General features: G+C 35.5%; 1 protein-coding gene across 1 annotated transcript; it reads left to right on the top strand.

Moving 5' to 3' along the window:
- Positions 1 to 1,365: 1,365 nt before the first annotated feature.
- Smp_072660 (ras gtpase activating protein, putative) lies at positions 1,366 to 48,188 on the top strand (the record flags this gene model as incomplete). The annotated part of the gene is made up of 20 exons (XM_018790603.1): positions 1,366 to 1,424; positions 2,624 to 2,794; positions 2,832 to 2,964; positions 7,716 to 7,792; positions 8,210 to 8,324; positions 10,198 to 10,279; positions 14,156 to 14,800; positions 18,324 to 18,474; positions 20,979 to 21,208; positions 22,663 to 22,952; positions 26,328 to 26,461; positions 29,304 to 29,368; positions 30,905 to 31,143; positions 32,329 to 32,512; positions 38,396 to 38,758; positions 40,652 to 40,782; positions 41,947 to 42,225; positions 44,485 to 44,628; positions 47,775 to 47,953; positions 47,996 to 48,188. The coding sequence occupies 20 exons, from the start codon at positions 1,366 to 1,368 to the stop codon at positions 48,186 to 48,188; spliced, it is 3,864 nt and encodes a 1,287-aa protein (XP_018646118.1).
- Positions 48,189 to 61,959: the final 13,771 nt, after the last annotated feature.

Here is a 61,959-nt window from a genome sequence, read left to right as displayed (position 1 = left end):
TTATCAGCAACAGCGTTTTATGGGAGAGGACAAACCAGCTTCTATCTGAAGAGGTAATTAGGAAAAGACGTTGGAAGTGGATAGGACATACATTCAGGAAGTCACCAAACGGTATCACGAGGCAATCCCTAACTTGGAATGTTGAAGGGAAGTGGAAAAGAGGAAGGCCGAAGAACACATTACGTCGGGAAATAGAAGCAGATATGAAAGGGATGAATGTTAACCGGAAAGAACTGGAAATGATTGGTTGGGACAGGGTTGGATGGAGAATGACGGTGTGCGGCCTATGCTCCTTTGTGAGGGGTAACAGGCGTAAGGGTAACATGTGTAAGCAAAGTAAGTAAATTAGATGCTGGCGAAAAAGACTTAACAACTGCAAATTTTCAGGTTTTGAAGCTCCGAGAAAGTTGGGGTTTGTCTCGTGATGAAGTTTGGTGATTTCCTCAATGTGTATCCCACACACCACTTCCAACATCGTTTCCTAATTTCCTCTTCAGAGAGAAGCTGGCTTTTCCTCTCCCATAAAACGCTGTTGCTGATAATATCCGGTCAGTGAGTGTTGAGTATTTTCCGGGGACAACTGTTTTTAAATACTTGTACCTTCTTGACGATGAATGTAGTAGTTCTCCACGCTTCAGCTCCTCACAGTAGAACTGACTGTGTTGACGTTCGTATTGAAGATTTTCACTTTGAAACTTGACAGTTGTTTTGAGTTCCATATGTTCTTCAATTGTAGAAATGCTGTCCTTGCTTTGCCAATCCTCGCCTTTACATCTGCATGAGATCCACCTTGTTCATCAAAGATGCTTCCCAGGTACGTGAATGTTTCCACCTCTTCCAGAGTTTCGCCATCAAGTGTGATTGGCTTGGTGTTCATCGTGTTCTATTTGAGAATATTGCTTTTGTCTTTGTGTGTGTTGAGGTCTATTGATGCAGAGACTGCTGCTACATCTGTTGTCTTAATTTGTATTTCTAAATCTTCTATTGTGATGCAAGAGTGGAATTCACTAACTCCACACTTGTTTTGTGCTCCATATGTCGACTCTCTCAAAAGAAAAATGGATCGACTGCAAGGACATCATTTCCAAGATTAAAACAGGCCATCTAGCCTCCTGTCCTTCCCAAACTGAAACTGAGCACGAGAATGTGAATATGATCTGAATTAGAGACTGCGTCTTATTGCTTTGAAAGTAGATCTGAAACATTTAAACTCTTGTTATTTACTGGAAGTGTCAAAAAATTCAAGATCATGTTTTTCACTGAAATGATACAAAATGGACTAGGTGTTTAGTTTTATAAGAAATCACCTTGGAAAACGAGTGGCTATTACGCGTTGAAGGTCAACCGTCGTGCTAAGCAGTCTTAATGCCAGAATCCCTGGTTGGAGATAATTGTGTCATTTCAGACTTACCATCTCTGGAACAGTGAGCTGATAAATGCTTAATTTGGATCTTTTTTGTCTCGAAAATAATAAGAGTAGTTTTCTTGAAAACTTTGAAGCTAAATATTATCTGTGACACTACCTATTTGTTTTTGGTTTTAGTTTTCAAATAAGACACACTTATTTACCCTTCAAATTGTACTTATAGTATTTCTTTACTATGGTTCACTCAGCTGTGCTGACCACGTAAACGGGAGGTTTCTTGTTCTGTAGAAATGCTTCGAGTTATGTTAACCATGCAACAAATCTGTCCGTTTTGTTTAACTAAAGGTGAATAACAATATCGGTGATCAAAAAATCTACATTTCGCTACTTCCAAACAACTAGTAGCATCTTTGGTAGTGGAAGTATATTTTCAGTTTGATGCCCTAGGTTTTGCCTAGATTTCTTTAAATGCTCAGTATTTCAAGTCATTTTATTTTAATTAATGTCAAGCCATGGGCTTCGAAATTCTTTTACCTGTGGCTATAAAGTAGAGTCTCATTAAAAACTGACAAGTGAGCATGAACAACCAGTAATATGGTTTTTAAAGTCAACCTCTACGTTTTACGATGATGCTTTAATGTTCCTGTGATTGTTATGGTGATGGGCTTGTTGTTGACCTCTCAAAACAGTTACAGTAGGGTTAGAACATCAACATAATTCCAGAAGGGATTAGATATCTATGTAGTACACAGCCTTGTCGGCCAATATACCACATGGTTCATAAATTTAAACTTGGGCGCTTTAGTCAGATCAACATACTTCATATGATTCTGTTAGTTTCTTAGTAAGGCTTTTTGTAACTTTGATTAAGTGGTTTCTGATTTTGTATTAGAAATATGTTTGACTAGATTTGCTTTTTACGGACTATTCAACTGAAACGTGGGGTAAATTCACAGGACAGGAAGCAAAATACTTTGGTAGCTCTTCCTTGTGCTACTTATTGACTGAAATATGTGATGCCGCTTCCAAATCATTTGGTTTCTTCCCGAAGGTGTTGCGTATATGTAAACGGTTCTGGCTCAGTGTATTCTAGAGTTCAATGTATAGGTTTTCTAATGCCTTTATCGCTCTCTAATAAGGTGTTCGAAGGTTGTTATATTTATCAACGACGTTCTAGCGAGTTTCATCACACAACTTTGTTATCGCACTAATTCTTCACTTAGAGTGATTGACCGCATTTTGGAGGTCTTTTTTTAGATATTATCATGGTTACATTGATCGAGCTGAGGCAGAAAAGCGTTTACAGAGCTTTGGAATAGCAAACAGTTATCTTCTTCGTCTCAGTCGTGCAGCACACGGCGGTGATACATGGGAGGATATTTACGTTCTTTCATACCTGTCTTCAACCTTTGCTTGTTTTCATTTCAGGTGAGCTTAAGTTACTAATAAGTTTAGCTTTATTTAGACTTATCCCTCGTTTCAATTGTTTTCAAATTGGTGGGAGATTCTTCGATAGCTTAGATGGATGTTTGTCAAGGTATTACACTCGTGACATAATGACAGGAGAGCGACTTAAACATCCCATCCCACCTACAAGCGTGAGTCTTTGTCCAAGTCTGTTTTATTATATAACATTTGGTATACTTTGTTAGCAGAATACTATCGGGAGTTATGCATTATGATAGAGATGGTAAAGATAGAGATGTCTGGATTGTATCATGTGTTTGGTTGCAGCTTCTGTTGCAACTAAATATCAAACCGAGCTAGGTTTAAGGCTAGCTACCATCCCACCGAAAAGTATAGATGAACATTGGCTGCAACTGCATGACTCCATGAAAATGGCGAGTAAATTGGCTTGCGGCTTCGCGAAATGTTCCACTTATAAGCACTGGGTTTCTTCTGGCTCCTTACAACTGATAGAAGCCCGTCGGTCTACTCCGGGTGACCGTGAGTTTGGCCATAAACGAAAGCTGCTACGTAATGAGACTGGGCAAAGCTTGCGTAAGGACCGAGAAGCTTGGTGGTTGGAGCGTGCCAATGAGTTGGAAGCAGCAGCTGCATCTGGTAACTACCGGAAGCTCTCCCAACTTATCCGAGCCACTGGCAGAAAGAAGTCCGGTGTGAGTGAAACAATCTGTGAGGATGACGGGATACCAATCACTAACATCCATCGACGTCTTGGACGATGGGCAGAATTCTTCGAAGGGCACCAGATACATACATATGCGCCAAACAAATCTCATTTGATTTGTGTGAGGGCTGTGATACTGCCCGGGTACCCAAACCGAAGCAGGTCTTTGAAAGGCAGTTCAACTGGCCTGCTGCTCCGGCAACATCTATCAGACTGTGCTGCCGTCCGTGGTGTGTGGCGACTGACCCACCAAGTGAAGCAGAAGTCCGCAAAGAACTCCAACTCTTAAAATGCTACAAATCACCGGGCCCAAACGACTTACCTCCAGCTCTTTTTAAAGATGGTGGTGACTTTCTGGCTAAGGGATTGACTGAGTTGTTTACAAAGGTCTGGGAGCTAGAGAGTGTTCCAACGTCATGGAATGAGTCGATAGTTGTCTCTATCTTTAAAAAGGGTTCACGTCGTTCCTGTAACAACTAACGGGGGGGTAGGTCTATCTCCGATTGCGTCCAAACTATTGACTCACGTCATACTTCGTAGATTGTTCAAAACCGGAGAAAGATTGACTCGCAAGGATCAAGTCGGTTTTCGTTCGTATCCCCACCCTCCTCCAAATGTTGGGACACCATCATACTTATCACAGGCCAACAACCGTCGTGTTCCTTGACATCAGGGTTGCCTTCGATTCGTTGAACAGGACTGTTCTCTGAGACTGTCTATTGTAGAAGGGTGTGCCTGGGGAGTTTATGAACGTTAAAAAAACCCTATATACAAACAACTCAGGCAGAGTGAGGGCATGCAACTGTAGTGCTATGTTGAGCCCATATAGCTGATTCTAGCTTCCGGACAGGCCAATCTATTCATTCTTTCTGAGTCACGTTTTGACCTTGTTAATTATTCTTTTATCACTGTTGACCTTTTTTATGTAAGCGTATGTGTGCATTGCCTATCTTACTCATCACATGTCTGTAACTTATTTTCATCTGACTATAAACATCGATGAACGCCTGATTAAATCAAGTTGGCTCACACGCCTCCACTGCACGTCATTTCGCTTCACTCTCTTCTCTCCGTTCCCCTGATTGTCTGTTCGAATCAATGGGTGTACGAAATATACGTATTCAAAAATCCATTCTGGTATTTGACTTATCTAATTCCGTTTCTTACTAACGCGATTCAAGTCAATGGTTATATACGAGGATTGGCGACATATATATTCCGACAGCAGTCATTCAATAACAATCATTCATATGATCTAATTGGAGTTAGATTCAGGGCCACAAAACAACCACATCTCTCCATTGTTCCATTCAAGCAGTGGGGTTAGACAGGGTTGCTCAATCTCACCGTTCCTCTTCTTCTTTGCTATCGATGACGTTCTGGAAACAGCTCTGATGGAGGTAATGGCGTTGTGGATCTGTTGCTTGGAAAAAAACTTCTCGACCTTGAGTATGCGGATATTATTGTCTTACTGTGCGATGATGCCAAAGCCATGCAATCCTCACTTAACCAGTTGGCAGTCAGTGTCCGTAAGTATGACATGTGCTATGCACCTTACAAATACTAAGCACTTTTAAAAGATTGGAAAGATTCTGAACCTGCACTCACCCTGGGTAGTGAGCGGATAGAAGTAGTAATGAAGTTGGTGTATCTGGGTAGGTGCATAAGTGCTGGTGGTGGCGTGAGTGATGGGATCAATTCACGTAAAGTGAAAGCCAGAGCGGCTTATGCAAATCTAGACCATTTTTAGCGTCTCTGTGTTGTTAGTCTGGCTGTAAAATGTCGGATCGACGCGTCGGTGAGAGCAGTTTTGCTCTATGCTTTTGAAACCTGGCCTCTCCGAGTTGAGGATGTTAGACGACTCTTTGTTTTTGATCATCGTTGTGTCTGAAGGATTGCTGAAATCCAGTGGCAACACCATGTTAGTAATGCAGAGGTTGGGCATCGTGTGTTCGGGCACAGTGATGATAATTCAATTGGTGTCACTATCTTGAAACATCAACTTCGGTAGCTTGGTCACGTCCCACGAATGTCGTTCCAGAGAATTCTACGTCGTGCACTGTTTGCCGACGTTAAGACCAGTCGGAAAAAGTGGAGAGCTGGTCAGTGTATGATATAGTGTCGTATGAAAGAAATCTGTTCAGGATTGGCTTCTGTTGGTCTTTCACGACTCCTTGGCTGGGGTCCTAGAGATAGTGCAACACAGTGGCTTAAGACGTTATCAGATACGGCTCAGAATAGAAGGCAGTGGCGATCACGCTTTAACTTTCTTTTATTTTCTTCATAAAAAATGGACGTAACTTCCTTAGCAGGAAGAATCTTTTCTGGTTGTACCTATGCTAACTGAACTACCTCTCCTATTATTATCATTATTATTATTATTATTACTATTATTATCATTATTATTATTATTATTATTATTTTATCATTATTATTATTATTATTATTATTTCACTATAGCATACTAATTCTGTTCGTTATTGTTCTCCTTCTTCTTATACTCACTTTACATTCTCTATCTCTTCACATTCTGTTATTGTGTAGCGTATATGTATTTGACACCCCTTTGTACCAATATTTGTGTCCAAATAAATAAATGGGTAGTTTTAGATTCACCAACCGCAACTAGTCAATAAATCAGTCGCTAACTGTTTGTACTATAGCTGGATATTGGTGGGAAAAACTACTTATGTAATCTATGGAATAGATGGAATTTGACTAGCATTAGAACCTAAGATTTGCATTTCGTTCTATTTGACACTCGTTAGTTGGATTTGTTTGTGTGCTAGTAACATTTCCCCCTTACTGTATAGACTTGTGCCATGATGGATATTTCAACGCGATCCACACATGATGCGTATGTCCCAACTAAGACTGATCAAAATCAAGCAAAATTATTAACAAAAAGATATTACAAGGAATTACAGATCAATTCAGTTAAGTAACCGTCTACACGCTCTCAAATATGGGAAACGTTTCGTGTAGCATATAACAGTCAACTTGTGAGATAAGTTTTCATATTTTGTCACCTCACTTCATTTATGACCTACTTCTGTGTAGGCTTCTAAGTAGAATCAATATTCCTGACAAACCTACTCAAAACCGAGTAAATGTATTCATACTTAGTTATTAAGTTTAATTAATATGAAGAATACTTCGGTGTTGCAACATCAGACATTAGCTATGCAATTTGTTTTAGCTAGTTAGCTGTTATATTTAAATTAAGACAAGACCTTCAATGAAATGTATTCAAGCAATATATTACACCATATTTGGCGTTCATAAACCTGACCGTCGCCATTACCTTGATGTGGTGGTCGGGCTTGCCTATCATCAAGAACCAGTCGGGCTATACCGGCTGGAATAATCGTTCCTTAAGGTCCTACCATACCAGGTAGGTCGTTTAAATGACGGTAAGACTAAAAGCAGCAGACCCAAGGTCCGAAAAAGAAATCGTACTGCTAACTGTTCAGCGGTGTGTCGGGAGTAAGGTGTTTCCTTCAGAAAACAACCAGTATGACAGCGATGCTGCTTTATTAAAAAGGAAGGGTGCGGTTAGAAAAGGTCGATCCTTAAAAATTGAACATCTCGCCTTATTCAACGGACTCCCGTCTCCGGCGCTAAGGTCTTAGCATGTACGGAGCTAACTGAAAACATTTTTTTTGAAAGTTAGTTCAATGAATTCTGTAAAAATAAAGAGGCATATTAAAAATTACGTAAAAACACTAAGGTGAAAAAATCTGAAAGTGTTCTGAAATAGTAAAGTAAATCAGAGTTATTGTACAATCTACTCTTGTTTGACCGATGGCCAAGGTAGGGAGATAGGTTGCATAAACTTTTTTTAAGTAGATAAGTTAGATTTCTGTATGTAGATTTCGACAAATTTAGCATTTATGCAAACGAAGAACCTGTAAGGAATGTGGTAAATTTAGTAGGATTTGATATTGTGTCAATTAAGTAGGTGAGAATAGAACTGTTAATCACCCTTGAATGTCCTTTTGTCAATCAGGCCAGATGGTGATACGATGGCTGATTTGCTGGATCGCATACCCCATATGAATGGCACACAGAAGAGGGTGAATTGATAAATAAACAGCTATATTTATTGTTTTATTATCATTTTTTGGATTTATGTGCATGTTCAGTTTTAAATTTACTACCTTGGTTCATATTTTCACTGTAACTTTGTCAAATGTGTCTTTAAAAATTCGATTTCAGCTCCCAATTGAATATCATACTCAACGTTTACGGGCTGTACAAGATTTTGAACCAGAAAATGGATACGATCGTCTCGGGTAAGTAAGTAGGGTTTTCCAATGACGAATAGTTCCAAAAGCAGATAACTTTTTCCGTATCTTTCCCAGTCTTGTCCTAGTTTCTTTATCGATTGCTTTTTATACGATAACACTGTTGTGATGTGTCAATATTAAGCTACTGAGCGTTAATACACGATTTTTGTTATTATTAGGCACATACATAATGTTTCCTGGTCCACCAGAAGTTTACACCTGTAAAAAGGATTAGACTCGTATCAATAATGTTCGTGATCAGGGTTCATATCAATGTTTGTCTATGTTTTTCCAAGTTATCAATGTAATTTGTATAGTACAATGCGTACATTCCCTCAAAATATCACTTTCTTAAGATTGAGAGTTTTAGTTTGATACTCATATACGTATGATTTTGATTGTTTCAATATTTATATCTTATAGGTGTGTCGTTAATGATCGTTTCTTACTAATCTATGAAGATCCAAATTCAGATTGGGTCCTTGCTACTTCTTTGAAATCTCGTCACTCAGGTTATTTACCGAAATCATGTGTTGAGGTAAGTTTTACTTTTATTTGACACCTTTTGTTGGATATTCAAATACCGATATGTTTGTTTTTTCATAGTTAAATACCTACTACTACGATCTTCTTATTCCTTGTGTTCAAAATAATATAGTCCTTAATACAGAATGTAAAAAATATATACCTCTAATTGTTGTCTAGAATCATAGTGTTGTAGTGTCAGTCAGTCGGTCAATCAAACATAACGTAGAACCTGGGACATGTGTGTATTAGTTCTATTTTATTTATTCTTTTAGATACATAAACATTGGTACAAGGAGGCACCAAATATATATGCGCCCCACAAATCTTTGGATCTGTATTAGTTGGGATACTCCCCGGGTGCTCAAACCGTAGCGGGTGGTTTTCTTAGGCGGCCGACTACCGAGTCTTTGACCTAAAGGTCTAATCTGCAAGGCAGGGGAGCGACGTCCGGAGATGCGATCCCATGGCAGCCGGCGACCAAGAATAGGTTTATACGCCATTTGTTCTCTTAGGGCCTTGTAGCCTACCGATTTAGAGTCACGTTTTTTTACTCCCCTAGGTGGATCCTCTGAACTTGCCAACCCGGTTTGAGCACCGAACATTCACTTTTCGCCCTCTCGATTTTGTGAAGAACACCCCCACTGCAAGAAGGCATGAGTAGGACTTCCCTGGCAGTGGCTGTATACACGTGGCCATGTGAGAGCGCTTCGAGGGGGGAGACTGGACTTTCCCTACTCTCGGCCGTACCAGGGCATTTGGGGACATATATTGGTTCAAGTTGTCATGCCCCATTGGTAAACTGTAGCAGATGTATTAACAGGATTAATATTCGCAGAAGAGATTAGCATCTATAATGCAATTCTAAAAAATATATGAATTAGTGAAATAATAGAAAAAAAATTTACGGGCAATTAAGAAACTTCGAATCTAAAGGAAGACAAATACTAAGTGCACGCACACGGTATTGCGAACGATTTTGAGCCATTTCATTCACAGTCTCTGATCATCGGTTACGATAATCAGGCTGACCCCAACCAGATAGTCTGCACTTATCTATGGGACTCAGTACAACAATCAATGTCTTCATGGACTAATGATATGTCTTGGTTTGTCAACCCCTAGGTTTCTTCTAACCTACACTTACATCAGCCATCATAGTTCGTTGAGTGTTTTAGTGTAGTAAAACTCAGTTTACGTTCCTCATTGTAACGATTTTATTAGTATGACTGAAAATGTAATAAAACATGGCTCTTTGGTACATCATCCTGGTTCCATTATTGAGCAAAATAAAGGTAGACTCGATATATTTAGCAAGTAGTTAATATCTACGAGTGATTGATGTGTTAATTATCTAAACTTTATCTGGCTTGGTGAGTGTAACTACAGAGTCTAACAAATAGCTCGAAAATGGTTAAATCCACTACTTTTGTGTTCGATCTGTCAAGTTTACATTCCAAGGACGCCTAGCTGATGCTACAATGCACTCTAGCACTAATTTATTTATGAAGGAGACGCTGGTGATGTCCAGAACAACAATGAAAGCCCCGCAATAAAGCGATCCAACTCAGAGAATATGGCTCCATCAAAAGCTCCCGCCTGAGCTGGAAACCTTGGCCGTTAATATTTATATATTTTTGAGTTAGGTGCTTTAAAGCCTGTGTTCATAAAGTAAGAGTGAGATCACAAAAAGTCTTCAGTTAAAAGACTAATTAAGCCAATAAGCTTGATATTATTAGCATTGTATATTCAGATGAACCACCAATAAATGTTAATGGCACATTTAAATCAAGTTAAAACATATCATGCATCATATTGAACTATTTCTAATATTTTAAACACTATATTCAAGGTGTCTATTTAATACTAGGCTTTTAAATTTTTAGAAAGAATATCCAGAGATTATTGAACGTTTAGACTTCTTCCACCCTGATCCAACACCTCATCCTAAAGAGTTACTGAAGAAAGGTTAGATTACGTATGAAAATTTTTTTATTTTTCTTATATATGCCTTCGTTTACTTCTGTTATCTTCTTAGTTTGTTGATCTGAGTATTTCCATATTTATAGTGAGTGTTTAACGTCAGTGGTATTGAAAATCTATATTATGTATTTGCGTATACATATCTATATATGCATCAAAATGGTTATCTATTTGTAACACCAAACTAGGTACTACACTACTTTTTATAAATAAATTTCGGTCTAATCACTTGTTTCTCATTGTGTACAGTGTAATATTTATAGTAAATATAGATTACTCTCAATGCATCATTGAATTTTCACTTGAATGCTTAGAAATATTATACATACCTTTTTTGATATGAATTTGCCTAGATTCAGTCCACTGTAAAGTTGTGCGTGCTCATCGCTAAATAAGTGTCAAATTACAACAAAAAAATTGTCCAGGGTTTTTCTTTGTCAAGAGCTCTTCTTTTAACATTATTTCACTGTGAGAAGTACCGTTAAACCAAGCAAAAATAAGCAGAGATGGATATATCGAGGCAATACGTACAGTATGTACATATGCCAATTAGAGACTGACCAGTTGCAGTCCTAACACATCGATGGGAAGATTCAAACAAACAATACTAAATGAATTCAAGCAAAAATACATCAGAAAAACTATTTCATTTTATAAAAACTTTGATAAGTCAAAGGATTAGTAACAATACATTTCCTTTATACAATCAGTTGCTGACGCTTCGATGGACTTTATAGCTTCTGACTATTTAACATTCATGTAAGAATTGATGAAAAATATCCGACTGATTTCTTAGTTTTCTATTCAGTTGTCTAAAAAAGGAGTCAGGATTATCAGTTGATATGAAACCTCATCATGGACTTAGTTCTTTTTATTTTTTTCCTTAACAATTTAACTGATTTTTCATCACCATAGTCCTGTCTGTGGCTCAGTGGTTAGGGCGTTCGACTTTTAACCACTAAGTTACAGGCTTAAATCCCGCTCCACCTACTTCAATTTAAGCAACAGGGTAGTATTATAATGAACGACAACAAAAGTGGAGACAACCAGTGTATTTTAATACAAAATTACACAGTATCTTGGTAAAATATAAGAACCGTACATTAAATACTTCATTTGCAAATTTCCATCATTTGTCTTTCACATTCTGTATGATTCTTCCGATTCACAATTCCTTTCTAATTCTGATCCTGTTCTCTGCAAGTCAACCTTCATGGCTTTCTGCTGCCAATTTTTCCACTTCCTATTGGTGTTACATACTTGTGTCTGTCGATATAAGTAGCATACGCCACAGTGTTATTAGTTCACACACCTGGAATATTACTCATGCTTAAGTACCTGATGAATAAGTTAATTTTCTAAAAATCCTGGGATAAATTATTAGTGTACATTATCAAGAAAAACCTGGAACTAAAGCTAATCATCTGTTCAGTGTCCCAAAGTGTCTGACTTCACAATTAGTAGCACTGTATATGATGAAGGTCAGTCTTCTAATCGTGTATCACATCTCAGGTGTTGCTACGTTAACTATCTTCACCTGTATTTGTTTTTGTGTATTGGATAGAAGAGCTAGGTCATCTGCATATCATTTAGCCGCATCCGAGTTGTCCACCGTGTGTGATGCCTCCGTGGTCACACATTTGCTTAGGTCTGCTTTCTTTAGTATCTTGATGAGGTGTCTTTCTTTCCAGTCTGTCAGTGGCACTTGTTCTTCCTCCCAAATCTTTCTGAATAGAACGTGTAACATACTTGCAGTTACTTCTGTCTGACTTCAGAGCCTCAGCTGGTATATTGTCATGTTCTTCTGCTTTCCCGCTCTTGATTTATCTGATGGCCATCCTGATTTCTTCGACTGTTCTTCCGTTCGTGAATCCAAAACAAGGTTTCGATAGAGGTCCACTGCTTATGAAAATGCTTCTTGAAGCTTTGAACCTCCTGAAACGTTGAAGTTAGTGTTTGATCCCTTTCCAATTGTCCTCCAAAGTAGTTTCATCTTTGAGTAGAACTTGTAGGGTTTGGGACTTGTTGTTGAGAGCTATCATGAATTGGTTGAGTTTGTCAGTATCTCGAAGAAAGACTGTATTGAACCTTTTTAATGCTGTTTCTCCAGTTGTTCAGCGCTTCCTTGATTTCAGTTTCGTATTGGCAACCACCAGGTGATCTGAAGCCGTGTCAACTCCTCTCCTAGTTCTCACTTCTTCCATTGACCTTCTGAATTTTTTAGTGATGCAAACATGATCGATCGGATTCTGTGTAGTGTGCGACCTATGTAGCTTTGTGTATTCGTCTGTGTAGGAATATTGTGTCGCCTGTAACCAATTTGTTGAATGCACATAAATTTACAAATCTGTCACTATTCTTGTTCCTTTCTCCTAGTAAGTCCATGTCGTCAAACGATATCTTGATACCCAGTGTTGTCCATTCCGACTTTGGCGTTTAGGTCTCCCATCAGGATGGTGAGGTTTTTTCTTGGGTACTTCACTATGATCGATTGCAGCCTCTCATAGAACTGATCTTTATTGTAGTCGTTGCTATCACTGGTGGGTGCATAACATTCATTGTGATTCTCTCCTTCTTTGTTTTGAAGGATGCTTTGATGATTCTGGATCTATGAGATTCCCAACCAATAAGTGCGTTAGAGCAACTCCTGAGTGTGTGGAGCATTTTCCTGTTGGTGACCGGAGTAGAGCAGCGTCTCTCTTGAATATTTTCTTTTTCTATCTAGTTTGTGTCCAATGGGATTCACTGACTCCGAGAACCGTCAAGTTGTATCTCCTCATTTCCTTAGCTATTTGATTGGTCCTCCCGGTGTCGCACATCGTCCGAACATTCCATATACTTATAATAATTGTTGGTGTGGTTGTTAAGATGGGCATCGGCTTCGTGACCCCCGAAGAATCTCGGCTCTCAGTATGAGGAGTTATAACTCTTCTGAATGAAGATCCTTCAATTCGGAGTAAAGAGTTGAAATGGTTTAATTTGTTTAATCTGGTTGGCAAGGTTTTCTATGAGATAGGGTCTCTAGTCCCATGTCCAACCCTCCTCTTTTACCTGGGTTTGGGACAACGGCAGTGACCCTAGAAGGGCTACTAGCAAAGTTGCTCTGTATTACTTTATAACTATGAAACAATTTTTGAACATATTGGGCAGAATTCAATGTCTTCAAATCGTTACTCTTACATCCTGTAACCTACATTTATAGAGATTAGTTGTCTTGTAGCCATCAATGACTTTTTGAGAAATATAAAATCCATATTATAACTTCGTTTACTATTCTCTCTACTGATCTGGTTAATAATAACATCAGAATTGTAAACATCGAGTATGAAAAAGTCGTTCAGATACGTGTATTTCATATATTGGTATATGGAGATCGACAATGAGCGTAAATCGATGAACTAGTAAGCTGATATGTCCTCGAAATCGCTAAATAATCTCAGTTTATTTATGTCCATAGATTTTACACAATATCAGTACTCCATACGTACATTCCGGTATACACAAGCATACAAAGTTATTAATTAACCATCCAGGAATGAGTACATTTGGTTGATAGAATTAAGAACGACGCTTAGTTATTAGACCTGTTCAAACAAGAACTATTTGCACAGGGAATGTAAAATAAGAATTGCTAGTCTTAATTTATCATATAGGTATATTCGTTAGTGGAGAAAATTCTAAATGTTTTTCACTTTGGTTCAAACTTTATTCCATTTAATTTTGTTTGGACAGGCAGATGAATATCACTAGAGTTTTATTCTGAGTCTTTTGTGAAGGTGACATCTCTGTTTCTTGATTATGTAGTATCATTTTATCAAGACTAAACATTGCAACTTTATGTATTACATTTTCTTTTGACAGCTGGTCCATTTAGCTATTTATTACGCCCTTGTGATTCACGTCCTGGCCTGTATACATTACTCTTATACGATGGAGTACGTGTTCGTAAATGTCGACTTGAATTAATTGTTCAATCAGAGCTTATACTTCAAGATGATGTTACACCGACCGAAAAAACCAATCATGATAGTAATTTCGATCATAGAAATAGTGAGCTATTAGATGAACATACAAATGAATTCAATACTGAATCACTATCATATAGTAGTAACAATGAAGATGATAAATCAGATGAATCTCGTAGGAAATCTAATAAAATACTATTAACCAATAAAAATCTAGAAGATAATCGTAGTACAAGTGAATTTATAAATTTTAATAGAAATTTTCAATCTCCTCTTTATCGTACAACTACTAAAATACTGTATAGCGGTACAACTTTTCCTAATGTTGAAGCTGTAATCACAGCTATTGAATCACATCATTGGGATCTTTATCATACTGAAGAATTGAACACTTTAAATATTTCTGATGATGGATATAATTGTCCAATTAATGATGAGGCTAATGTTAATCCTACAAATGATATTTCATCAGTAGACAGTTCAAATATTAGTACACCAATTCAACATGTATTTAAACCTCTCTTCAGGAAGCGTAAAGTAGGTTTTTTTTATTATTAAATAGAATTATGCTATATACTTGCTCAATATTCGATTGTCATTATAGTGTTTAGGTTGTAGTAGCCTGACGTAGAGATAATTTGTTAGGCGTCGTTTATTAATCACTCTGATAACCGCTATGAAATAAATCCCAACGGTGTATGAATTTAGAAGGTAACACGAACCGCCGACTACAGTTTATTATTGGATAGGACAGATAAAAAAATGACAAGCACGTCGAGCGAATTTGAACATAAAGGCTGATGCGTGCGAGCAAGCGAATATAGAGGGATATTGAGAGTCCAGTCGAATCAAGACGAAGCGAGGCAAGGCAAAGCAGTTTTATATATATATATGGTTAAGAGGATGATCCATCGAGCGATATTTAAGGGATCAACATTTAAATTAGAACAAGGATTATCTACGTAGGCTGCCACATGTGATCAAGCGTACACGTTTATACGGACATGATAGTGATCATAATAATACAAATAAATAAATAAATAAATTGTTACTGCCCAAATAACAGTCTGTTAAATGAGTTAATTAAAGGGCTTGACAAAATTAACCGTAATCAAAATTAATTGTAGGAGTGTTACTACATCGTATTTATATTGAAAGGGTTTTTAAAGTCATTTTTTCTTTAGAAGTGTAATGTATGAAATACTTTAGTATTTTTTAAAGTTAATGAATCATTTTGTTAAGAGTCCACATATATGCCCCTCAACAAAAGTTTCTAGAGGCCCAAATAAGCGCACTAAAATCTTCATCCGGTATCTTCTAGTTTACATTGGTTGTCTAGCGAAAATCATTTTGTGATGTAAGCTGTAAAATTTCGCGGAGATTGTGTAAAATTTACCACTCTCATGGCTAAGAATTTGATGATAATGGAACATGCCAATCTGTGAAACACCTGAACAGGTCAGTATTTCCACTAAAACCTGTCAATTCTGCCTTGTTAATCAACCAACATTGAGTAGTATTATGATATTGTAACTGTTACTCTTATTTTGGATGTCTATATTCGGATCTAATTTTACATTTCTTTGTTTTTATAAATTGAAAGCCTCAAGTACATCTTCCACCGTCTACTATTTATATGGATATGTGCTATGCACGTCAACCGCCAACATCCCATCAATCGGTGACTGAAATTCATGGGGAATTGTCTATTTGTAAGTTGATATTTTCTGTTGATAGCATTTAAATAATGCTTTTAAGTTTTATTGGATTATTCGAACAACCTACAAGTATTCGGATGAAACAGCTTAGAAATGAATTATTAGCATCTTGTTGTATCTATTGAGTTTAGAACAACATGTAGTTCGTTTACTATCAATGTACTTGATGTATGTCTAATGAAAGCACAGTATAATTGACCAGTTAGCGAAGACGAATCGGACACCCTATTCTAACGTTATTTATGAATCTTCTGAACTTTTTATTTTTTCATATGTGTTTATCTTTTTTTCTTTTATATGGTCTAGTGAAATCCATGTAGCGTGTTTGCATTTATGGGAGGGGAGGAGATAATCCCACTTATAACCATACTATAACCACACAGATTTGCAGATCTCTCACCATTCTCATTTATTTCCCCCACTTCATGCAATCTCATGATACTTCCGTACCTGGTGTTGTCCATCCTGAACTTCGTGTTTAGGTCCTGCATTAGAATTGTTAGATCTTTTCTGGGTAGTTCTCTGTGATGGATTACGACCTTTCATAAAACTGGTCTTTATTGTTTTCACTTCAATTATTACTGGGTGCATAAAGCTGAATGATGTTCATTTTAATCTTTCCCTTCATTATTTTGAAGGATGCTTTGACGATCCTGAATCCATGAATTCCCCATCCCACAAATGCCTTTTGTACATCACTGGAAGGGTATCAGTGAAACTTCTTATATGTGTGAGTAATTTTCTTCATGACCAGAGTTCAACAGCAACTCTTCCAAAGCCAATCTTTTCTGTCCATCTTACGTCCAATAAATTTCACTCATTCGGGGAACTGCCAAGTTGTATCTTTCTTTTTTCACAGATATTTGACTGGTTCTTCCAGCCTCCCGCGTTGTTAGGACATTCCATGTACCTATAGTAATTGTTGATCTGGTTGTTAGAATGAGCGTTGGCCTTGTGTCTCGGCTCTCACCCTGAAGCGTCATAACTATTGTATTTGAAGACCTTTCGACTCCCAGGTCAGAGTTGAGTTGGTTTTCCCTAGTTAGCGATTGTGTAACTGAGTTCATTTTGACAATGTGCAGTCGCTAACTCCATCACCTAATCCTTCTTTTCCTACTATTAGGACTGACAGTAGCTCCAGATATGTTCTAGGTGAAGTTAATTGAGTTGGTGATTAATACTAATGTTTTCATTTACTTTAACATAAATTCGAACATTTCAATGTAGATGAATTAGTTAATCGAATAATTTGTTGTTCAGTGCTTCCCAAAGTTTTATTGATGAATGAGTACTAATTCTTGAAATCTAGAAAAAAACAACTTTGTAAAAACTGCTGAAATTTATATGCTCCGAGACATATATTCTGTATTTCATTAGTAGGAATTGTCCGACGTCAGTGGTAAATAGTTACTTTTATGATCACATGGAGTTTCTAGTTTCTTTTTACAATACCAGCATAGCTTTCCGTAATTTAACATTCTGTATTACTTAGAAATCTTTAAGTGTTACGTAGTTTTTTGTACATCACTCATTACTATCAGCCTTATGGATTTCAACATGATGATGTAATATTTTTAGCGTAATCATTATTCCTAGAGTACATTAAACAGCTTTTATGAAATACTTATTGTTCCTAACAATTATTATTATTCAGCAGTTATTTTATCTATCACGTCTCTTATTCACTATAAATATTAAAATATCTGCTCTGGCGCGAGACTGGTAGGTTCTGAGTTCGAATCTCGCTCGCGAGGGGGGGATCGTGGATGCGCACTGCTGAGGAGTCCCATAATAGGACGAAACGGCCGTCCAGTGCTTCCAGGTTTTCCATGGTGGTCTAGATTCAATTGACTCATGATCTCAACTATACAATTACTAAAATCTCCACGAAACCCCCTTCTGATAATAATCATATGCTCACTAGTGACTGGCTTCAAGAGATATTTATTGGAGTTCTAATGAGAAGCAGTGACCAGTGGAGTTCAACCGGGTCTGTTGTGAGATATGAACTCACTGATGACATTGGTGAATGGTTGCTCAATTTCGTGGATTGGTTGAAGTTAGACATTAACACCGTTGGATGCCGGCCGGCTCAGTGGTTTAGAGGTTAAGTGCTCTGACGCGAGACTGATAGGTCCTGGGTTCGAATCTCGCAAAGGGTATCGTGGATGCGCATTGTTGAGGAGTCCCATAATAGGACGAAACGGCCGTCCAGGTTTTCGATGGTGGTCTAGCTTCAATTAACTCATGATCTCAACTCTATAATATCTAAATGTGTCAAAAATGTCCTTATATTTAATATTTATTACTATTTTAATTTATCTAATCACTTTTTCAACTGACTAGGGTTACAACAAAGAAAGAAATGGAAATTATGTTATGCACATTTAGATAGAAAACAAAGTATACTAACATTGATTGATGGAGAAAAGCGTAAACCTGAACGATTTGATCTTTCTAAATGTGATTTTTTTCCCATCCATTATACTGTATATGAGTAAGTATTAAATTTTATCATTTCTATTTTCATTGACTTTATATCACGAACTGATCTTGGTTATCATAACACTGAAAACCTGTAAACACTAGGCGCTCTTTTTCGTCCTAATATGGTACTTGTAAGTGCGTATCCATAGTCTTTCCACAGGGAATCAAACCCAGGACCTTCAGGTATTGAGATGAACGCTAACCTCAAGACCGCTGAGTTTGCACATATTGATTTGGATTTCTAGCTTTAGTCATCTAAGGTCAGTTCGTGATGTAAACCACAGAATTCAACTACCTCGGCAAATCTTATTAATAGATCAATTTTCATTGATAACTTCATTGATGAAACATTTAGAAGTCAGTTATATACGTTTCTTAAGCTCCATTTCTTGTCATTAGTATTGTGTTGCATGATTGTCTAATTGTTTTTGTTATTTCAACTAGTCAGTTAGATTAATAAAATATGGATTAACTGTAATGCTTTATTACCGAAATTAATATATTGATGCAGTAAAGTGTTAGAATGAGTAAATTACTATCTATCACCTAATAGTAAATACCTTTATTTCCGTTAAATAGGTTAACTTGTGATTAGTGAGCTTTAAGTTGATCACGTAACTTAAGTTTTATAGTATTTAATACGCTTTACATTATACATTTTCTAAATGAGTGAATTATCCTAAAATACGTTTTTTTTGAGTTTACTGTTTACATATACGTATGATCGTTGATGGATTCCTGGATTGCATCATGGATTTTTTCTGACAATAATTTTTATATGACACCCTTTTTGGTTACTAAAAGTAGGATAATCAAACTTTCAAGTCACATTTTGTTCAACAGCTTATGAAATCCCTTTTCAATGCCGGAATTCGAACGAACAGAAAGAATGTGGTGCTCGAACTTACAACTTAGTGGTTGGAAACTGATTGTTTTAACTGTTTAGATATCATGTTCACGTGACAATAATGTCTTATGTGATCTCAGGTATTAGGAAGAAGATCGTGTTATTAGATTTCGTACTAGCTGTTATTCGGCAACAAGGCGTTTCTGCGGTTTTGGCGGAACTAATAGATTGAAACACGCGTCTCCTGGCTTCCCATTCCGAAACATGGCTTCTAAGCTACTTGGGTTGTTACTTACGTCCTGTAAGAGTGAGTTTTTTAAGTTGTGAATATATTAGTAATGTGGGCTTGAATCACTCTAGAAGCATCAGTCCCCGAAAATTGTGGGCAGTGCCATTCATTGCGAAGGCTAGGTCCAGGGTAGCCTTCCAAATACTTCTAACCAACCAACATCTTGACAGAGTGGACTCAATGTCGAGTCACTTAGATGCGTAGACACACTAGCATTCTATCAACACTAGAGGATTAGACAAACATTACATTGGTAACTACTCAGTGATCAATCAGTTGCTTGGTAATGCTATTTTAGTTAACGAGGTGAAGAAATGTACGAATCAATTTAATCGCATAATATAAGGTTTATACTATGTAAGCATCTGGCACACAAGCAATTATTGCAGAGTGCAATCATGATTTTAAAGTAAACAGTTAAAGTTGAGAACGGTCCTTATTCTGTCAATTATTTTTCATGGTGAACACTTATTTAAGAGTCAATTCAAAATCGAACGAACAAGAGCGATTTTTATCATATAAACTTATTACTGTTACCACAAAAGGGTTTACAGAGAACTTTTTCAAATTTCGTGCTTAGCATCACGAATTAATCGTAGTCAAACAGTCAATGAAAACCAGGGAAAACTGGATATCTGTTTCACAAAAATCAAAACAGCTAACAGACACTGTAAACCATTTTTTCCTATATGCATATATATCCGTCTTCCAAAAGTTTCCTTCATAATCCAAAATTACTGGAGTGTATACTTCCTCCACTAACCATCTGGGAGTGAATTTCGATGTTGGGATAATGGATCAATGTCATTTTTCTGTAGTATCTAATACCTTTTCATACAGCTTAAAGTGCTTCTTTTGCTAGATGTTTTGCTATGTAACTATTTATTAAAACTGAGTTTAGTATTCAGTATTGTATAAGGATGTAAATCTAATAACTAATCTTTCTTGCTTCTTTTTTATCACGTTTCACTGTTCATTTTATATAAACGAGTCAAGATTTTCTGCATTTTGATAATTGGCGAAAAAAAAGCTTATGTAAATTTAATTAATTACCATTGCTAATGATACAAATATGTTAGATAATGTAATAACCTATATTTCTAGTGTATTAGAAATCCAATCTTATTCTATGCTTACTTTCTAGGATTAATCGATTATAATGTTTATTGATAATGAGTTCTATCTTATACTAAATCATGCTTATGACCTCTTGACTAATGCCCTAAATAACCGGCTATAAATATCGAGTATCTTAACGCTTATTGGTCTACATGGGTTCTATTGTTTCTTTTTTCAATAGTTATATAGCTCAAATCAATCCATAAAGTATATGTAAGTTCCTTATTGTTTTTTCTTTTATATTTTGTTTGTTTTCCAGAAAAAATTATTGCTTTGGTCTAGTTTTATATGGTGCTTCAGCTGGAGATCGAGAAGAATTTGTTTTACGTGTAGAAGCTCCATGTTCATCAAATAAATTTCACTCAAATGTTAACGGTTCAACAATACCTAGCCGAGTTAATTTATTCAATACTTACGATTTAGATGTTAATTCGTATTCTGGTCGTTCTGAAGAACCACCGTACACACTTCAAAATTTATCACACTCATGTAAGTTATATATATATATATATATATCAGTTATATTCCCGTTGGAAACTGAGTAGTATTGAACAGCTGTCTCATTCTTGTACGGGACCCGGTGTATACCCATGACCTCTTCAGTGGTTGGACTCAAGATCTTGAGTCCTCGTACCAAAATCTTATCTCTTGAACAACCGAAACGACCTCCAGTGACCAACACTTAATATCATTAGTGACAACTGTGTCGTCACCGATAGATTTGATCTCAACCGCTCAACTCTTCTCACTGCTACTAGAGAAACGAGTTTCTTTGAAAGTTCAGAATGTGTACAGAGGATTCCAGACACAGGCATCTTAATGACTAATCACTGACTGCAAAACCCGAAAATCATGGGTTCAATCCCATATTAGGTCGTAAGTATGCACTACTGAGGAGTTCTATACTATGACAAAATAGCTATATATAGCTCCCTTTTTAATAGTACGCTAATTGAGGTCAATCTGTGATCAGTGATGTTTGCAAATTGAATAACCTCCACTAAACCTCTTCAGCGAATTTGGGATTTTATTGATATTTCTCGGAAAAAACCTCAATTTTTGAAACTTTATATTGGCAATGATCTAAATGATCGTCATTTGCAAACAGATCGTGTAAGACGGTTAAAGTTTATCACTTCATCATATCCATTCAAATCAAGCAGGGTAATGATGTATTGTCATGACAATTTTATCATCGTTGTAGTTTACTATAGTTAACATGATCAAGACCTGGTCAGGTATTTGTCACTTTTATCAACTAAAATTGTTCTTTACTAACTATCCTATTGTGACAGTATACCACGAGTTCCAACCAATTTGTATTCTAAAGTAGTTGATTCACTTATTTAAAACCCTTTCACTGTCTTGTTGAGAAGATAAATAACTTTCAATTATCTTCATATTTACTTTGTTATTCAGTTGTTCATACGTGAATTATGAATCTTTTAAATAACAAATGTTCTCGCACACGTTCCTCCATGAGGGATATTACCTTACCGACTTTCCTCAGTAATCCACAAGTGTGATATGAATGGACGTTTTATAAGTGACTGGATATAGCACCTGGATTCGAACTTACAATCCTCTAGAATTCACTACATTTAATACATAAAATCAAATCTAATGAGTTTCAGTAGATCTTATCTTCTTAGAGGATATATCTCAATGCTTTGAGCTTGGTTTATTCATTTGCATTTCCCTTGAGTTTGAAATAACTTGTCTATGTTGTATTTGTTAATATCGACTGTTATTAAAAGTGTTTATATTCAGAATAAATACTTAGGGTTTCAAATTTTAGTATCATCCATACTTGTTAATCTGTGATCTGTAACGAATCCAAATTCCTTCATTTTTGTCTTATGTATAAAGTTACAGATGAATATATACGTGATTGATTTAAACAAGTTATACCTAATGTTTGTATATTGAAAATATTTATTTAGGCTGTCGTTTTGCATGTGACTGGGCTGTTCATTCAAATTTAACCTCTGTAGATAATAAATCTTTGTTATCATCCTCATCAACTAATCCGAATGTGTCCAATTCGTCAGAAAATAATAATAACTGTCTTGGTAATTGTGATTTGCCACCGGCCACTTGGGATATTGTATACCAAAGATGGGTGACGAGTTTGAAACGACACTGTCGTAATACAAAAGCCGATTCAGCAACTGAAGACAATGTATCACTTAGGCAAACACACTTAAGATGTTATCGCAACCTTGAGATCAAGGTAATTTGTTTCCCTCTGTCTTATGAATAATGAATAACTATTTATTATGCTTAGTATTTTTATTCATATAGTAAGTATGTATAATAAATAACTGTCCAGTTTTAGGTAATTTCCTTTCCATTAAAATTAAGTGATCTTCTGACCTTGTGAAAGCAGAGTAGCATGATGTATGGCTATGGCTATGAATCATGCATTGATTAGTCCTGAGTGGAGATGACTTGCTGATTGAAACTGTTGGTTTTCAATCACCTACTTTTCTTCTCAAGTTCCTCTTAACCCATTTCGGTTCTAGATAACCAAATAGTTACATGACCCACCCAAACACCTAAACAGCATAGTTGAAAGGCATGTTCAGGTATCTATGCTTAGTAAATTAGTTGTGTTCATTTTTGATTATTTATTTAACTATGAATATTCAGGATGCATTGATATAAATTTATGTTGATTGCTAACATAAAATCCATCAAAGCAATTAACATCGAAAGTCACCTGATCAGAGTCAGGTTATTTCGGTAAAAGTATACCATACTAACGGCCTTAAATGAAATAATCAGAATCAAGATAGCTCATCGTAGATTCTTGCGTGAAATTAAAAGTGCATTACAAGACAGCTTGTAGGTTGTTACTAACTAAGTGAAAATTGACAATACTTGGTTCTTAAAAAACTATCTACTAAGCAACCAAATAGTGAATATGAAGTGCTGCTTGCGGTAGATCACAAGAGATGTCTGCTTTTGATGTGTCCGAGTCCTTAATTTGATTCAGTTCATAGCCAAAGCTGTTTGTATAGCGACTTTCTCGCACTGTAACTTGTGACTCTATATCTCAGTTCAAGTTTCTTAAGTCTGTAAACAGAAGGGTGACAAATCATTATTGCTTTATAACTTGTGTCACTTTGTGATGGAAATCCTAATTCTAATTGGTAACCCTAATATGTAGCTTTTGTTTAACTCCTAATACCTAACCCCAACTGTTTTCCGTTATAGCTTATGTCAATTGGGAATGAAAACCCTATAGTATAATCACCCAAACTCACAACACTAGCCCGACTTTTTATATGTTAATTTAACCTTTTCGCTATCATTAATAATTAAAAATGTAAGAAATAGTAATAAACCCATTATTTTACTACGGTTTTATTGATTTTTTATTGTCAATCACTTTATGAGTGGGTAGTGTTTCCTGACTGGCTGATAAGTTGCTCAGAGTAGTCAGTACAGTATACATTTTCAGTTATTTCCTTTTATAAAAAATGGATAGAAAGTATTTATTGTAACTCCTCAATATTCACTATATGAAAATACTATGCTGGGGCTGTACCCCACGATGCTCGATATGATATACTAGATGAAAGATTATTAGACACTAGCTATGATCACATTATATCCAGATACAAGATTTACGAACATTAATTGAGAATCAAATAATGGACCAGACAATAGTTTATTCAACGTCAATACTAGTAATTCATACACGATAAAACCCACAGTGGAAGTGAATAGTAGAAAGCAGTTCATGATATTGAATGGTATTTCATAGATTTATCAAAACTGATTGTCTGTTCGTCATATCTCACTGGCCAATCATATCTTGCTTTCACTACCCACATTTTATTTTACACAAAACTAAACATAATCATATATGATATTTCATGCATTTGCTGGTTAATTGGTTTTATGCATTCTGCTTTGTCATAAATCGGTGACTAATAGACCTCTCTTTATGGACAGATAAGACAACTATTTCGTGATCCATTGTGTATTTTAAACAACTGTTTAGTGTAGTGGTACCAAAATTCTTTTGTTCTAAAACAGCACTGTAATGAACAAACACTCTGGTGTGTGCTACTAATATCAACATAAGTAATGTATAACGATACTCAGGGATTTATTGTCTAGCAGCAGATGGTCGAGAAGATAGAGAAGGAAAGAACGGGGATAGAAAGCAATTGGTATGAAAGTGAAAGAATAGTGAAGTCTGAGACGATTGATTGACATTTGCAAAAGGAACAGTCAAGTTTGAGACAATTGGTTGACATTTTGCAAGTTAAGTATTTACTGTATGATTCTCAGATTTTACTAAAAAATTCTGTAATTTTGTGTTCAAATACATTCGAACGATTGTGTTCTCGTTCACTACAACTCAAGCGAAGAAAGCCAGTTCATTGTTTAATGAAGAATCACACAGTGGTTTAGTAAAATCTGAAAATCGTACATCATATACACCATTTTCAAATCCCCAAATTGTCTTTTACAAGCTTGATTGTCCTTTCATTCCTGTTGTTATCTTGGTTGCTTTCAGTTTCCTTTTCTCTCCTCTTCATTTCAACCTTCTGCTGCCAGGCCTTCCACTTCTGATTGATGTTACATACTACATACACCACAGTATTATATAACAGATACGCATCAACCACTATAATTTTATAACCTGTCTATAATAGCTAAATGTTTCCTGTCAAATCGATTTCTATTCATAAAACATTTATTTTTATACTTGTTGCATACAATGATGCAGTCTTCATAATGTAAATCACTCACTGATCTTAGCTGAACCGCCATTGAAAAACAGGAATACGATTGCCACGTAAGTAATCATCACTTGCTTGGGACAACCAATAACCATCAGATTGTGATAATTACGCAATTATTTCCTAAATGTGAAATTTCAGTTCTGTACAATATGTCAGTCATAGAAAACAATACAATACCAGTCTTTTGAAACTTATTCGAAACGTTTTCTATGCATTTACACATGTAATATTTAGAACAGATTGCCAAACACTAGCTGGTAATTTTTTCTCTTTAAAGATGTATCTTATTCTTAAGTCATGACAAGAGCGATTATGTTTATTGGGGTTTGCAGTTGACCTGTGGTATTTGATAATTAAGAAATGATTGAGCTATTCTTTTATGAACGGTTATGTTGTGGACTCGATGACGGCAAACGGTAGACGATGATTCAACAATTAGCCGCTGACACTGGAAAAACCTAATGTTCAACCAACAACAAATATAAATGGTATAACTCAGAAAATATGGTAACGAAAGCATAATCTTCAAGCATACTGAAGATTAGCGAATTAAAAGTAGTTACGACCGGTCAGAAAGGGGTAAAGATTTTGCGAAAAATTTAATTTCAATAAGAACTTTACATGTCACTATTCTTAGCGTTCTGAACAAAAACGTGTATTAAGCATGTATTTAGTTGAACGTTAGACAACTTAACAATCTGCCTTCATTTATATTAATCATCTTTTCAGTGTTCTTATTTGCCACCTATCACTTTTTCAATGAATAAATAATTACTTTATATTTCATTTATAAACTTTTCAGTTGCTGTTCGTCTGTTTATTCGATTCCACATTTGTTCTTTTAGTTCACTAATGCTAAATTAATGCCAACGTCATCATCGAAATCTCGTCGAGATGAATCAGTTTACTCCGTAAATTTAGATGGATTTGAAATTGGACGTGCCTACTCCGGGTCTTCTGTCGTTTCTATTTTTTTAGAGTAAGTTATAAACTTTCTTTTCTACATTTACTCGATTTGTTGGTAAATATTGATGGAGTTATTAGTTTGTTTTAAAAAACGCGGTTATCTAATTTGGTTTACGGTGTTAATGGTAGTGTAACAATTCAATGCACTTGTGGTGTTAACAAAGTTAAATTTACAGTCATATCGTGAATTCACTGGGTAGATTATTACAAGCTCTTATGTGGACTGATATATAATCGAATACTGATATAACCGTTTCTATTGATCATCGTAATCTTATTGGTTATATCATATGTATTCATAGATACAATTGACCTTTCATCTATGTAAATTTTCTGTGTTTATGAATTTGTTAGTATGCATGTGTTTGTCCACTTATCTTATTCATTGTCCTGTTGAACTAAATTTAAGCTCACTTAAAGATTCGTACTCTAAGTTGACTTATTGCCGACCTCTTTTTCACCCATAGTTTATCCGCTCAGCTATATTTCGTAACTATCTTTTATATGTCACAGTTGTATGGATTAGGTTAGGGAAAGTAGAATGGTACGAAATTAATATGACCTATATATGATGCATCATCGCCATTATTAATAACAATCGGGTTAATAAGTAACTAAAGTATGGTTGGTCGTCCGTAGTAATAGCAAGGCTAACTTTTTGTCAGAATCATGTTTCAGGATATTTCTATTGGACTAATTTCTTCATATTGAGATGATGTAGAATATTTGTAGCTCATGTTGGAGCGTGTTGGAATTATTGTGTCCTCTGAGCTGATCGTTGGATCTGCACTGCCTAATCAATAATAAACTTCCTTTCTCTGTATTACACTTATCTATAATACATTAATACTATATATACGAAGGTTTGTATTTCTGAATATTTGTTTCGATTCTGTCTGTGATTGATTGTCTCGGCCTCTCTTACAAATAACGTTGAATTTGATGTGGTTCATTCTACTGTGAATTTCCTCCTCAAGTCCGAATGAAATATAACTCTACAGTACAAGTCTACCATCAATGGTTGGTTTACTGTTTGTAAAAGCTTAGACAAGAATTGTGACAATATGATATAAAATGTTTATCGTGTCAAAGCTAAGCTTTATAGCTTAGTAATGACGAACTTGATAATAGCCTGAATAAAAAGATCTGTTTCCGTTCATTTGATTGTGAAGACCAATTAAATCTTGAGATAGTTCATCTGGCTTCAGATTGACTCCTGATAAACCATTAACAAACAACTAGCGAGCGCTAGATAGCTGATTCTCTCTAGTTTGGAATTCCTTATCCAATATCCACCCATAATCCCCACTGGTGATTGGAATCGCAAATCTTCAGGTCGTATCGTAAGTGCATTATGTTTAGCCATAGTGGTCTTATAACCTTACGGTCTCAGTCAGTGACATTCTTAGAGAATGCCTATTCATTTTTGTAATAATAACTTAGTGCTACACTACACATTTCTTCCATCTCTTTTCTACAACCATTGGCTTTATAGGTAAAATTAGTTTAGGAAATCAAACACTGAATTGAAAAATAACTATTTCAAAGCAATTTTCTATATTACCCAAATATTATATCATGTTCCGTATTTGCATCAGCGGTAACATTTAGTTGCTTTCATTGTTGAATACGAGTGTTTTCTCCTCTGTAAACAGTGTACATATTTGTTGCTCAACCGAATAATACTGTAGATGCTTATGTTCGCCGATCTCTCAATGGTCGTGTAAAAGAACTTTTTTCAAGATAATTTTCTTTATGAAATAACACAAACTGAACTTAATCTATTACATAATCCTTGTTTGAAACACGACAGCATTACTCGTTCATGTGCCCACAACATTTGGGTTTCTTGTTGACTACAACAATTCGCAGCCATTGAGTTGAAATTTTCAATCTGTCTCATTTCTAGTTTTACACAATTCACATTAATGTAAATTAATTTTCATTTATTATCTTTAAGCACGATTAGTAGTTCGAAATGTTGAGTGAGATAGTTCATGATTGATCACATGGACGCAGAGGTACACTTGCTCTTTATCTTCTAAGATATTAACCTGTGATATTTCTTCAAATAATCTTTTCTTTTACTCTTTTCAAGCTAAATTTTCAGTGCTTTCTTGCCATAATTGTCACTACATCATTTCGATTCTTTCGTCATTCGTCTTGCTAACTTCTTGTCCCGCTAACATATTATTAAAACTTGGACCAACTCACAACTTTACCAATGCTGCTTATGACTGACTAAATTATCGTCTCATTCTCTATATGATTTATTCTATGAATCGATAAACTCTTCTTAGGACCTTTGTTATAGATCCTGTTTGAAAGATTATTATGTGACAATGACAATATGATAATTATTATTTGATTCATATATCATGTCGTGGTGTTTTTTTATGTGTAACCAGTGGACGTGAAATGTGATTGACCAGTAAGCAAAGACGAACAGACAATCAGTTTTGATAAATCTATGGAATACCATTCAATATCATGAACTGCTTTCTACTATTCACTTCCACTGTGGGTTTTATCGTGTATGAATTACTAGTATTGACGTTGAATAAACTATTGTCTGGTCCATTATTTGATTCTCAATTAATGTTCGTAAATCTTGAATCTGGATATAATGTGATCCAGTCTATATTCTAGTCAATGGAGTCGTAGTATTATCTTAAGATCGTCTTATAGCCTGGGAACGCGAAAAATAACATTTTCCCACTAAAGCAGATTTTTCATCATTCAAAAGTTTATTATTTGTGAGTTTCTTTAAATAGTTACATTACAGAAAAAATTCAAATGCTAAGTACGATTTAAAGAGCATTTTTTAATCGTTCTCATTCATTATTTTTTTCTAGTGAATTCCCATTTGGTTTCAAAAAGATTGAAGTTTTCATGAAAGAAGATAAACGTAAACGTTCACGTAGGTTGACGTTTCAATTTAACGATAATGATCACTTGTGATTGTTTTACATAATTACTTATTTACAACTCTTACTGCTCGTGGAGCATGAGCTACCGACCAGTATTCTCCAACCATCTCTGTCCTGGGCTCTCCTTTCTAGTATCTTTTGTCCTTTAAATGTCCAGTTTCCAACGCAATATATTCTTTGGTCTTAAGCTTTTCCTTCAGAATTCTTAGTTAGCACTTGCTTCGTGATGCAGTTTGATGATTCCCTCACTGTATGTCCTATCCAATTCCAGCATCTTTTCTTAATTTCCTCTTCAGTTGGAAGCTAGTTTGTTCTCTTCAACGGTCTATTAACAAAAGATAAATTGAGACTGCCGTAGTAACAAGATTGAAAATTCTATCAAGTAGAATTAAAATGCATAGAATTAGTATTGTATTACTGTTGAGATATTTCTTGAATATTGATTTAATTTCTAACTATTATGCTAACTAGTTCGTTTATTCGAGGTTAGTTCGAGTGGAATTTGTGGCTAGTGAAGTTTAGCTGTGATAGGAATCACCAATTACACCACATTTTTGTCACACTATAACCCCATTTTCTTGAATTTGGATGTATGAACGAGCCACTGGAAAGTAATTCAATAGTCTAAGAGTTAAGTGCTAGCTACTAAAATATGAAGATCCTGAGTTCGGTCTCTGGTGGGGTCATGTGTGTGCATTGCTAACGGGTACCATGTAAGAAGAAAATGACTGTTTGATCCTTCTTGGTTTTCAATAGTAATTCTCCAAGTAAGATCTGGCTTGAATAAATGCTACCAACATAACGGACGGAGCGTAACAATGATTTATAGTTTTTTGAAATACTTTTAAGTTTATCAGTTCTAAACGCTCCATTTCACATCAGTAATGGGAAAGAGGAAATCAAGAAGAAATTGAAAGATTGGGTACTGAAAATAATATGAATTTTGTTTTGAAAACGAAACGTACCACATCTAATTGTAAGGGGATTGATAAAATAATATCAAAACTCAAGTTTTGAAGGGAGGGGAAACTTGGAAACATTTTTACTTCAATCGATTTTAACTCATGTTACTTTAGATCTTCCGCCATCACAGAATAATGAGACAGTGTATGTCTGAACAAACTACTAGCTTCCTATATTACCAAGTGATTGTCAACTGATAAATTATATTCAACTCGAAACTCTGTGCATACACTTGTCGCGTAAATTACACTAACCGAATTTCTCGTTTTACAGCGTAACTGAATATTATACACACACTTCAATATAACGAAATGCTTACTTCAAGATGTGGATTGCTGCAAATACAAAGTTTATATGTAAACTGTCGACGTATACGAACCAAACTTTCCTGTCATCACAAGACAGTAAAAAGTTTAAAATAATCATTTTTCTAGTCGGTGTTTCGTGAAGACATTCATTTAAGTAATTCAATTCGGTTAGCAGTATCTCAGTTCTTAAAATTTTTGACATTTGGTTGTAATAATCTGTTTCTTCATAAATTTATATTTAATGCCCCTTTCCAGTAGCTATGGATTTCGATATAGTCCAAAACAATGCTGCCACAAGTGCCAGTGGTTCTATGATTGCAGATCATGATAAACAATTTTCTGCTGGCAATTCATCATCATCTCTCTCATTATCATCGGCATCCCCTTTGCATTATTCAATATGTGATACGCAAGAACGTAGCAATGGTCAAATATCCATTATTTATAAAGAATTACACGTAATTCCATTTCAATATTATGAAGGTTTTCGTCAGGTGATTACAATTTTCCAAATTTTATTGTTTCCATTTTCTTTTGCCATGTTTACTTAGTATATATATATAACGCCTGTTACCCCTCGTGGAGGGAGCATAGGCCGCCCACCAGGACTCTCCATCGAACTCTGTCCTGAGCAATCCTTTTCAGTTGCTAGTCATTCTATTATTGTCTGCTTCCGATTCTCGGCACAATGTATTCCTTTGTCTCCCAATTTTCCGTTTCCCTTCACGATCCCAAATTAGCGCTTGCCTCGTGATGCAGCTTGATGACTTCCGCATTATACGCCCTATCCATCTCGAACGGGGGTATATATATTGGAAAATAGTTAATTTATGGAATCAGCTAGTTGCTATAAACTAACATTGAATTAAATGTCACCGGTAGTCTTCAATTTCAAATTTGTTTTACTGTGGTTTTAAACTGTGCGTTGGTACTGTACTAATAGTGGATTAATTTCGTTTTGAATAAATTTTTCAAGATCCGCTGTGTTACTTTCAAACATGTATTTGAATGAGTCATTTGGTTTGGGTATCACTTAAACTGGTGTACAGTATTGTCTTTAACATTCAATTGAAGTAACGCTTGGAACCCATGAGGTACTAGCTAAAACGCTTGACTTTCAACCGATAATTTGCAAGCTCCAATTCTTCTTCCTCTATTTCAGTTTGGTAAGGTAAATTGTACCATTAGACAACCCTAGTTAAACAGGCTAACTTAAAGCCGTATACGTTACAGGCAATATTCTTTACATCAAGAATAGCCAAGAGTTATCAAACCAGGGTCCCTAGGTGTCTACTTGGTCGTAGTTTATAATCTCTCATCAGTGACCATTCGCAAACTTATCGGGTGTCAAACTCAGGGCCTCAGGGTTTATCACTAAGCGCTTTCAACCTTTACGACAAAGTCGTTTATGTTTTTAACTTCAATCGATTCGCAGTATTCGGTTATGTTCTCAAGGGGGTCATAAATAGACATTACTGACTAGTCTGGTACTAAAATGAAACAGCTGTCCAATGCTTTCTGTTTTTCGATGGTTGTCTAACTTAGGTCATTTCGTGACATATTATATGATGAAACTCAACATACTTTGCAAACCTCGTGCACTTTAAAAACAATTGACTGACTTTATCTTTTATGCTCCCATAAAGGTTATATTTGTTTCCCTCTGTATATTTTTACAGACAATAAGAAACTGTATGAATTCTGAATTCATACCTCTTTGTATTCACGTTTGGAAATCATTTGCACATAATATGAATCAATTGAGTTTTGTTACCAGTCTATTATTAACAACAATCGAATTGAATTGTCATTTAGAGTTGATTGTCAATTTACTACGAATTGAAGTAAATAATGATAAGCCAAGTATGTTTCTTTTGTTAGTTGCTTCATTTTCTGTTATATATTACGTTTATAATATAATAGACATCTGTAATCTGATTTATCAATTGATATCCTACTGTCCCTCGTAACATGTGACTGAAAAATGTAAATGGTAGTGTAATGAACAAGAACACGACTGGGGACAATCGAATGTAATTAGGCAAAAATTACAGACCATCTCACTAAATTCTGATAACCATACAATGAACAGTTAATTTGCAAATTAGCAACCAATTGTCTCAATCTTCACTGTTCCTTCTGTAAATATCAATCCATCTTCTCGAATTCCATTGTTCATGCATTTTTCCACCAATTGCGCTTCATCTCAGTTCTTTCGTTATCGGTCTTCTGCCAAAAGACATTCTATGTCTGACCAATCGCCATATACTACTTATATAGATATAAGTAAACCACACTACAGTAGGACCGCATTCCGATACAGGATTATCATAACGGCTAGGATATATATATATATATATATCTTAAATTAAATAAATTGGCCTTCCCCACCTGAGTATCCGTTTACTATACATATACATGCAAAACTCTAAACTCGTTGGTTGTTCAGTGACCTTCACATGATATTGAATATTTGTAGTCTATATTATCTATCAATCTTAACAACGTTTATTTTATTTTTGCTATATAAGTATGTGATTTTATAAAGTATGGATAATATGGTCTGTTGGTTAAAAATGTGTTGATATATAAATTTACTTACGTGATCATCACTTGATTGCTTCACATTGGCTTAATCATTGAGCCATACTTCCCTGAATTCACTTTATATCCTCGCTTTAAAGTGAGGACTGTAACATTTGAATGAATAAACCATATGTGAGTATATATATATGTATATTCTCCATTCATTTGGAATGTTCTTAATCGGTAGATATTCAATGGAACAGAAGAATAAAGTATAAATTGATTACTTAGTTTTCCTAATATTTTTACTTGAACACCAGAGAGAAGACACGAGTATGAGGGAAACACTTTACTCCAAGGTTCAATCTTGTACAGAAAATCATGGGTATTTATAGATGTTAGCGTATGTTAAATCAACATCATATTTCAGTCAGTCCGTTAACGACATATTATGCTACCGACCAATAGTAGCACGCCACATTGGAATTCTAGAATGTTCCATCATACCCTGATTGGCTAGGGCCCCTCGGCTCCTTTTTGGGCCTCTGGAGGCTCCGTTGAAGTTCTCCGGAAGCCGACTGAACACCTCCCCCGAATAAGATTTCCTCTTCGGGTCCACTTGCAGCTTGGTAACAGGTTTTCTGCGGCGTTCGGACTTCCTTGGTATTCCATGTCTATGGGTGTCTGTTGGGGTTCTTGCCACTGGAGTATCTGTAATTATCTCTAGCGGAAGCCTCACTTGACTATCTACAGTGTTTAGAATCCTTTTTTCTCTGTGTATTTGATTAATGTGTCTGATCCACGTTCCGAAAGTCCCACGCACCTTGTATAGAACATTTCCCATTCTCTTTTCAATGACTCCAGGTTCCCAACGATTTTTTCCGCTGTATGACTTGACGAGCACTTTATCACCGACATTAAAACTCCGGATATTCTGATTTTGTCTGCGTCCAACCATTGGTTTAGGTGGCAACATGGCGTCGAATACAGTTCGAATGTTTCTCCTGAACATCGCTTCAGCAGGGGATTTTCCATCTGGGACGATATGGTTAGGCGTAGTTCTATAAGCTTTTAGAAATTTCGTAATTACCTGACTTGTCCCCTCGCCTTCCCCTTTCAGGAGTGCTCTTTTGAATGTGTTGACGAAGCGCTCAGCCTGTCCATTTGATTGAGGGTGATAGGGTGGTGAGCGCATATGTACAATTCCATTAATGTTGCAAAAGTGCTTGAATGATTCAGCAGTGAATTGTGATCCATTGTCGGTCACTAAAGTCTCAGGAACTCCAAAGCAACTAAACAGTTCGGATAACTTGCTGATCGTTTCACTGGCTGTACAAGTTGCCATGGCATAGATTTGTGGCCATTTTGTTAGTGCCCCATCTATATTTCAGCAAGTGATGGACACTATGCTACAGGATGTTCCAGGTGCTGCAGCTTATCTGGATGATATAATAATTATGAGAGTAGATAGAATAGATTTAGAAAAGAAGTTCGACCAGGTGCTGTCGCGAATAGACGAATATGGATTTCGACTGCGTGCAGAGAAATTTAACTTTTGTATGAAAAAGGTAAGCTACCTCGGATTTATAATCGACAAAGATGGCACAAGACCAGATCCAGAGAATACTCAGGCAGTGAAAACTATGCCTAGACCAACGGACGTCCCTACACTACGATCCTTTCTGGGACTAGTTAGTAATTATGGAGTTTTTATTCCTAACCTTCATCACCTGCGTGCACCCTTAAATAACCTTCTGGCGAAGAATGTAAAGTGGGATTGGTCTGCGAATTGTCAAGCCGCTTTCGAGGAAATCAAGAAAATACTAGTCTCGGATCTGCTGCTCACCCATTACGACCCATCCTTACCCATTGTAGTAGCATCAGATGCTTCAAACCACGGCGTTGGAGCAGTTATTTCTCATATCATGTTAGACGGATCTGAAAAAGCCATATCGCATGCAGCTAGATCATTAACTACAGCAGAATGTAGCTACAGTCATATCGAAAAGGAAGCATTGTCGATTATCTTTGCGGCAAAAAAGTTCCACAAGATGATATTTGGACGCCAGTTCACCCTACTAACTGACCATAAACCATTGTTAGCCATTTTTGGGTCAAAGAAAGGTATCCCGGTATATACAGCAGACAGACTGCAACGGTGGGGAACTACACTCTTGGGTTATGACTTCAAGATCAAGTACCAGCCCACTTGAGTGTTGTTAGAGGTATGAGGGCAGTTATCACTTCCCGGTTGCCCACACCGTGGAAGGATTCTTCTAGAGGTACCTGAAAAGGAAATTGGGTTAGAAGTGGTCTTAATGACCTGAGAGCGTGACCGCAGTGCCCAAGGGACAACTGCTTGAGGTCGGTCACACACGACCTTTTTGTGGGTAGTTTTTGTGTTAGCTCCGTTCTTCAATGGACCTTACCGCCGGAGACGGATATCCGTGGGATAAGGCGAGGTGTGCATTTTTAGGGTCGACCTTTTCTAACCCCACCCCTCCTTGTGGGAAGGCAGCATCGCTGTCATGCTGGTTGTCTGAAGGAAACACCTTACTGCTGTCACACCTCTGTACAGTCAGCAGTACGACTTCGCCTTCGGACCTTGGGTTTGCTGCTTTTAGTCTCACCGCTCTTCAACCGACCTGTCTGGCATGGTAGGACCTCGAGGAACGATTGTTCCAGCCAGCATAGCTCGATTGCTTCATCACGATAGGCAAGCCCGACCACCACGTCAAGGTAGCAGCAACGATCGGGACCAGCCCACTACTGATTTCGGACAAGCAGACGCTTTGTCTAGACTGATTGGTTCGCGAGTAAAACATGAAGAAGATACATTGATGGCAGCAATTGAGACGGAAGCAGAAGTACATCGAGTATTGGAAGACGCAGTCGATGGTTTACCAGTCACTTTCAAAGTTATCAAAGAAGCCACGGTAGACGACAAGACATTGAGAGAATTTAGTGGTTATCTCCTCACCAGGTGGCCGAACCGTCGTTTTCAAGGAGAGATGCTACAATATTTCCGCCGGCGAGACTCACTCATGATGGTCGACTCATGTATTATGTTTGGTGACAGAATTGTTGTTCCAAAAACATTACGCCACAGGGCTCTGAAACAATTCCACAGCGGCCATCCCGGGATCAATAAGATGAAAGCGTTGGCTCGAAGCTAAGCTTACTGACCTACAATGGATTAAGATATCGAAATCAGATGCCGCAATTGCTCGTCGTGCCTGCAAGCAGCTAAAAATCCAAAGAAGTGTGAACCACAACAATGGGAAAAACCTAATAGTCCATGGGAGAGGCTGCACGCCGATTTTGCCGGCCCAATAAGAGGAAGAATGTTTCTCGTCATAGTGGACGCACTCACAAAATGGCCACAAATCTATGCCATGGCAACTTGTACAGCCAGTGAAACGATCAGCAAGTTATCCGAACTGTTTAGTTGCTTTGGAGTTCCTGAGACTTTAGTGACCGACAATGGATCACAATTCACTGCTGAATCATTCAAGCACTTTTGCAACATTAATGGAATTGTACATATGCGCTCACCACCCTATCACCCTCAATCAAATGGACAGGCTGAGCGCTTCGTCAACACATTCAAAAGAGCACTCCTGAAAGGGGAAGGCGAGGGGACAAGTCAGGTAATTACGAAATTTCTAAAAGCTTATAGAACTACGCCTAACCATATCGTCCCAGATGGAAAATCCCCTGCTGAAGCGATGTTCAGGAGAAACATTCGAACTGTATTCGACGCCATGTTGCCACCTAAACCAATGGTTGGACGCAGACAAAATCAGAATATCCGGAGTTTTAATGTCGGTGATAAAGTGCTCGTCAAGTCATACAGCGGAAAAAATCGTTGGGAACCTGGAGTCATTGAAAAGAGAATGGGAAATGTTCTATACAAGGTGCGTGGGACTTTCGGAACGTGGATCAGACACATTAATCAAATACACAGAGAAAAAAGGATTCTAAACACTGTAGATAGTCAAGTGAGGCTTCCGCTAGAGATAATTACAGATACTCCAGTGGCAAGAACCCCAACAGACACCCATAGACATGGAATACCAAGGAAGTCCGAACGCCGCAGAAAACCTGTTACCAAGCTGCAAGTGGACCCGAAGAGGAAATCTTATTCGGGGGAGGTGTTCAGTCGGCTTCCGGAGAACTTCAACGGAGCCTCCAGAGGCCCAAAAAGGAGCCGAGGGGCCCTAGCCAATCAGGGTATGATGGAACATTCTAGAATTCCAATGTGGCGTGCTACTATTGGTCGGTAGCATAATATGTCGTTAACGGACTGACTGAAATATGATGTTGATTTAACATACGCTAACATCTATAAATACCCATGATTTTCTGTACAAGATTGAACCTTGGAGTAAAGTGTTTCCCTCATACTCGTGTCTTCTCTCTGGTGTTCAAGTCGCTGAGTAGTTCTAGTCTGTGGGTTACGAGAATAGCTTAGGAAACGAATATAGCGTTCAATCGACGAGACGTATCAAATACTAGTGCTGGTAATTTTCAGTTGTAAAGCAACAATTATGGACTTAAAACAACCAAGTATATATTTTCTTCCTCAACGTATATCAATAGTCGGTTACCATATAGACCGATAGATTTTCTTGATTTAACTAACTTTAAATATTTATTCTTTTTACTTTGATCTCCTTCAGAATTACAGGCTAGATTTATAATACTTGTGTTAACGAAAATAATCTATATAAGCTCACAACATTCCTAGTTACATAACTTCTCTTCACTTAGTGTTATGACCGTAATAGGATATTTCACACCATACACATATTTTTCAATTTAATCCTCCCAAATGAAGTTAGCAGACGCGTTAATTATTCCACTTAATGAAGGTATATTACAACTCTATGCAGACCAGTTTTAACGAAACTTCAGAATAATTGAAAATTTGTATGGTTTTTCAAGTCACTCATAATGTTCAAATGACTTCATTTTACTAGCGTCATCTTTAATTATTCAATTCCCCATTAGGTGAGTTATCTCTAGAAATAGAAACCTATAATAATATTGAGTAAAATTAGCTATCATCTGTGATGAGTATAATGTAACCTATCTACTTCAAATAACAGATCATAAGATCTGAGATGAATGTATCATCCGGTGTTTATGAAAAAATACCATCAGTTATTTGATTTAAATAGTAGTATTTCTTTATTTACTTGTAAATTTTATTTATAGGTGCTTCTTTTCGGGGCAGTTCTTTGGGAGCACAAATACTAGATATCTATAGCACTACTGTTTGTTCAGCTTGGCGTAGTCAGTGTTTTCGACGTGTATGTGAAAAAGCTCTAGAAGGTCCGCCATCATTAAAATCTAATCATTCGACTACATCTTCAAGCCCATCTCTTAATGTAAGTCAAATTAATAGTACTAACAATATAAAATCAACATTTAATCAACGTCCTTCTATTGATAAAAGTTCTCATCACTGTACCAATTCTATCAATTCACATCATTCACTTACAACACGTCCATATTCATTATCAACTGGTGCCGCTGGTTCAGTAAAATTCGATCAAATCTCATCTACACCTAATCAAAGTAAGCTACATAATTTTCAAGTTGATTTTGTAATCATGCTTCCATAAATATATGTCATATTGTCTTAGACACTATACATAAAGCTTTTAAGTAATAGTCAAAGATTTGATTTTTAATTGTAAGATTTAATTACTTTCTCACTGTTTCACCGTCTTACTTCTACTGTTCTGGGGAATATCACGGTCATACTGCATTACTTTGTATCTTTTTTTGTGAGTTGAAAAGTCTGTGTGCATATGCTAATGACCAGTAATATGAGTTAACAGTCGGACTGTATATATACATTGTGTTGTGATCGTCATGAAAATGTGTAAATATAATTAATTAGTGACATGTGCACGTCTACATACTAATCGGCTAACCATTAGATTTCGTAAAAGTGAACTACTGGATTGTCGGAAGTGGTTTTGTGGAGAGTTTAGTGATTTTATGGTTGAATTCATGATTCAATCGAATCTAAACTACCATGAAAATCCTGGAAGCACTGGAAGGCCGTTTCGTCCCATTGTAGGACTCCTCAGCAGTGCGCACCCCCTGATCCCACCTTGCGAAATTCGAACGCAGGACCTATCAGTCTCGCGCGCGAGCGCTTAACCTCAAGACCACCGAGCCGGCATCCAACAATGTAAATGTCTAACTTCAATCGATCCACGAAATTGAGCAACACATCCACCATTGTCTTCAGTGAGTTACTATCTCACAACAGACCCGGTTGAATTCCACTGGTCACTGCTTCTTATTAGAACTCCAGGAAATATCTCTTGAAGCCAGTCGTTAGTGAGCATATAATTATTATTAGAAGGGGTTTTGTGAAGATTTTATTAATTGTGTACTTGAAATCATGAGTCAATTGAATCTAGACCGTCATGGAAAACCTAGATCGCAGGTTCACACTGCTGAGGTGTCCCACAACAGAACGAAACGGCGGTCCAGTGCTTCCAGGTTTTCCATGGTGGTCTAAATTCAATTGACTCATAAATGAATCTCACTGAACATGTAATAATCCTGTAGTTTTACAGTTGAATTCATGAACATTTCGATTGAACGTATTAATGAATTAATGGGTCGTGTGTATAAGAAAAATTCACAAGAGGGGCATGTCACCATATTTAGGGCTGGATTATTATTCTGAGTATTCGAGAAACTACTGTAAATGTTTTCTTGTGCAACCTTTCATCTATCGTCTGAGGTGGATAACTGTCTCACATCCGGAACAGAACTGATTACGGCTTCTCACAAGAACTCTGGGAGTTACATCTTAAAGCTAGTCACTAATGAGCATATCATAATTATCTTAACAGTCTTGTGGAGATTGTAGTATTTTCACAGGTGAAATCACGAAACAAAAAGCAATAATAATCATCATGGTAACTTGAACACATGGGAAAAGGCGCGAAACGAATGCTTTACTCCAAGTTTAGTTTATGTACAGAAAAAAACGAGAGTTTTTATAGAGCTACACACGACTTCGGGCTTCTGGAAATGTCTGGAGCCATACTAAATAAAGTAACAGCATAAGTAAATATCTAATCAAAATTATGGGATGTGAATACGAGATGAAATAATTTTTCACTTCAAATTTTATCAGATTTAAGGTTATGAATTTAGGATTGGAATCCGGCCGAAATTTAGGAGTTGGGTGTATGATTAGGATTAGGATTAAGAATATTAGTTATGGTATGCATAAACTAACCCTAACCTTTAATAATGACAAATAGTATCTTTGATTTTGTGTTAGAAATAATTCACTGATATTCACTGCTTTCTGATTGATTGAAACAGGTTAGCATTTCAAGGTCGTTCGGTAATATTCTTTGGTTTCATCATCTTTTTTTGCGTATACATTTACTAAAACAATCTTAATATATATACATATTTATATATTTCACTCAGGTTCTCTTCAACATCATCATACACGTGAACAAGAATGGCATCATCATTTACTCTCTATTGCTGTGGATGACTTGATTACTTATGTACGCACATTTCCCTTACAGATACGTTGGATCTATTCAGAATTACAGGTATATTTCCATTGATTTATTCACTGTGGTTACACTATAGTAATTACTGTTAATGGTTGTTTTATCTGGGTTTCTCCTTAAACATGTTTAAATCGTCAAAAAAATTTAAGGTTATTGATGTTTTGTTTTTTGGATTGATGCATAATCATTTAAGTAAATTTCTGAAGTCCCAAATGATCAGCATTTATATTTGTGGTATATCCCGAAACTACCATTTGGAAACATTCAGGGAATTGTGGTTGTTTAGTAGTTTCTACTAGAAAGTTACATGATTTTAAAAGAATGGAATAACGAACTCACTATGCAACCATTTTACTATGAAGTTGATTGTAAAACGTTTCGTAAGTATATTCATAAAATGTGAATAACTTATCTTCTACTATCCGGGGTTTTCATTAAATTGATTGTGAAAATTACTCTTATTATTGAATTGTTAGCATCTCTAATGAAGAAATCCTTATGCATCTCGATACACAGTCAGTCTTGATCAACATAGGATCTGACATAAATGTTTATCACTATTAGGTGATACATCGTATCAACACAGCTTGATACAAATCGACAGTAAGCATTGTAAACGAGTAGTCAATTAGAAAACTAAGTATATAGAATGTGGTCCGAGAAGTAGGAATGATGTAAAAGAAAAATATCGTGACTCAGGATACTTTTGGCAGAAGGCAGTGATAAACAATAAGTACCTTTGCTGTACTACAACATATTATAAGCCATATTACCTAAGATCTTTCTTATTTTATTACCGTAGACAATCGTATAATGTAGTTTATTAATATTATATGTTGTTTGCGGACATATGAAAATGATCATTCGACTTCAAAAAGTCAATGTCCTATTCCTAGATATTTTCATCCTTTTTTGTGTACATCTTTGAGATAATTATACACTTCATTTAATGTACAAGACTTCATTAGCTGTATGATTTTTATCATCATTAATTACCTTGTCTTTCATCGAAATCATGAACTGATGTAAGTTAGACCACTATTTGGAACCTGAAAGCACTGGACGGCCGTTTCTGGGTACTTCTTGTTTTTCACTGGTGATCTAACTTAGACCGGTTTATGATTTCAATGAAATTAAACAATCTCCGCTCCTTCACACTGAAAATTACTTGTTTTCCTTTTTTTTCTTAAATTCATTTTACAGGCTTTATATTCACCTAATCATAGTAATGTCGTTGTATGTAATCTAGTTTTTCTACGTGGTCTTTGTCCAGTGTTATATTCGCTTTCATCTCTGGGTAAAACAGTTTGTTCAGAATCGATCAATGGTTCTATTCATGGTATTTTATCCGGTTTTCCTAATGATTTTTTCCATCCATCATATACAAATTCACTAAATAATTCTTCTTATCACTCATGGTCTTCTTTTCCTCAATTAAATTCTGGCGCAAGTTCACCGACTATTCCATCACATGCATCTGAAGTAAGTGTACAGTATTATTCTGTCGAAGATGTTCTCCTTTATCGGACTTTGACTGAGATAATGATAGTCCTATGTTGTCTATTTCGGTTTTTATAACATTGTGGGATTTTGAATGGAAATATACTTTTGTTTAGGTTTCTTAGTTGATTTGTTTAACAACCATTCATTTGTAAATTTTAATTTCTGTTTGTTCTTTAGTTGAGTTTTTATCACCCCATTTTCCTACTTGCTAAATTTACTCATGGAAACTATACAACTTAGCTTAGCGGACTCAACGTTAGCAAATATATTCATTTCTATAACAGATTTTCTTGTCTGACCTGGTCACTTTCTTTGTTTTGAAAAGATCATTTAAAAGCTCTTTTACCGTCAGCTGTTGAGAATGAAGCTACGGACAACACTTGTGCACATTATTTATTGCTTTACTTAAACACAAGGATTAGTACAAAGGGGCAATAAAATATATATGCGCCACATAAATCGTTAAATTCGTGTGTGGGTTGGTATTCTGTCCAGGTGCCCAGACCGAAGGAAATGGTTTTCTTAAAGAACAGCCCCCCCCCGAGCCTTTGATCTACAGTTCTAATTCAAAAGGCTATGGAGCAATGTTAAAAGATGAGATCTTACAGTAATCAGTCACCAAGAATAAGTTCATACCTCATTTGTTCCCTCGAGATCCGGGCGCTTATGTGGACCATTGGTTTAGAATTGCGGTTTTCCAACTCTTCTAGGTGAATCCTCCGTACACACTGACCCGGTTTCAGCACCGCAGATCGCTTTTCGTTTCCTTGATTTTGTAAACAACACTGTTTAAAATTCTCGTGCGAAAATGGATTTACCGAGAACTACTCTCTGCTTTCTACAAATCGTTTTTGCTGTCGGTCAGTAACTGACTGATGACACTAAATAAGGACCTCACTATTACAGGCACATACTGATGTTGGAGGCACAGAATATCATATTCCGTCTACTTCTTTGTAAAATATCGTACCGATTGTGCGATCTCAATTCTATCAACAAGTTTTCTTTAACAAGAACAAAAATACTGTCCAATGCTTCATAGTTTTTATTGTGAATTTTGTCCGGGTTAATTATCACGTGATAAAATCGCCAATCAGAATACGACTTATACTATCTCAACACTGCGTCACAATAGTGACGTATTGACCGGTATGAGCAGCTTAGCGTCCTTATTGGTCCTTTTCCTGCCTAGCCCTGTCTGTTGAGTCCAGAACACCAATATCAGCTTCCACTGTATGAGTCATATATTTCAAACATACCTGGTTTGTATGCAAGCAAACTTGAAAGTTTGTTTCATGACATCAACCGGTCGGCCAAAATCACTGAAAACCCAGAGATCAATGAACAGTTACTTCGGTTAAGTTTGATATTTCCAAGTAATCTATTCTGTCCAGAATGGAGTCCAGGACCTCCAAGTATAACTTCCTGAACAATTTATTTTGACATTTTGACATAATATGGTCAATTTTTCGAGCTCTGATTGGTTTCGTTACTTTATAATTGTACATCACATAACCAATATTTATGTATCAATTTAAATATATATGGAGGTTAGATTTTTGGTTATTTATAATAGGAAACATTTAAACAAAGTTGTATAATGGGGGTTGAAGGTAGTCAATAAGGAATTCTGAAACTAGGTTTCATGCTATTCGGCACTTGTCAGCTAGATTTATTCATAACATGATCGATCGAATTTAGTCAGTACTATGAAGGACTTGAGATGCACAACATTAGTCACTACTCAGAGATTAATCAATGGTAAATACATCTCAGTCATGTAAGAGGTTAGTTGCGGTCTGAATAGCTCAGCGATAATGTGCCTGACCCTGAAGCTGAGTGGCATGGGATTTGATCCACTAGGGGACATCATCCTCAAAATTACAGACACACCTTTTTCATGAGTGGCAAATAGCACGAAACCTAGATCAAGCGGGGGTTTTCTGTCGACCGTCTCCAACCTCCACCTTATATTTCAGCGATAGCTCACCTGATATTGATTCTCGTAGACTAGTGGTCATGTCGCGATTCGGTCTATGGAATTCGTTAAGTAGTAAACAGGACTTGACATATATCCCATTAATCACTTAACAAAATAATTTGTTAGTATAATTCATCTGTGAATAGTTTCGTTCATTCATAACCTAATCTTAATAAAAATTATAGTATAATTTGCTTTCTTCATTACTACTTAATATAATATTTTTAAGTAATGATTATTGTATTAATTATCTATAGGCATTTGCTATAATAGCTAAAACATTATTAGCTCTTGTCGGTTTAAATGAAACACCGAAAACACAAGCTGATGGTTTTTTGTCATTGGAACAATTTATGAGTTTACGAACAAGATTGTTAAATGAATTTCGTATACCTATTACAGTAAGTGATTTTTCTATTTTGGAAAATCTATTTTAATTTGATTAGATTACATTTTGTATTTTAAGCATAGAATTTAGAAAGTAATTGAAAACACAATTAGTTATTCACTTAGTATTGTTTGTTTGGACCTTCTCATTGATGTTTTTAGGACTGCAACTGGTCAGTCTCTAATTGGCATATGTGCATACTGTGCGTATCGCCTCGATATAGCCTAAATTAGTTGTTATTTGCTTTGTTGAATTTATACATTTAATGTAAATTAATGTTCATAATTCATATGATGAAGTGATTTTAGTTAAACAATCATTGGAAATCATAGAAAAATGAGTTGACTGTTTTGTCCTGATATGGAACTCCTCATCAGTGATCATTCACGATCTTCATGAAGATTAGTTCGTGATGAAAATTCAACAGTCTTTTTACAGTAATTTATTGTTGTTACAAAATTGAACACTCACTCTTTGTTTTCCTTCAGAATCTAACTCCCGGAATCTTGTTCAATTTTTTTCCTTTTCTTTACCTAATCTTTCCTATTACTACTGTTGACATGTTTAATTTCACTACTCTGGAATTTGTATCGAAATATCTTTTATCTCACTGTACTAATGTAGCATTCCGACATGAGACAATGCATATGTGTGTGTATTACTGTCTAACTGAGATAACAACCAAGATTCAATTTTGTTTCTAACAGTTCTTCGATTGAAATTTCGATATATTTAGTTATTATGAGTGCTGTTAGAGGTATGAGAATAGTTATCACTTCCGGATTGTCCATACCGTGTAAGAGTTCTTCTAAAGGTATCTGAAAAGGAAATCGGGTTAGAGGTGGTCTCAGTGACCTGAGAACGTGACCATAGTGCCCAAGAGACAACTGCTTGAGGCCGGTCACACACGACCTTTTTGTGAATAGTTTTCGTGCTAGCTCCGTACATGCTAGGACCTTAGCGCCGGAGACGGATATCCGTTGAATAAGGCGAGGTGTGCATTTTTAGGGTCGACCTATTCTAACCGCACTCTTCATTTTTGATAAAGCAGCATCACTGGTTGTCTGAAGTAAAAACCTTACTGCTGTCACACCGCTGAACGGTCAGCAGTACGACTTCTTTTTAGAACCTTGGGTCTGCTGCTTTTAGTCTTATCGTCATTTAAGCGACCTATCTGGCATGGTAGAACCTTTAGGAACGATTATTCCAGCCGGTATAGTTCGACTGGTTCTTAATGATAGGCAAGCCCGACCACAACGTCAAGGTAGTTGCAACGGTCAGGTAGTTATTATGAATACAATGGTCTTGAGTGCTGTTATAGGTATGACGGAGGTTATCATATTCCGGTTGCCTACACCTTGGAAGGGTTCTTCTAGCGATCAATAGTAAGTTTGCACATAGAGCACTAGGTAAACATGGCACATCAGCTGATATTGTGACGAGTCTTCATCGACTCATGTGGTTGGACGAAAACTGAAAGCAGCCAAACCATGATGTCTTTCCAGCTCGTGAAGTCACTGACTGTCGTACAGAGTCATACAGGTTTGTTCAGACCAACTGATGAAGGTCAGCGTAGTAATTCTGACCATTGTTTAGAGACGTGTAATACGACTCAAATTCAATCATAATCTAGGAATGATACATCCACATTTTGTCTTCTCTTCGATTTTTAGTTTTAAAATTATCTAATACTTATTTGATTCTCAGAATTTGCTGTTCCGTCTCAGAACACATCGTTTTTCACGTAGTCGTTTTAACTACCATTTAAATCATGTTATTCACGACTTATTTTAAAGGCAAATATCCTATATTATATCATATACTTCAATAACAGATTTTTGTGACATTCGATTCAGCACTGTTAAATTTAAGTATGCAGTTTGTGTGAATTTTGAGCGGCCTATGCTCCTCCACGAGGGGTAACAGGCGTAAGTAAAGTATGTAAGTTTGTGTGAATTTATCTACGTACGTAAGTGAAATCAATGCCTACGTTTTATTGAACTGAAAAGGTAAAATAATAAAAAGAATGTGTAATATTCTCTCAAATACTCGACCTAGAAGTTTAGAAAATAAGTAGTCTATTCAAAATAAATGACAGTTTTCATCGATTATAACACTAAATATAACTTACTGGAACATTCCTGAACTACATTTCAAAAAAGAGTTTATTAATCATATGGAAATTCACTTTTTGATGACCAAGAAGTTATGTATTTTGAAGAAATTATATTTTTCGGCAGTACTTCATATCCAGGAAACTTTCCAGATGTAGCTAAGTTTTGATTGGCAATTCGCAAATGCATTTTTGTAAACATTACAGATAAGGTTGTGTTTCTGATTACCTTACCTTTTATTTTTAAACACAATGCGTCATAACCCATTCGTGAAAGTAATTGCAAAAATCTCGTTTTTTCAGTAAAGTCTTTCGTCTTAAATTATATGTGTATACATATACTTTAGAGTCAGTATGTTCTATCTTATGACCAGCATTGACAAGATGTTCTACTAGTTCAACTATTGATTATTTTACATTTTTTTGCCTTAGTATTTGGCTTATATAAAGTACTTGTGAATAGAGAGGACATATTATTATAATTATTATTACGGACTATGCACAAAAGTTATCTTTATCATCCACCTACCATATATTATGATATGATTATTAGCTTTCTAAGTAAAGGAACTTCATTGCTAAAGTTTACATTACAAACTAACCTTAGTTAAACAACTATTGAACAAAAGAAACACTTGAATATTGTTTCTTCCGAGTGTACAAGTTTTTACCAATGTACCTCCGCAACCTACTCTGATGAAAATCACTTGATCATTAGTTAAATAATTTCAAGAAATGATTCCCTATATCCTAGCAAGAAACTGTAACCAGCGGAATTCAACCATGTAAAGTAAGAGAGATAGTTACTCATCAATGATATTGGAAGATGGTTGCTCTATATTGAGAGTTGGTTTAGTTTAGAAGTATAAACTAGCGTTTTAACATTTAAGCGCTCACTTTGATGATACAATAATGTCTTGGGTCTAAACCGCTCTTTGTTATAACGGATGTTAACTACTCAGAAGGCTCATACAATCTTTATAAACGCCTACCTAAACTAACTTCATTTCGTACACTTAATAAATTTGTTTTTTTTCATTTTACAGTCTCCATTGTCAGCAAATGAAATCAAACAATTAGAACAGTTATATGAAACAGATGCACGTAAAGCTAGTTGTAAATCACTTAGTCGTGAATTAGCTCAATTAGCCTATTATTTATTAGAAGCATATCATCCAAAACATCAATCAACTACAATTTGTCGAACAAGCAATACTATCAATCAGTTAAATGATACTACTACTACTACTACTACTACCACTAATAGTAGTAGTAATAATAATAATGATATGCCCAATTCTACAATAATGAATAATAATTCTACACCGATCAAAACACATAATCATGAAAATAAAATTACCGACATTTATCCTATATCATTATCACCGCATATTTATGCAGTTCTAATTGATCTAGCTGAGAAAACGCATCAATTTGTACTGGCTAATCGGCTAACTTAGACTTATTTCTATATTCCTTATCTTTTGAAGAAGTAGTATTTCAATATTTACAATACAAGAAAGCAACAATAATGATTGAAGGTATACCATTATATAATTAAAAAAAAAGGATTCAATACACAAATGATGTGTTATGGTTATACATTCAAGATCGGTCTTTTTGAAATATCCATCTTTCAACTGTTGACTTTTGTTACTAAGCAACTGTTAAGAATGAATCATACATTGGAATTGTAATATGATAAATATACATTAACAATCTATTTAATGTTTAAAAGGAATTGAATGATTACATTGTAATTGATGGTATTTATTATATAATGTATTAATAATGAATTAAGCATTTGATCATTATTTTGTCAGTCTACAATGCTTCATTGTATAATAATAATAATGATAATCAGTTTAATTCATACTTGAGTTTGTCTATTCAGTTGGTCTCTTATATTCTTCGACAATCTATTCTTTATGCTTTAATTGATAGTACTATTTGTTATATGTATATACATACTTGTATTAACTACGTTTTTGCCATTGTTTATGTTTTTTTGTTTAGTGGGTTTGTTATCTTCTCAGTTTTCAGCATATTCAACTACTCTTTAGTTTCTTGTTTAAATATTGTCTTTTTAGCCTGTCCTCTTAATGTTTTGAATGTTTATTGTTATTGTCTCTTGTACTATTTATTACTTTTTAGTTGGTCTTTATCCATAAATTACTGCGTTAACCCAAACTGTTTTCTTATAAGTTTACTTTTGCGAATTCACTCTTTTTTTTAAAAAAAAAATCTTTCAATCGGTATACGTATGTATGTGTAAATAATTGTGTGTATGTGTATGTGTGTGTGTGTGTGTGTGTGTGTGGTTACTCGATTATCACATTGTTCTTCATCATGATCATATCAATTCATTGAACATTCATACTAACTAACTAACACAAATGTAACATTTCCAGAGTACTTGTACTATTGTGCATATAGTTTAGTTTGATGAATGAATAATTGCAATAATCCGATCTGTTATTATCTTACTGATGAATATATAATTAATGTCTAATTGTCAGTTTCCTCTCTTTTTTTTTGTCACTTCGACCTGTAAGATTTTCTTTATATATGCATATATATCTGGGTTTTGTTTGCTTTAGTAATTTCCCATTTCTTTTCATTTATGATGTCTTAACCAATATATATACGTAATTCTCTGTTTGATTTTCATCTTGCTTCTTTTATTATCGATGCATATATATTACATAAGAGAGTTGAACAGGGAGAGATGTAAAAGGACACTCAATACACCTTCATTATTATTGTATTTCACTGCTTTATTATTTGCTTGTTTTTTTTCTTTTTCTTTTTTGATCAAAATAAATGAGATGAAATGTTATCTGGTTCATTTTGTTCATTTCGCGGTTGGCATAATTAATTACTATTTCAACCATAGCAGTGTACAGTTTGATGCGCTTATATATGTTAGGAAAGTTTTATGTTTTATAGACAGAATGGTCTTTCGATATGTTATAGTTGTTTTGTTAATAAACGACCCAGCTACTCCTATTGCTTAGTATTCTTATACGATGACACTCGACAAGACCCCCAAAATCAGAACACGTTGAACAGGAATGAAATTGTATTCAAAACAACAAGGGTAGGTGAACAGCAATCAATGGTTAGAAAAACGTTCATATATTTATAGTATATGCATAAGAAGCTTCTAGATGTTTCTCCAATAAGTTGCCAGAGCTAATTGGTTTAGAATTAGCCAATCAGCGTGCGCCGTCACGATCATGCACATAACATATCTTAATCCGGTTTATTTCCCGCTAACACGACAATAAATACTTTGCTATGTGGACGATATGACGATACATAAAATATATCATGTGAAGTTGCATTTTCTAAACACGGTGCTTTTATCACGAAGCATATAGTCTTTTAAGACTACATCGTCAACGAAAACTTCAGATGGAAGTGATTTATTAGAATTTCTCCATATGCGACTAACAACTTGTTCTATTGACTTTAATTTCGACGAACTGTTGTTGACCTTTTTCTCAACAGCTTGGATTCAATGCTTGTCTATAACAGTAATTCATAGTCAACCTGTCTCTCAATACTGTATAATTGTTTCTTATGATAGTTTCTGAGAAAAAAGCATGGTTAGACTTTTACGATAAAAAACAAATCAAATTCCCTGTTGAATGGTCGATTAAGTGTAAGTACAAGAAACTTTTCGATCTGCAACTACTTCTTTTAGATAAATACCAACATTTAAAGCTACTGGTCATGAGGTGTGATCTGTTCGACGTGATTGGAAATGATACGTTTTCATTGATAAAAATTACAATTTATGCGAGCCATCGTTGTCATCGCGAAGATATTTTCTGTGATCGATCATTGAATAGTAATCAACGTCATATTGAAACATTATGTACGCTATTTCGAGTAACTTCAACCAGTGACCTCATTACAAGGTGGCTCTTAATGAGAATGATTTTATTGAAGTAAGTAAAATGCCTGTCAATCGATAGACCGAATAGCCACTGCTCACAACTCCAAATAATTAACCTAAGCATTTGAAAGAGCCAAAATCAAGGATAAGAATAGGTTTTTCATTACTAACTAATGAATTAAGACATGTCTGTAAGATTTATTACTTATCTAGAATATCATTGATAGAATCCAAGCGACTAGGCAAACATAACATCAGTCGCCATTCAGTGATCAGTCAATAAAAATATCTCAGTCCTAGAGGATATCAGGCACAGTCCTAATAGATTAGACGCCATCGTTCAGACTATAGAACTGGGTGACAGTTTCGAATCCCATAGGGATCATCGTTTGTCAGTGGTTGGAGGTGCATCTTACTGATGAGTACCGATTAGCATGAAACTAATGTCCAGCGTTTGATGTGAATTATTCTCATTCAATTGACTGTGTGTCATTTCAAGTTAATTTGTGATTTGAATAACCGAACAGCATACTACGAACTTAGTGACCCTGAAAATCCATCATTTTACTTATTATTATTAGCTTTATTCAGTATTACATTTTTGGTACAATATAGAATTCTCAGTATAATGTATTCCAACAAGTTTCCGTTTCTTACTTCTTGATCAATCCTGACGACAAATATTGAGTGATCACCAGTTAAAGTCAGCAGTCCAGTCAATCGACATTCAAATAATGTACATTATTCTCGCTGCATATTGCCAGTAATCACGATATCTCTAATTGCGGCTTTGTTACTTGTACAACGAAAATTTGTACACTATTCAGAAACGCACGCGAACAGGTTATGCGATTAATAGCCATAATAATGTATTAAAACAAAAAAAATTAAATAACTTGTTGAAATATCTAGATAAGAGGAATAGGTAGCCCAGATGTTCAAACAGACCGTCTTTATTTACTTAGAGTAATATACACATTCAATAAGTCTACGAAGGTATCTGATATTTCTAGTTCAATCAGAGAAAAGGAAATTATATCAAGCTACCATAATTGAAATGATGGGTCCAGGGTTTCCTGTTGACCACCTCCAACGACCATCTTATCTCAACATAGTGAACGCGGTGTCGAGCCACTTAGACTAGTGGCTACAACTTGATCGATAGGATTCGATCTGCACTAAGAAGGACTTGACACGTATGACATTGATCACTATCCAGTGATCAATCAATTGTGAAATGATATTCTCTGTAGACTGTGTCATACATCTCTTCACGTCGTTCTACCTAAAAAAGGCATTTCCTATTTTCAAGGTTTTAAAAGAACAGTATCCATTGGTTTTGTATGGACATTTGATTGGATATAATCTAAGCGCGATATTCTTGGATGTTATTTTCAGGCTATTTAGTAACTGCCAATTTTAATAGCATATGTTTTTTTTTCAAGGTAAGCAGTGTTTTATGCTTAGAACTTCATGTTCACATTGAGTAAGTAATTGAGTTTCAATCCTAATAGAAAATATTTAGTTACTGTTCGAAGCTCCAAAATTCTATTTTTCTATTCTGATTAAAATAGCAATAAATTTTTGTCATCCAAATGAAATCAAAAATATGTAGGCTGCATTTGTCATAGATTGGTCTTATTTGAGACACTATTAAGAATTAGGCAACATTAAACATTTGTCCTGTCCTCGTATAAAAATTCTTACGTGTGTACTTACAACTACGTGACATTCAGGTTTATTAACTAATGTTTACCATTTAGAATTACTTGGTTAGATTAATTAATTAACTATCTTCAGTGTTTAGCAGAGATGAATAGTGGCTAGCAGTGGAATTCAAGACGCACGTTTCGTCCTATTTGGGACTCGTCAGTTGGATGTACCTGCATCCCAAAGTTGATGTTCACTCTGGTACTCGAACCCAGTACCGTTAGTGTTCATTCGAAATAATATTATTACATATCGGTATGATATTCTGTAAATTTTGTCGTGATTAATTGGATTTCACATTTAACGTTTAGTGAAATCTTTAAATCGATTATAAGTGGTTAAATTGTAAAACCGCTGCTTATCAAGTTGATAGTAACTTATCTACCAATATCGCAAACTGTCTACTGCAAACAATAGCGATCTACGTTCTTGTTTTACGATACCTTATAAATTAAGAATTATTTTTTCTGGTTGGCGTTTTTTATCGAGTTAGTTTTTCTACGGGATGGGGTCGCTAACCCCATGCTTAACCCTCCTCCTTTACCCGGGCTTGGGACCGGCAGTAACTCTGGAAGAACTACAGGCGGAGTTACGAAAAGGATGAATAACAACTGGAAAGGAAGTCCCAGGACAGAGTTGGATGGAGAATGCTAGTGAGCGGCCTATGCTCCTCGACGAGGGGTAACAGGCGTAAGTAAGTAATTAAGTAAGGTAAATTAAGAAAACTAACAACTGTTTAATAGCTACGCATTATTATTATGAACAATAAATCGTAATGATCAGATAAAATAAGAAAAATGACAGCAGAATAATTGTCTTGAAGAATATGGCTTCCCAACCAACCATTCATACTCTCGTTAATTTTAGTAACTGTTTATCTTCCATGGTGGTCTAGATTCAATTGACTCATGATTTCAACCTTAATTATTAAAATAATCAAATGTGATTTGGAAAACCATGATTTAAAAAAAAACTTATATATACTATTATGATTCATTCGCTAGTTATTCTTTTTAATGTGGTCATTGTTCATTATACAAAATCAATAGTTTATGAGTAAGGAACATGTTATGTGGGTTCTATGAGTTCTAATCATAAATGTTTGCATAGTATTTGGTAAATGATATTCAATTCATAGTTGTCAACTGAAATGTACTCTATTATATTAGTGAGCTTACATTCACTTAGTATTGTTTGTTTGAATCTTCGCATTGTGGTTTAGGACTGCAACTGGTCAGTCTCTAATTGTCATATATGCATACTGTGCGTATTGCCTCGATATAGCCTTAATTCACAAGCATTATAAGCGAAGATGGATAATGGCTAGCAGTGGAATCCAGGATGCGCGTTTCGTCCTATTTGAGACTCGTCAGTTGGATGTACCTGCATCTCAGAGTTGATGTTCACTCTGGGACTCGAACCCAGTACTTTTCGCTGAGTGGATAACGCGATGGCGTTTTAAGTCCCAAATGGGACGAAATGCACGTCTTGGATTCCACTGCTACCCACTATCCATCTTTGCTTCCAATGTTAGTGAACTTAGTTTACAAGAAAATTATTAATTTTCAGTAGGACAATTTGACAAAACTGATTATAAATTCCTTTTAGTTTAGATAATCAAATGTTAAAGCAACTAAGCTAAGGATAAAAATATTGTCTTCTATTATTATTATTAGTATTAGTATTATTAGTGTTACCAATAGCCTTATTCAATATTATATTTTGGTACAACATAGAATTCTCAGCACGAGGTACTTCAACAAGTTTTTTTGTTTACCGAAAAAGACAGCAAAAAAAGAAAAAAGTTTTAAAAAAAATCTGAGTCTGCACAAATTATCAAATTTGAGACATGCTTAAGAGTACAGGTCATTGACTAGGTTAACTTTATCAACCTGTTCGTCACAGAGTATATTTGCTAGGTAAAGTATTACAGAACTTTTATAGATTTGCTTGCGTGCATGGAATTTAATGGATTGACGTCTCGTTCTACCGGAAGATATACAAGGAGAAAGATATGAATGAAGTGGATGGTTAGTATCCGATAAGATAACACCTGCCAAGAGTTTGCAAGACTTAAGATGTCTATCCACAAGCATATTTATAATGACCTCAAAAGATTCACCATACATCATCCTAACTGCCATCAGCACTCTTCGCAGTACAGCAAAATTTTTTCTGAAAACCCCGGGAAAGAATAATGGGGAACAGTAAAGAATAGTAGGTAATATGCAGGATATGACTAATTATAAGGCTAAATGCCGAATAATACCAAAAGCATGCAGCCTCAATATGTAGTAATTGAAACGGTAAACGTTTTTCGATAACAATAAAACGTGAGAAAACCAATAGAGATCAGAGGAAAAGGTAATGTGGTGTGGTCTACTTATATCCATATAAGTAGTATATGGTGTGGGTCAGACATAGAATGTATTTTGGCAGAAGACCGATGAGAAAAGAACGGAAATGAAGCGCAATCGTCTGGAAAATGCATGAGCAATGGAATAAGAGAAGAAACAGTGAAGATTGAAACAATTGGTTGTTAATTTGCAAATTGACTGTTCATTGTTTGGTAATCAGAATTTACTGAGATAGTCTGTAATTTTTGCTTAAATACATTCGATTGTCCCCAACCAGTGTTTTGTTCACTACAGTAACACCAAGGTAATTGACTTTCGACACTGTGTCTCCAATGCCACAAGATTTATGGGATCCTAAAATCGTGTATAAGTGCTGTCCATATCTCAGGCTAAAGTTAACAGCTTGACACAGTGTACTGTTCTCTTCCAGAGAGGTATGAATATAACCAATTGGTTATCCAGCTGTCAGAGCTGACACTGATTAACTTGTTAAGTAAAAGTTGTTCTGGGATAGAATCAAAGCAGAAGTAAAGTCCAAAAAAGCGCATCGAACATAATTATTATGCTTTTCTAAGCTGAGCACTATATTGTGATGCAGAAGAGCAATCGCATATAAAGTACTTCTTTTGTATTTGTAAGCAAACTGATACGGATCAATGTGCTCTTTCATTACAGGTTGAAGTGGGAGTATCAATAATTTTTCCACTAGCTTGAGGAAAGGTGAAGTTATTGCTATGCATCGAAATCTCACATTCTTATCACCATATACTTTCTTAGGTATAGGGATTATCTTTATCTTTCTCTACATTTTCGATATGAAATTAGTTGAGAAGGATCTGTTAAAGATATTCGTGAATAGATAATATAGAACGTTAGCACATATTTTAAAAAGAAGGTTTGGGATCCCATCAGGTCCTAAACATCGAGATGAATTAAGTTACTGGAGACATTTTCGGACATAAGTTTCAGCGAAAGTGGTAACGCAGCTATTCCTCAAACCTGTGGATATAGAGAGCATGACATCAGATGACCGAAGTACAAAAGACTTATTTAAGTCACATCAGTGGTGTTTTCCAGTGAGTCATCTGTAAATAATTCCCGGTTAGTCGTACGCAACATGTTTTTCAGATTTTGTATATTTCCTTCTGAGTAATTACTATATATGACTTTTCGGTCTGGTGCAAGGGTGTACTCTTTCCATATTTTCCATATACTTTAGGTAGAACACGAATTGTACAGTGTTCCGGACTAGACAATGGAGCCCGTTTACGAGTCACATATTTACCCACATCATTAATGAAAAAGAAGTCTAGATGAGCATTCAAACGAGTAGGAAAATCTAGTACATTTTGGTGGCCTAGTGAAGAGATGAAGCTAGAGTCACATAAATCGAAATCACCACATACAATTGAGAGTGAACTACTGAAGGTAGTAATAGCGAATTCAGTAAATTCGTCAGAGAAAATAGATAATTCAGATGATGTGCAGTCTGAAGTCATGTAGATGTTGGTAACATAAACATATTTGTATTTATTCAGGTATTTTGGACGTCACCTTAAAGTTAGACAGTCAATAAAGTCATTTGAAAACTTCAAACCAGCAAAAGTAGGTCGACACCAGTTAACGTTAACAAACGTAGTTACACAGCCGCCACACTTCTTTCTATTACTTGATCGATCCTGACGAAAGATATTGAAATCACGTAGTGATACTAAGCAATCGTCCTGTAAATCAGTTAACCAAGATTCTTGATTTGTGATGAAATCACGATTACGATACATGTTTTGACTTAATAGGAATTAGAGATAGTCAACCTTGTTAATTAGTGATCGACAGTTAGAATTAAGCAGCTCGGGAATCGACATTTTATTAATGTTCATTCTGTTTAATGCATATTGCCAACCACCATGATGTATCTTATTGTACTTGTTTGTAATTTTTGCAGCGAAAGGACGTGAGATTTCCATATTCCCACACGGCATACTTTAACAAAGATAGTTAAGAGTATAGGATAACATATTAGCATTCGACTTTCATATTTTCACGTGTTTATCATTATTTACGGATGGATTAATTACTTCTAAAGCTCACAATGATCTTTTCATGTTTTTAAGCTTCATGCTTCATGATAAAAGTAATAAGCCTAAACCCAAAGGTGCATGAATAAGGAATTTTACTTATTTTAACAGCTGAGTTCACAAGTCAACCTAAGCTAGACCACCATTAAAAACCTAGACTGCTGTCTCGTCCTTATATGGGATGCCTCAGCAGTGCGCGTCCACGACCCTACATGCGAGATTCGAACCCAGAACCCTTGATTTCACGAGTGAATGCTTAACTTCTAAACCACTGCGATGGTATCAAATAGTGTTATTATCTAACTTCAATCAATCCATGTTAGGCATTAAAACCGTTGGAATTTTACGTATGTTTAATTTTTCATTATTTAGGGTACATATCCGTGTTTTTTTAGTATTCACATCTACTAGTTAGTTATTTACAAATGCAAATATGAATCAAATGTTCGATCGACAGTTAGAAGGACTCAAATTGTCTGTACCATCTACTTACAAATATAGGTTAACTAACTGTGATTTATAGATTAGTATATACAGAAAGAAACGTCTATGCAATATAAAATGAAAGTAATTTATGTCTTCCATTCGTGTCACTAGAGAGAAATCTTAATCCTGAGAAAAGTAACGAGGAAACATTCAACTATTTTATCAGTTACTCTATAGAGGAACTTTTTTCCGTCTTTCATTCACCGTATGATTGATTAATGGCAAATTTTTCTTCATGCTTTGATGCTTGATGATAAATGATCTTAAACAAATGCGTAGATGAAATGACCAGTTTGATGATTCGACCATTAATAAATAATTTTATTGCAACATCTATTTTCGGTGAATTGTCCGTAGCTATTCCAAGCCTGTGTTGAAAGTTTAAGGAACTGTAAAAAACTGAGATAGTAGGATAGACGTTTTACTATAGGTGAAGGTAATAGAAATTCTTGTTGTCATTAGTAACATATCCAGAGACAAAGTTTAATAGAGAAATAAATTTTCATAGTCGATTCATTACGTTTCATCAAAATCAAGTACATTCAGAAGACTAATATCTAAATTAAGTTGAACCACAGTTGTAAAGAAAAAGTTTTACTGATCATTAACTCCAATAAGCTCCTTACACTTTGTTTAAATAGATATAGATATTGATTACCTGGAACATATTTCCCTTTTTTCGTGACTACATCCATAACCACCTCGCCAGTCTTCGCCAAAATGGACCAAAGTAAACTTCGGAATGAGATGAATCGACTTGTTTAATTTTAAGAATAAAAGAAAATTGCCGGTTTCATAATGATATTCCAAAATGCTAATGGTCAATGCATTTATCCCTAACATGGAAGTCAATGACACAGTGCCAAGAGAAGAACAATAGATTAGTGTATTTGAGATCATATGGATTGGTTGTAGTGCAAACATGTGGGTAGAAGTATGTGAGTCTGAAGGAACACTAACCCTGCTTAGAGCTCATTAAAAAAAAACTCTTAGAAGACCTCAAAAAACCAGACAAGTCAGCAATACTACTCCATTCAATAGAATCTGAACATACAATTGACCTTAATCGGATAAAAATATTTCGGAAAGTTTTTGATTTATTCGGAGAAATATTGACAACTAAAGCTCTACATATTAGAACAAGCGCAAACAATATAAATGGAATAGACGCTGTATATTTCACTGTAACATAGCAACCAATAATCAATAAGTGTATCTGAGGTTTCGTTTTACACTTCTAATTTGTGTGACATACTGCAGACAACAACAATATACTTTTATTTATTCTAATCATTTATTTTGTCTGGACATACGATGGACAACCAACTTGTTTAGCATAGCAGTAGAAACATGTGCTTGTTTTCAGAATGGGGATTTGTGGTTAACCGTTCGCGAGCGAGACAGAAGTTTCTGGGTTCAAGTTGTGAATGTGCAATGCTGAGGAGTCCTGTGCTCCTAGGTTTTAAGTAATGGTCTAGCTTAGACTGACTCGTGAATTCAACTATTAAAAATGTATTTATTTGTTTGTTTATCTTAATTACATGTATACTGTGATCAGTTTGAATAATAACATCTATCCATTGGTAAACCTTTATCAACGACCATAACTTGAGGCCATGTCTGATCAGTTATGTATTTTCTCACATCTGATCTACATACAATACCTCCATATTTCACACTAAATAACTAACCTTACAATAAATTTCATATTCAGCATCATTAAAATCATTGAACGGTTTGTTTACTACAGAGTTAATTTGTGAACCATGGATTTGTACTTTTTTAATTTTGATATTTGATCATTTTCTGTGAAGAATCAAATCTTGGATCAGACTAAAGTTATTGAGATTTTCACATATATAATTTTAATTTTTCATATCAATTTTCAACTCGGCGCCTAACTTTTGTCAAACTATTCATTAAAATTTTTAAATGAAAGTTCTTATTAAATAAATATTATTACTGTCTGACTATGTTTGTAAATTTTAGTGTAACCAGTAATCTTTATTCTTGATTAAATTTTGTTAATTTCTAATGTTCACAATAGTAGACGGTCGAGCAATATCGTGGATTGGTACAAGTTAGACATTAACACCGTTGGATATCGGCTCAGTAGTCTAGAGGTTGGGTGTTCGTGCGCCAGAGCGGAGGTCCTGAGCTGGAGTCACGCGCGCGGGATCATGAGAACGCTCTGCTGAGGCGTCTCACGTTAGGTCAAGACGGCTACCATATGCTACCAGGTTTCCACTGGCAGGCTAACATTGGTCCACTCATGACAGTTATCTAAAGTAAACAATCTCCACAACCCTATACTGATAATTCTCAGTGTGTCGAATATATTGGTCTTGGGGTTCTGTTTATTTGGTCTGTTGGAAGATATTCGAAGAAGAGGAATCACGTTTAATCTTGGAATCAAAAAGTTGTGTTATAACGAGAGATTAATTAAATAAATCTATTTCTTCTGTCATATATACGAACTATAGATGAGTTGATCACGGTTTTTAAATTACTGAATAATATTTTTTGTATCTGCCATACCCTCATTTCCACTGTCTTCTAAAACGAAGGATTTATGAAAACACTCTATAAACGTCGCCAAACTAAAAACCAGTTACTTGTCAGATAACTAGTGATCTTCCCTTTTCTTCCCGAAATTACAGAACTTCTTACTAAAATCTGAGAGTCATGCAGCAAATACTTAATTTACAAAATGTCAATCAATTGTCTCAAACTTGACTATTCCTTTTGCAGGTGTTAATCAATCGTACTAGACATCACTGTTCCTTCATTTACACAACAATCATCCACTGTTCTCGATATCTTTTCTTCCTTCTTCTTAACCTTCTACTGCCAGACATTCTATTCCTGACCAGCTTTATATACTACTTATGGCGACATAAGTAGTGTTATTTGTCTGGAGTTGAATAAACCGATTATAGACGTTTATGCACCCATTCACATACAAAATCTTAAGTTTGCCTAACCAATATCTGTGTACAGATAAAATGTATCCATGAGACTACTGTTTGATAATGTGAGTAATAAATAGATTTCAGTGTTGAAAACGACATAGTAATGATGTTAATGGTAATCAGTTCACTAAAGAACACTTTGTTCATGTGAAATCTCTATTGTCTGAGTTTATCTAAGCGTAAATTGAAATTCATTTTCCTCAGGGTTACACTACTATTTATAAATAATTAACAAACAGTGAAATAAAATGTACTATTTTAGTGCACAGAACACGGGTGGGGACTATCTGACTAAAATCTGATAACCATACAGTAAACAGTTAATTTGCAAACTATCAATCAATTGTCTCAATCTTGATTGTTCTTTCTGCGAATATCAGTCCATATTTTCTGATTTCATTATTCATACATTTTCATACCGGTTGCACTTCGTTCCTGTTCTTTCCTTATCGATCTTTTGCCAAAACACATTCTATGCCTGACCATCACCATATACTACTTATATGGATATAAGTAACCCACCCCACACTATAATTATATACTGATGAATTTCAAAACTGTACTAACAATGGAGCTGAATTAAAACGCAACTGTATGAACAAAAAATATTTTTAAAAAAATAGTTTTTCATCGGGTTCTACAATTATATATTCAAATTAATTATCCTCTAAATTGGTCAAGTTTAAGACAAAGTGAATAAGGAATCGTTTGTCATGTAAAATAAAATAAAATCGTTAATTTTGGGGTAATGAATATGAAGTATTAACTTGGTTAAGCTTATACGTTAAATGATGTTGTGAGAGAAATGATTAGAATAAATATGGTTAAAATGGGGTGAGACTGAGAGAGAGAGATTACGTAATATGTAGAATAATATGACTTCCTTACTTACTACTTACTTACGCCTATTACTCCCAATGGAGCATAGGCCCCCGACCAGCATTCTCCAACCTACTCACTCTATCATCCACCTTTCTTTTCTAGTTCTATCCAGTTTTTGTTCATTCTTCTCATGTCTGTCTCCATTTCTCGATGTACTGTGTTCTTTGGTCTTCCTCTTCTCCTTTGACCTTCAGGATTCCATGTGAGCGTTTGGCTTGCAGCGCAGTTGGGTGATTTCCTCAATGTGTGTCCTATCCACTTCCGGCGCTTTTTTCTGATTTCCTCCTCCTCTGAAATCTAGTTTGTTCTCTCCCACAGTAGAATGCTGCTGATAGTGTACGGCCAACAGTTTCGAAGAATCTTGCGTAGACAACTGTTACTAAACATGTGTATCTTCCGAATGATGGCTTTCGTAGTTCTCCACGTCTCCGCCCCATACAGTAGAACCGTCTTGACATTTGTATTGAAAATTCTGATCTTGGTGTTGGTTGACATTTGTTTTTAGTTCCAGAATAATATGAATTAGGTACGAATTAGTAGATAGTGGTGGATACTGAATAAATTTCTCAAAAACGTTGGCAGGTGTTGAATTAGATCAACTCATCAATTCAACTAGAATTTTTAAAAATGTCGGTAATAAACAAATGATTTAAATTCAACAACTAACTAACTATACAGAATCCTAATTTCTAATTGTATAAACTACAAAAAAACAGTAACTAAGTGACTAATTGAGTATGTGAATGTATGTCTGCAAATTCAAGTTATTAGTGTACATGAAAATATTCAATCAAAATAGTACGACTGACTTACTTACTGACTGATGACAAATAGTTATAATG

The sequence above is a fragment of the Schistosoma mansoni genome, assembly GCF_000237925.1.
Source record: "Schistosoma mansoni, WGS project CABG00000000 data, supercontig 0049, strain Puerto Rico, whole genome shotgun sequence".
Lineage (NCBI taxonomy): Eukaryota > Metazoa > Platyhelminthes > Trematoda > Strigeidida > Schistosomatidae > Schistosoma > Schistosoma mansoni.
The sequence above is the reverse complement of the archived record's forward strand: the minus strand, read 5'-3'. Positions and strand labels throughout refer to the sequence as shown.